This window comes from Artibeus jamaicensis, unplaced genomic scaffold, assembly GCF_021234435.1.
Source record: "Artibeus jamaicensis isolate MK-2021 breed Jamaican fruit bat unplaced genomic scaffold, CSHL_Jam_final scaffold_1964, whole genome shotgun sequence".
NCBI classification, from domain to species: Eukaryota; Metazoa; Chordata; class Mammalia; order Chiroptera; family Phyllostomidae; genus Artibeus; species Artibeus jamaicensis.
In genome coordinates, this window is record NW_026522030.1 from 48,471,173 (window position 1) to 48,543,261 (window position 72,089).

Genomic DNA, 72,089 nt, shown 5'->3' on the forward strand with positions numbered 1-72,089 from the left:
CTTATATGGACAGACAATGTTAAAGCAGAGTCAATATTAATGGTAAAACTACATATTTGATACATGCATGTTCACTGTAAAATTCTTCCTACTTTAATGTTTGTTTAATTATTTTTGAATATTTTAACATTTTAACTAATTGAAATGAAGAAAATAGAGTGATGACAAAGATTTTTTCTGCCTAGAGAACAATCCTTTAACTTACCTTTGTCATAAGAGTCTTGCCCTATTGAAGGAAATTATTCTGTAAAATAATCCAGTTTTTAATAATGTTCAATTTTCAAGCATTAAACAAAAAATAGAATATTATAAATAAATATATTCAAATAAAATAAAAATTAAACGAAATAAGCACATTATTAATATAATATGTAATATAATTTATATTAGGAAAAAACTTAAAATCCATGTAAATTATAATAGAGATAATTTTGTATCTATTAAATAAGGGGTGGAGGGATAGAGGGAAAAGGAAAAAGGATTCATGGTCATGGATAACAGTGTGGTGATTGCTGGGGGCAGGACAGTATAAAGGGAGTAAATGATAATAAAAAAATACAATAAAGATTCAATTTAAAAAATATATTTAATGAAAAGTATTTCCACAAAATAATCCACATACACAATACTATATCATTGAGATCTATCAAATATCTGAAGAAGAAATACCTAATACAAAATTATACAAACTTTTAGAAAATAGAAAAGGAGAAAACTTTATAATGCATTTTATTAGGTCAACATAAGCTAGATCCCAAAACTGAGATATGCCATGCAAATGCTAATAAAAAAGAACTGGACTAATTATACTGACTTCAGAAAAAATGGAAACATCAGGGGAAAAGAAGGGTACAATCAGGTATAAAGAGACACATTACTTTCATAAAAGGGTCAGTTCTTCAAAAATACAACAATCCTGATTGAGTATGCATCTAATAATGGATGTTCAAAACATGAGAAAAAAAAAGGTCAATCTAGAGATTAAAATCTATATAGATAGATGATAAAGATATAAAAGGTAGATATAGATAGATGATTATAGATACAGATATGGATGATAATATAGATGCAAATATCGACATAGGTATAAATATAGATATAGGTCTGGAAGAAGTAAAACATGCTTGAGTGTGGTTCATAAGGTAATAAATAATATGGCTGTAATAATTTATAGTTTTAATTTGAACATTTCATCTCAAATGTCATATGGTGTGCTTGAGTGTGATACTGTTATGTTACACAATTATATGCTTATGATTTTATAATAAAATATTTTGTAATAAAAGGGGTGTTATTTGTGTTAGAATATATATATATATGTGTGTGTATATATATATATATATATATATATATATATATCCACAATTATAGTTGGTAACTATAACACTTTCTTCTCATCCTTCTCAGTAATTGATAGAACAAGAGGTCGGGAAACCAGAAAGGATGTGAATGACCTGAATAACACTATCAACTAACTTGAACTAATTCACATTTTTAGAACATTCCACTCAACAATAACCGAATACACATTCTTTTCAAGTGCTCAAGGACACATACAAACTAAAACTCTGATCTCCCAAAATGAGCCAAATGAAGCACATTTTCCCAAGGACATGATGTATTGTGAAAATGGCTTTCAACAAACTACTGAACTCACAATAGCTCTACCAGATATGTGGGAAAGCATTTTGAAGTAGAAATGAGTAAAAGAGATAACAAGAAGTGATACACATGCAATAAAGGCTCTTGATAGAGATCGCCAGTGTCACTCAGATATGATTTTTAACAGTAAAACTCTACTGTGATGAAATCAACCAAAAAATAAGATGAAACAGAGTTTGAACAGGTTAGAAATGAAGGAGGTCAAATATTAGGAATCCAGAAAAAAGGTTACATTAATTTAATAAGTGGTTCTGCCTTTGATTTTTGAAGTTTGTAAAGCCTCTCACTTCGTTGAGGCAGAAAAAAATAAAGTTAATAATAAGAAAGCAGGTGTGAGAAATCAAGAGTAAATACAGTTATTAATATATTTGCATGCAAGAAAATCAGCAAAAAATGGACATTTTTTAATGAAGAGAAAGGTTTTAGAAAAAAGTGAAGAAGTTCAGGTACTCATACCAACTATCCAGATCACTTGAGTTAGTAGATTTGTCTGTAGATCTTAAAGGAACAGATTCTTTTATTTTCTTGAAAATCTGTAATAAAATCTCAAAATACCTGTTTTTGAAAAACAACTCACAGAGAAGACAACAAATTTATCTAGATTCAAAAGTTGTGTTCAGTTTATATCATCTTCTCTTTCTTATTCTCACTCTATCCCAATAAATTAAATACATTTTGATGGTAGAATGATGGTTTTCCTGGTGGAAAAAAACCTAAGAGAGAGTAGAGAAGTATTTTGTCCAAAATATTGTATACACAATTATATTTAATGATTCATGTACATATAGCACATATGTAAAGAGATTACACAAGTGAATATTCAGTGTTTTTGACCCTCATAATGGCAACCAAAATTTGCTTTAAGTTTATAGTTAGTCTTGTGCAGGAATTTTCTTTCTCTCTCTCGTGGAATAAAACATATGTGTAATAGCAGTATCAGGAAGAGAGGGCTGTATTTTTTCTACTCTTTCCTTAGCCACAAATTGTTTTTGCCTTGCCCAGGGAGTAGCTATTTTGTTCTCTCCCTCTGTGAGTTAAGTCTCTTACAAGAGAAGAGTCCAGGGAAATTATAAGAATCAAATGGAAAGGCCTAGAAAAGGAAACCCTAATATTAGAAAAGAAGAGTCTTTTGCCTGAAGCAACAGACTTGAAATGACCCTTTATCTTCTGAGTTATGGTCTTATGGTTGTTGGATTTCTTTTGTGATGTATCAAAGGAAGACTGTATCATAAGTCTTGGTTTGAAGCTGCAAGACTTCATAAGGGGTTGGCCAAAAACATTTCTTTCCCGTTGAAGATGGCACTGGTAGCGCTTAAGTTGCATTTAACTTCATTTTTGTCCCTCAAAAATCCAATCCATTTTTTGCTAGATTGTCTCATGATAGCTGTCATACCACCATGCATTTTTTAAAAAATCAAAATTAGTGAATTTTTGTGTAGCCATTTTAATATTGAAGATGGAAGAAAAATGAAACCTTTTTGGCATATTATACTTTATTATTTCAAGAAAGGTGAAAATGCAACTGAAATTAAAAAAAAGATTTGTGCAGTGTATGGAGGTGTTGTGAATAATCAAACATGTCAAAAGTGGTTTGCAAAGTTTTGTGCTGGCGATTTCTGGCTGGATGATGCTCCACAGTTGGGTAGGCCAGTTTAAGTCTAGCACTCAAATTGAGTGCTAGAAGAAATTTGATAGCACTCCAATTGAGACATTAATTGAGAACAATCGACATTATGCTACATGGGAGATAGCTGACATGTTCAAAATATCCAAATCAATAAAGTTATTGGTGAAAATTTAAAAAGTTCTCTTTATTTTATTAAAAAATATGGATTTTTTGGCCAACTGATTATTATCTGCTTCCCATTACATTCTATTAATCTAACAAGTCACTAAATTCATGCCAGATTCTAGGAGATAGAAACTGAACTCTCATTTGCTGCTTTAACAGGAGGAGTAGCAAAATTATTTCAGTTATTTCTAACCTCTCATATTCCCCACCCTTTCATCCACACTTATTCCTTGAAATCAATTAAGGACATTATTATTCATTTAAAATATTCAAATGTAAGTACATTCAGAGGGGAAATGCATGTCAACTTTATAAGGCTAAACTGAAGGAGAAAAAAGTAGGAAGGAGTGACATTTTTTATTGTCCTTTAGCTCTTTTTTATACTCTAGTGGAAGAGATATTCCAGACCAAAAACTCATTTTACCTGTTACTTCACTAAAATTTTGTACTTACTCTCTAACATTTAACTCCAAGTTATTTACGTTATGCCATGATTTTCGATTAACTTATTTAAAAATAAAAAGTTTCTTTTCCTTAAAAACATGTTTTATTGTATTATAAAGGATTATAGTTGTATTATAGAGGGTTTTTTATATTTAATTTTCTCTTTTATCTCAGTTATGCTAAAAAAAAAGGTAAAATTAAAGCAAATTTAAACAACAATTTTTTTTTATTTTGTGGCAAAACCTAATCTGAATTTTAGGTTCAGATATTAATTCCAATAAAATAGAAATTTTGAGAAGACATAGTGTGTATCCATAAGCTCAATGTTGATAAGAATGACATTTTTACTCTTATTTTACTTTTATTACTTAAGTAGTTTCCCCCAAAAGTCATGAAAAAGTATTGTGATTCATATTTATGACTGATTCAAAATATATAGAAATGCAAAAATGTTAGCAATTTTATACAAATATAGAAGTGAAAAAATGTTGAATATTTTCCAAGTACAATGTATACAACATTTTGTTTGTTGCCCTAACATGCATTCTAATTTGACTAAGAATAAAAAAAAAAAATCCAGAGAATTAATTTGAGCACTTTAAGTGTTTTAATAAGAAACTCCAGCTGAAGTGGTCAATTAGTGATATTTATTTATCAAACTTAATATTAAGTACACTGAAAACTTTATATATGACTTAAACTATTATTGTGAGAATTAAATGAGACCTACGACTTTAATTATATGCCTTTATTTATAATATTGCTTTTAGCTACTTAGAAAAGCAATTATTTGTCTTCATTCATTTAGAAAATTCAATCAATTTGCATATGAATAAGATGTGGTTCATGTTGGTCTGACATACCAAACTTCTGATTAACAATCCATAGTCAGCTATGCTCAGACCCACCCCCCCAGCCCCCTGCCGAGATGACATTTAGTGACACTTCAGTACCTTTTTCAGTGATGTGATATGGTTCTGGACTAAAGTGTGTGCTCTGCTTTTCCTATCTAAAATGTCCTTCAGCTCTTTAATCAATAAAGTATCTTCTAAAATGGATAAAAGTGCTTCCAGAGTTGCACTGAAACATACTTTGAATCTGCCCACATCTATATATTTTTGTCGTTATTTACGCTTTTCAACTTAGTTAACTTTTTTCAGAGATTTGTTCTCCAGTTTTTAGAACAGAATCTGAATAATATTTGTCAGGAAAGTTCTATCATCTTTAAGTAATTACAAATATGGTCAAAGGTTTAAAGAAAAATTTAATGTTAACAAATGATTAGAAATATCATAAGACTTTAGTTTAATTTATAGCATGCACAGTCTTAGTTAATTTCCTTTTATGTTTAAATCAAAGTATATACTTTACCTACAAAATTAGAAATGTTAATTGCTAACACCTTTAAGAGAAATAAAATGTAATTATTTCTTGTGCTACTGCACAAAGATTTGTTAAACCAATGGCCCTGTTCATTTAAAAGCTATTACAAGTTATGATTAATCTTTATAGTTATAATACTTATTGAAAATAAATTACTTAAATCTTTAATTAAAAGTTTAATAATCATTAAAACTACATAATTTAGAAAAGAAAGTGTCTTGAGTTCTAATACTTTTCTAATTTAATACTAAATCTGGTTAAAATATACTTACATGGAATGACTTTCAGAATACTGGTTTTGAGCAATTTGAGGGGTGCTCACATGATACACTTTCCTCCACTTTGATACTAAAACACAGCACACTAAAAATTGTCTTTATCTAATGGGTAACATCCTTTACGTTCATGAACTCTGCTCTTTTCAAACAGCAATTGCCAAAGCATAACCCTACTCAAACTAGATACATTTCCCTTTTCTTGATAGATTCTTAGTATGCCTTGCTATGCTGTTTTTGGACAGATTTCAAGTTAAGAAGAAATAATCATAAATAAGAAAATCACCCATGAAACACAGTAGCAATTATTATGTAGCAGCATTTTAAAAAGGAATGCAGTAATCCATCAGAACTTGAAATCAAGGGGGGGGGGGAGATGGCAGCAAGGTAGGAGGGAGCAGATTCCACTTCCCCCTACAAATGGGAGAAAAACCTAGATGATCTGGGGGAACAAAGCAAGCAGCCAACAGTACCCCAGCATATATGAAAATAGGAGAACAAAAATTGTAGCAGACATTGAAAAACCAGCCAGTAAGGAGAGTAAGTCAGGACAATAAGGTCCCAGGGACCAGAGAGGGAAACCAGGGTGGCTGCAGCCTCAGCCTGGTGTGCACTGGGTCTGCCACAGGGTCCTTGGGAGAGACCCAGTTCAACTGCTCCCTCCCGGGCCAAACAAGGTTTTAGTAGCACTGAGAGAGACTTGGTTGCTTGAAGTGGAATAAGGACTAAGTGGCAAACACACAGGGGCTGTGAGCACCCTGTGGACACTGGCTAGGGAGAGCTGAGAGTTGGGCCAGGATGGGAGCTGATCCTGACAGTCCCCAGTCTGGTTGGAAAATTGGGCTGTGTGAGAGGCCAGGCCACAGTACTGAGTGGCAGGCTTGAGTAGGAGGAATTTCGCAAAAAGAAAAAATGAACAGAGACACTGTTTGAGGAATTCTCCTGCAGTAATCACTCCCCAGGTAGCTCGGGAAGTCCTGAGTGCCCCATAGTACAGGGAAGAGTGGGTGCCCAAACTCAAGGGGCTGAGGCAACCTGGCTGAGTGACCACGCCAACAACCCGGAGAGAGTGCGCTCTGCAAAAGGCCCTGACCCCACACCAGTAATGCTGGGGAAAGTGCACTCTGAGGAAGGCCTGGATCCCACACCCAAGGCCCAGAGGAGAGGAACCAGGCTAGTCCTGGGAAGAGTGCACATGTGAGGCTAACTGAATGCAGATCGTGAACAAAGAAAAACTTCTCTGCCTGCTGCATCCAGAAGACCAGAGAAACAGGTGTGGCCAGTTTGAAATAAGCAAGAGGCTTTTTTTTAAAGTAATTTTTATTTTTAATTAATTTTTATTATTTTCATCTAATTCCTTTTTCCTTTCTTGTTTTATTCATTCTTCCTTTCTTTCCAATTTTATCTCTTCTCCCTTTCTTCTTTTTCTGCTTTTTTTTAATAGCTAAAATTGAGACACAAAAACCTGGAACTGTGAAAACACCAGAGTTGGATCCAAAGAGGGGGCATCCCAACAGCTGAGACATTGAGACAAATTTCACTTTGCTGTTAGAGAGAACCTGCAAGTTATTCCATACTTGTAATATTACTATATTCATTATTCTTACATCTTTTATTTTAATAGTATTTTGGTATGCCTCTTCTTTCTGTTTAGTCTTCTTTGCTTGGTTGGTTATACTGTACTGTTTGACAGCTTTCCCCTGTTCTCTCTTTCACAGTGTATTGCTAATTTACTGTCCTTCACTTCACTTGTGTTCCATTAGCACACTACTCAAGGTCCTATACTCCCTATTCTTGTCATCCAAATCACATAAATTCTGTTGTATGATTGTTGCTCCAATATTATTGTAAATAATGGCTGTTCTATACAATTGTAAAAACCACAGAACACCCCCCCAGACCTTATCCCATTTTACGGTTTCCTGAACTCTCTTACTGTAGTGGTTAACTCAATTCTCTCACACGCTACACCTATTTACTATTATTTACTCTCACCTTACCTCAGAATCTCACCTTCCTCAACCTCACTGACTTCTAGATCCAACTCACAATCTTTCTCTCCCCAACAAGAGTCTTCTCTTTTTTCCATACCTTCTAAAAAGTGGCTAATCAGGTGTAATATCATGGTTAACACTATACATAGCCAAAGGATCTCCTATCTCTTCTCTACAAGTGGCTACTGTAAACATCATAGAATATTCTCTTGCTGCCTTAAACCACTTTGCCTTCCCCCTCCAAATGATCACAAAAAAACAGTAGGTAGAAGTGGTGAACAACAAGATACCTGCTTGAAAAGGAAACCCAACAACAAAGGAACCATCAATAGATAACAATAGAAGAAGGTAAGGAGGGAGTGGAAGGCAAACTAACCTCAGTCTACAACCTATCTGGAAATACAACTAAATAGTGGAGAAATTACCCAGAACAAACAACTGAACAAGAGCAAGAGAGAATCCTCAAAAATCTTGTACACAAAGAAGAACCAGCTTCAACACAACCTGCCCTCACCAGCACAACAAAATACAAGAGGTGGTGGACAGAGTGACCCTCAGTTAACCAGCTGGAGAGAAAGACCCACCAAAGAAAGAGGCAATGATAATAAAACAAAGAGACACCAAAGAAAAACATAGAGATGATTTAAATGACAGCCCCAGACCAGTGATCTCAGGAGATTAAGAAGACGGCACCACTTAATCTCACAGATACTCTACCATAGAAGTTCACACCATAAGCCCAGGGAGTCAGAACAGATCAATTTAAGAAGCTGAAGCTAACAAAAAGAGTCCCACAAACACTGGGAAAACAAAGAAACAACCCCCAAATAAAAGGGAAGAAGGAAGCATCAGAAAGAATGCTAAATGAAATAGAGGCAATTCAACTATCAGATATTCAGTTCAAAGCAATGGTTATCAGGAAGCTCAATGAGCTCACAGCGAATTACCAGAAACTACAGGGACACTACAATGACCTCACTGCAAACTATATCAACATAAAAATGGAAATAGAAACTATCAACAAGGGCCAAGAGGAAATGAAGAAAACAATTCTGAACTGAAGAACATAGTAGAAGGAATCAAAAGCAGGATCAATGAAGCAGAATATTGGATCACTGTGCTAGAAGACAAAGTAGAAAAAAAAAACAAAAAGAACAAGAAAAGGAAAAGAGGCTCAGAAAGTATGAAGAGGGTTTAAGAGAAATACAAGACAATATGAAACATAATAATATCCATATAATAGGGATACTAGAAGGAGAAGAAGAAGAGCAAGAGGTAGAAAACCTATTTGAAAAACTAATGATGGAATGCTTCCCTAATTTGGTGAAAAAAAAAGTCACACAAATCTAGGAAACATACAGAGTCCCTATCAAGAGGAACCCAAAGAGGCCCACTTCAAGACACATAATTAAAATGGCAAAATTCCAAGACAAAGAAAGAATCTTAAAAGCAGCAAGAGGAAAAAAAGAAGTTACATACCAGGGACCCCCGATAAGGTTAGCAGCTGACTTCTCAGTGGAAATGCTCCAAGCCAGAAGAGAATGGCAAGAAATATTCCAAGTAATGAGAAGCAGAGGCCTGCAACCAAGGCTACTTTACCCAGCAAGGCTCTCAATCAAGAGAGAAGGCCAAATAAGGAGCTTCCCAGACAAAAGAAGGCTAAAAGAATACACCTCCACCAAACCAGCTCTGCAAGACATGCTAAAGAAACTGCTTTAAGGAGAAAAAGAAAAAGAGAGAAAGAGAGGAACATGGGTATGAAAATGCCAATGAATAAGTACCTTAAACACAAATGGATTAAATCCTCTGATCAAAAGACATAGAATAGCTGAATGGATAAGAAAGCATGGCCCACACATATGTTGCCTGCAAGAGAACCACTTCAGAACAAAAGGCCAACACAGACTGAAAGTGAAAAGCTGGAAACAAATTCCCCAAGCAAACAAAGAGGAAAAAAACCCAGGGTAGCAATAGTCATATAAGACAAAATAGACTTAAAAAAAAAAGATCATAAAGAGAGACCCAGAAGGTCAATTCATAATACTCAAGGGAAGAATCCAAGAAGAAGACATAAGCATTCTAAAAATATATTTACCTAACATAGGATCACCCAAATACATAAAGGAAATCTTAGAGGACTTTAAAAAACATATTGAAAGCAACGCAATGATAGCACGAGATTTTAACACCCCATTGTCAAAAATGAACAGATCTTCCAATCAAAATATCAACAAAGATGTGCCATTGAACAATGCCCTACATGAAATGGACTTAACTGATATATATAGAGCCCTTCATCCTAAAGAAGCTAAATACACATCATTTTCATATGCACATGGAACATTTTCAAAGACAGACAGCATAATAGGACACAAAAGAAGCATTAACAATTTCAAGAAAATTGAAATCATACCAAGCATTTTCTCTGACCACAAGAGACTGAAACTTGAAACCAGCCCCGAGGAAAAAAACCCAAACACTCAAAATCATGAGATTGAATAGCATGCTAGTAAACAATGAATGGGTCAAGAACGAGATTAGGAAAGAAATCAAAAAGTTTCTAGAAACACAAGAAAATCAACTCACAACAACCAAAACCTATGAGACACAGTGAAGGCAGTTCTGAGAGGGAGGTTCATAGCCATACGGGCCTACCTAAAAAAGATACAAACATTTAAAACAAACACCTAACCCTACACCTACAAGAACTCCAGGAACAACAACAAAGACAGCCCAGAGCAAGCAGAAGGAAAACAAATAACCAAGATCAAGGAAGAATTAAATGACACACAGACTAAAAGAACAATTCTAAGGACCAAAGAATCCAGGATCTAGTTGTTTGAAAAGATAAACCAAATAGACCTTTAAGCAGGCTCATCAAGCAAAAAAGAGAGAGGATCCAAATAAACACAATCAGAAATAAAAGAGGAAAGATTATAACTGACACCACAAAAATACAAAGGATTGTAAGAAATTACTATGAAGAATTGTATGACAAGAAATTTGAAAATCTAGGTGAAATGAACAAATTTCTAGAAAAATATAATCTTCCAAAACTGAATGAAGAAGAATCAGATAGTCAGAACAGACCAATAACAGCAGATGAAATTGAAGCAGTAATCAAAAAACTCCCGACACACAAAAGCCCAGGACTGGATGGTTTCACAGATTTCTACAAACATTTAAGGAAGAGCTAATCCCTATCTTTCACAGACTATTCCAAAAATTCCAAAATGATGGAAGACTCCCAACCTCTTTTTATGAAGCCAGCATCATCCTAATTCTAAAACCAGATAGAGACACAACAAAGAGAGGAAACTTCAGGCTAATATTGTGGGTGAACAGAGACACTAAATACCTCAACAAAATATTGGCAAACTGCATCCAACAATACATTAAAAAGATCATACACCATGATCAAGTGTAGTTTATCCCAGGGATGGTACCATATTCACAAATCAGTAAATGCAACACAACACACTAAAGCAAAGATAAAAATCTCATTGACAAATTGGCAATTTATAATAGCCAATTGCTGGAAGCAACCTAAGTGCCATTCATCAGTAAATGAATGGATCAAAAAACTATGGTCCATTTACACAATGGAATTCTATGCAGGAGAAAGAAGGAGCTCCTACCCTTTGCAACAGCATGGATGGAAATGGAAAACATTATGCTGAGTGAAATAAGCCAGTCTGTGAAAGACAAATACCATATGATCTCATCTTTAACAGGAACCTAATCAACAAAACAAACAAACAAGCAAAATATAAACAAAGACACTGAAATAGAGAACAGGCTGACAATGACCATAGGGGACAGGGGAGGGAATTTCAGGGGAAATGGGGAAGGGTTTGTAGGAACAAGTATAAAGGATCATGGACAAAAAGTAAGGGGGGGGGGTGGAAATGGGAGGAAGGTGAGTATGGCTGGGATGGGAGTAAAAGACAGAAAACTGTACTCAAACAACAATTAAAATACATAAAATAAAATAATAAAATTAAAAATAACTTGAAATCAAGCATGCCTATCTAAGGCTTTGTGGCTGCATGTATGTATGCAGATAAGTATATTTACACTAAGAAACACAAAAACATAAAACTCTTTGCAAAATATGTTCTGGCCCTTTGGCTTTAAATTGTACACTTACAGCAGCCAGGAAAAGAATTAGTTACCAATAATGGAGATATCATTCACAGACAATGTCCACTTGAAAAGTGTGTTTTCTTCATGAGGAAATACTGCCTTAGTACTTACTGCACACACACACACATGCATGCAGATTTTTTTATTCTCCATTCATAAGAATAATTATAATATTTGTCTCACAAGAAATAAAAAGGAAGTGGTAGAAGTAGTACATAGTTCAGAATGGGGCTTTATAGTCTCCCTGAGAAGGTACTTTACTACAAGGTTGTACACAGCTCTGTCCTATTTAGGAAAGGGTGGAGGCTTGTACTTGAAATGTGTAGGTTTAGATGCTTAAAATATTCAAGGTAAACAACTACTCAAGTACCTGTCTGTGGCTGCCTTTTCCATATTACCCTGATTCGGCCATTAGGGATGTTTAAATGATCCAGTAACTACCACCCCTTAGATCCAGAATTAAAAGCTCAATTTAATGTCATTATTAAACAATTAGTCACATTTTAGTAACTAGAACCTGTATGCCCACAAACATTTCCATATTGTGGTTTCAGGTGGGTATTTTTTCATGTGTTACTGGAATAACAATTTGATATTTTACTCACACATTTGTTCTTGACCTCTGCAATTTCTTACTTTGAAAATTTATAGAATTCTTACTTTGGACATCTGTATAAAATTTCAGCCTAGTAAAGTTTTTAGGGAGAAAGCTAAAACTAGTAGATAAAACGCTAGCAAATTCCAAATTTAAACACATGAATAGTGCTTTCATATATTGTTTGTCATTAATTATATTAGAATTTGGATTGAAGATCTCCATTCGATGCAATTTCTCAGTGATAGTTATACTACATATTGACCCATAAAAGCCATTTTAATTGCCAGTGTGATGAAAGTCGTCACACGTATTGCAGACTGTTTTTAGTTCTCAGTCCCAGCCCTCTCAGCCCATGTTGGAATTGAATCCTATGAGGAAGGCAGTTAGTGAAACAAAAACAAGTAAATGAAGTAGGGTGGTGCATAGAGAGCAAATCTGGAAGCTTCTGTGAGAGGTGAGTATGAAAGAAACTGTAGAAGAAGAGGTATGGAAGATAAAGAAAAAATAGGTTCCTAAAAGCTCTGGGTTGCAGGGAAATAATTTATGAACACAGGGCTAACAGATAGTCAATAACCTGTGAATGTGTGTATATGGTTAAGTTCTTTCAAATTATCCTGTTGCTAAGACAAACCAGTTAACAGATTATAATATCAAATAGGAATGTCATAAAAAGATAGTATGAGAGAAACTTGAATATCCAGGAATAAAGAAGAACAAAGTGATAGGTATAAAAGTCAATTTAGCCCTGGCTGCCCTGGCTGGTATGGCTCAGTGGATAGAGTGCTGGCCTGCAAAACAAAGGGTCACCGGCTCAATTCTTAGTCAGGACACATACCTGGGTTGTGGGCCAGGTCCCCAGTGAGGGGTGCATGAGAGACAACCACACATTGATGTTTATCTCCCCCTCTTTCTCACTCCCAGTCTCTCTAAAAATAAATATGTACAAATCTTTAAAAAAGACGATTTATTTTCCTCAGTTTTTTAAAGAAAATATAGACAATTATTTAAAGCAAACACATTAACATAGTATAGTTTTTCAATATACTGTACATAACACATATACAAATTGAGGGTTAGTGAGAGGGCATAAATGAAGTTACAGAGTTGGTGTTTTCTAGATATTGCACAAAGCTCTAAAATATTAAAATTAGTAATGCTGTGAAAAGAGAGATTTATGTATAAACAAGTTAAAAGACTCAAGGAGATATATTTAAAAAGCCAGTACATTAAAAATGAAAATAGAAAAGAAAGAAAAATAAAAAGAATTTAAATAATCTAAAAAAGTAAGGAAAGAGAAACAAATTCATAATTCAAAGAAAACAGACATAAATAATAATAAAATAATACCTATGTCCTGATATATTATTAATTATATGAAATATTAATTGTCTAAACCCTTCAAAAGCTGAATTTTAAGGCTAGAGTAAATTTCTATAACTGTATTTCCATCATAGTACCCATTTCTCCTCTAATTAGGGATTGGTTTATTGTTGTAGACCTCTCTGCCTGGTTTTAGGAATTGTATCTCAACCCCTTGTGGCTAAGGGCAAGGGACAACCTCTGGAATGTCAGCTGCAGGAAACAAAGCCTGTCTCTGGTGGCAAAGGCTGCCTCAGTTCCTCTCCCTGCCCCCAAAGCTTGGTCGGAAAGTCAATGATGGGTAAGACCCCTCACAGTGGGGGCAACCTAAACCAGACTCGATCACTTGGGAGGCCTTCATGGAAGGACTCAGGGGGGTGGGGCTGCAACAAAGAGCAATGGACTCTTGCACCCCCTGGCTTTGACAAAGCCTGAGTCCCCATGTTCTCTGGGAGAATCGCTTCCTGGCTCTAATCCTCTTAAGCCTGAATACCTGTTGGGGAGAGGTGCAGTTCCTTGCCTTGCTAGAGCACATCCTGGGGAACAATCTGGCATCACAAAGACTTGCTGATAAACCTGTGAAATCTGCTCTGCTAAGAGTGCTTTCATTCATATGTTAAGGGTTTGAGCAGGAAACCCTAAACTCTGTTTCTGACAAAATCTGAAACCCTCAGATTTCTTTGAAATGTCTACTGTTTGATTCTTGCCGCCCTGTATTCCTGTGTATTACAACCCAATAAAAGCTCTGGAGCAGGGGGCTCGGGGCCTTTGTCTCCCTTGAGAAACTGGCCACAACCCACTTCTCCTTCCTAAGCAGATCACACCATGTCTCGGTCATATTCACTTTCATCCATCGCACTCGGGGGGACTCATGAGAAAGTCACCCCCACAGTTCATTTTAATGAGCCCAAAGTGGTACAGAAATTTAGAATTTTTATTCTTGCCCAGATGTTTAATAAAAATATTCTATTCTTTTGAATATTATCAAACTATATTTCATAATCTATGTGGTTCTATGTAATACTGGAAATGTATAGTCTTACTGCAAATTAGGGCATTTCCAACATTTTTTCCTGTTGCTTTTAGGAAATGTTTTTGCTTTGGTAGTACTTTCTTTATATTTTTCTTTCTTTTATTTCATCTTTCTTTCTTCCCCCTTCACCTCCAGCGACTACATAATTCTTTTCACGCAATTCTTCTTGTACTAACCCAGAATATTTTTTACTGCTTCCCTCCCCCTTATTTTTTCTTATAGCTTTTTCTCCTCCCTTTTTCTTCTTCTTCATCAATAACTTTTAACATTAGGACCCTGGAAGCCATAAGCTTGCATGGGCTTCCAGAGACCTGTAAGCACTCAGAAACTTAGTGTATTTCACCTGTGTGGAATGTGCTTTTCTTCTCCAGTAGAAGATCTTTGAAGTGTTGTAGATATAAATGAATAATCAAAAAGTTATCAGGAAAACTTCTATAATTTCTCTTCCCTTCATGTTCCCCTCTAGTGTGGACATACTTTCCTCTCATGGTAAACTACAATACTAGTGAAATTCTATCATCTTTCCTCTCATTTTTATGTCTAGAATTTCTCTCTTTCACTCATAAAAAGGATGAAATGTTTCCCTTTAAGGAACTTCATTGTACTGGTAGGAGAGAAATAGCTCCCTGGTACTGTCTGATGAGGGAGGACAAATGCAATCCACAAACCCAAAGCCCAAATATCCTGCACATGCCAACTCCCAGGAATGCAAACTAGTAGATGCTTCACTTCTAAGCATTCCTTACTGCATGCATGTAGTAAAGATAAAAAGCCTTCCACTGTTTTTCAGTTGATAAGAAGGGAACACAGAAATCTTGCACCTTGTCACCCGCTACCATCTGCTATTTCAGGATGTCAAAACCTCCAAGAGAAGGCCAGCCATCCTTCCACGAGTCCTCTGAAATAGACCATTAATATAGACAATTTCTCCTCTTAGTCTTTATAATCGCCTAAACATTAGAGACAACTAATTATTTTTATCAGATGCATTGGCTGATATTGGTCAAACTAAAAATAAAAGCATGTCTCAAATTATAGGCCAGATCATTGATAGAGTTGTTCTAGAAGAAACACATATAAAGTACATTAAAATCTTCTGATAATCCTTCAGTAAAGAAATTCATTTCATTTAATTTAGCATTTCCACAGACATTAACATTCAGGGCATTTACTACACTTTAATTCAACCAGAAGAAAAATATTTCATAGAAACCATTAAACCACTTGAGGAAAGTCGCAAACTAGAAAACAAATGTTCTATTTCATTTGAATGACATAGATAGCACAATTAAAAATATTTCCTGAATATCATTTCATTCCAATATCCACAACCATAGCAAAATTTTCAAAACTAAAAATCAAAAGCTACAAAGCCCCACATATAACCCACACTTACAGGAAAGAACAGATGAGGCCGTTAGAAATATTATTTATCATTTACATTTAAAGTGATAAGTAGAGAAAAGCCAAGTCTTCTTGTTTTATTCAAAAGTTTTATCCTAACTCTAAGTTGTTCAGCTGGAATGGTCAACATACAAATGTTAAAAGTAAATTAAAATAAGAGTGATATCCCATGACATTTTGGAAAAATTAAATGTCCTTGAAAATAGCATTGTGTTTAATTTGATACCATGATATACTACTAAAAAGATAAAAACAAAGGAGGTCTATATTATTATTGCCAAACAGGTGCAGAATAATTTCACTAAAATTCACACTTTGCTGGGAGGTAATTAGAAAACTTAAGTATGATATTTAAATTAGTTTTGTTAACTGAAAAAGGAAAAAAATACAGAGATGATTTTTATTTGTGAAGATATTCTGTAATGGAGCCAACCTGGAAAATAAATATGTCACAAAATCATATAGAAAATGCGAAAAAGATCATTTTTAACATTGTCTGTCAGGCTTTTCCAATTTTTGCTTTCACACAGCTTTTGCGATTTGACCTTATAAGAAAGACAGTCGGCTTTCGGTTGCTAGCTATGGGCAAACTGCTGGCAAGGCGCTATCAATGTTCCTTTCAAAAATCAACAATGACAGTCTTTCCCTAGCTCATTATCCTGCTCTCCAAAACTAAACCACTTAATACAAATAAAATGTCTTCTCATGTTTAGACCTTTAGAAAACATACATTAGCCATAGACAAGAAATCATCCCCAAGGGAGATGTTTCTGCTTGCTGTATAGATTTTTACCTGCAAAGGAAAAAAAAATGTAATAGCCAATTGGGTGATTTTGATTTCTGTGGAATTTGAGAATGGATGTTGCATTGCTATTTTCTTAGAGCATGATTTATTAAAAAGAACAGAAGTTCTTGAATCAGACTTTGTTCACATTGAAAGACTACTATTTATAAGCTGTGTACCTGAGAGAATTATGAAATATCTCTAAAATGCAGTTGCCTGCCTCATGTGAAAAACCAAGCTTATGTAGCTATCACATAGTATTTTTTAAGTAGTATATATCTAAGTGTAAGCACAGTGCATATAGTAGAATCGAAATTTAGGAAGTAGTTAAAAATGAATTTCCATTATCTTCTTTGCTTGATACTCATAAATCAATGAGTATATATATGTATATATATACATATATACATATATATACAATTATTCTGAAGACATTCAATAAAAAGTTAATCAAATACACATACCTACATACATATGCACATGTGTGCAGCACATGTACACAGACATTCACATGTTGAAGCAGGCAATAGGAAATTGTTAATTTTATCCTCAACTAAGTTAGAAGTGGTTACCAATATGGATATTACAAGCGAGAATAAGGGGCATATTTTTTCTCAGACCCTTATTCAGGATCTTTGGAAACATTCTGCTACCATTAGAATCACACTCCTGATAATGTAAGGCAAAGTTGATGATATTCAGGCTAGGAAATCACTAGCATAGATCAGTGTGACCAGTAGGTAAACAGTCTCTAGAAATGTTAACACACTGAACCATCTAATTCAATGTGAAAAAAAGTAGGACAGTTTAATAAGAACTTGGCTCACTCTACTGTCAGGTATTGTTACCAAACAAGAGGCCCGAGGGAGGGGCAATACAATATTTGGCCCACCTAGGGATGCCCAAAACTGCTACACAACAGGGGCCCCTCCCAAGGACAAAATACTAATATCTTCTGGGCTCTTCTGTCCGCTGCCAATTGGAAAGACATCTCTCAATGCCAGAGACTTGTGAAAAGGAAACAAAATGTTTATTTAATGCTATTTAGGCTTAATGCCACTACTAAAATATCAAAGTCCTTTAGAGTATACACCTATACCCACAAAGCGCTCCCTTCTCCCACTGTCCCAACTCCGGGTACCGTAAATCAGGAAAAGAGCACACGTCTGTGTTGCAGGCCGCTGGAATCATCAGCTGTGTCAGGCAGGATCTCTAGTTAATCCAAAGTACTGTGGCACCCTCTCATGGTCCACTGGCAAGAGTTCTTTGTACCCAGTTCCAGTCAAAGTCTCCCCTGCTTTCCAGGCCACGCAGCCAAAGGAAGCACCCCAAAGCCAAAGCTGCGTGGGCCTCTTCTACCAAAGCTGCAGGGGTTCACACTCCACCAAAAGTGCATTGTCTTTCTTCTTCACCTGGCTTCAGGGACCTCCATTCTGGCAAAGCTGCGTGATTTTCCCTTTCACCTGGGCAGTTATCGCCTCATGTCCTGGAGCCCATCCTTTCCAAGCTCTCACACAGGCCTCCTCACTCAGGGGCTCAGCCCCTAGTTACACGCTGGGTAGAAGCCACTCCCTTCTTCCTGGCTCAAAACTTGGCCACAGCTATTTAACATATCTATGAAACCAGTTAAAGGTCATAGATATGTTAAATAATCATTCCAGAGGTTAGCTGCAAAACTGTTGCTATGCAAAACATCTCTCAATGGCCCTGCTCTATTGGTCCCTTCCCCCCTGGTGGGGGGTAAGGACATCTTATATGTCTCTCCAATATTCCTATACACTTTGAATTCTGGATACCATTCCAAATCTTTTTTGGGGGGCCCCTCTTGGCTGCACCCTGCATCAGTATTGCTAGAAGAATAAATGTTCTTTCCTGAAGTCTAAAGATATAAGTACATTCTTGGCCATGTTCCTTTGCCTTAAATAAAGAGACCTGTGTAGGATATGAAAATGAAAAGCATTATTAAAATTGCAATGTTAGTAATGATTTATAAGGATGAAATAAGTTAGAATAAGAATGCAGAGGCAAGTTAAGATTCTGAATTATTTTTATGTTTCTTGTTAAACTTATGGCAATATACCCAAGAAGCCACAATTATTTAAATATTGCTTACAAACTATTCAGAGTAAAAAAATAGAAGAAAGACAATAGCACAATTTTCTCATTTACTCTGATGAAATTTCAAGTGTATGTGGCATGAAAATGTTGCCGCATGGCTATAGAAGTGAATGAAATTTTTCTTAATTCTAAATATAGATGTTAAACAGAAGAGGATTTTATAAAGATTTTGTAAAATAGGGTAAGCTTACAACTGCTTATATTACTCATGCAAGTAAAATACTGGAAAATGTAACTCTAAACAATGTAAATTTAAGCATATTATAAACATATACTTTATAAAAAATAATTCCTACATTAGTTTTTTTTAATGTAGTCACTAGGACCTAAATATCCTAAAGATTTGATACCCAGAATCTTCAAAATGAGTGGGCTACATTCTGAAAGTAGAGATATTCCTAAATACATCACCCACAAAATTATAACTGAATTAAATATATATTTTTGCCTGAAAGTCTTTTGTTAATATTGAGTGATAATTTTGCATAACCTGAATTATATTTGAATATTTTTGTTATAAATTCCTAAAGCAGCTAGAAGTTCAAATATTTGTATTAATCTTTTATTCTTCTCCTGCTTAAGAAATATTCCACGCATCCTAATGTCTAGATCTTCACAATGTATCTAAGATCTTACCATGTTCATTGCTACCATCCTTGCCCAAGCCACCATCATCTTTTGGCTGAATTCTTCCAAAATTCCAACTGGTATTATTCAGGTTTGATGTAACAACAAACAACTTCACACATTTCAGTGATTTTCAGCAACAAACATTTATTCTAACTCATATTCCATCAGCACTTAGGGATGTCTGTAGCTCTCTTAAGCTCTGTTAAACCTTCCGGGTCTAGCTTGACTTACTGTGGTATGGCTAGTCAAAGGCTTCACATTATTTTTCTCTAATACCAAGGAAAAGGAATAGCTACTATCTGTGGTATGCAGATCTCATGGAAGATGACATAACCTGAGGACAGAGTAAGGGCACTGGTTGGACAAAAATCTGACTATATACATAGTTGCATTTCAAGCTTCTTTTTAAATGTAGTAAAAGTCACATCTGATCACCTTTCATTGACCAAAGTAGGTTTATCACCAAGTCCACAACTAGTGCAATGGGGAAGTATATATTTTACTTATTGGATGAAATTTTAAAAGCAAGTGGTGATCAAATACATATGAACAAGTTCTACATTATTATTCAAAACAGTATATCTGCACTTACCCTTGTTATATTTAAGGGTTTTTCTCCTCAAATGGTATCCAAATGATTCCATTAAAGCAGATGTCAGATTATATCACTCTTCTGCTTAAAATTTCCCAGTGCCCCTTACCTAATTCCTGCAAGTAAACTACAACAAAGTCATTACCATATCCTGCATTATATCTTATTTTTCTTAGTATTACTGCCTTTGCAAAAAAAAGGGGGGGCCTCCTTGCTAGTTTTGAAGCACAGCAGGCACTTCTATCTCTGTGCTATTGTAATTCCCCATATGTTCTCGTGTTTTCTTCCCTTACCTCCTTCGAGTCTTTCTTTAAATATCTTCACAATGAGGGCTTTATTCACTATTTTGTTTCAAATTTTCATCCTCTCCAAGAGTTATCATAGTTCAACTTGTAAGTTTTTTGTTGTCAATTAAAAAATGCTTTTAGGATTGTATGGCCTAATTACTTGTCTAGAGAAAGATGATCAACTCTTAATAGTCTCATGAAGGGTGGTTTCACTGGGTAGTTGTTAGTTCCCCAAAGCTAAACAAACTAGCTTGCGCTTATCAGAGAAAGCTGAACAGATGCTGGGCAAAAGGAGATGCTAGGAAATGCATTCAAGTTATTTTATGCCCAAATTGCTGTAGTTCTTATTTACTGCAAGACAATTTTGGACAAATAAACATTTTCTAAAAATTAGAAATGTAATAAAAATAGAAATTTTCAGAGTCACATTTAAAGTTTTTAAAAATATATTCACAGAAAATAACTAAAGTTTCAATATAACCATGTTTTAAAATATATTTACAAAAAATATCTATGGCCTAAGTGGCTTAAATGATGTAACCATTGCAATGGCACAGAGTGAACAGGACACAGGTTCAGTTCAGCTTTTACATCAGCCCATGACTCTGCTCCACTAGTTTACATGCTCCCTGAGGTGAGACATGCCACACTCCCAGAGAAAGCACTTGAATCTGGCCTCATTCTCCAGAGAGCTGTCAAGTGGGCAGGAGGGGTATAGTCAGTTGGGCTAGTATTACAATGAGCAGGAAAGAGATAAGGAAGATACAGTGGAAGCTCATTCATCTCCGATGAAAAAGCTTCACATAAAGTGAGCACCTTTAGGTTAGATACCAGCACTTTGCTGTAAGAAGGAATGCTTTGGTGTGTTTATGAATCTCTTTTAAACAGCTGAGCTGGTTTGTGTAATTCAGTGGATGAAAATTACTTGTCTTAACGATTAACAAGTCACAATTAATTGGCAAAGATGGCCAATAACTGCTGATTGATATTCCAAAACTCAGTCATCAAAGAGGATGGCTTTATATATTCTTACTTTTGTCCTTATTTCCATCTCCTTTATCATACTATAGTTTCCTTTTAAAGAGCAAGTGCATCCAGCTTTCAGGCTATTTGTACCTTGTCTCTCTGATGGTGTCTTTGGGAACAGCGTTTAAGAGGTTAAGATCTGTTTGCAATTTAAACTAAACTTGAATCCCTATGAACATAAGTGTAGAAACTCTGCATTTGCTCCCTGTTATATTCCAAGCATCTAGCAGAACATACTCAACACATGTAAAAAAGTAATATTTTTAAAGAGAAAACACAATTAACCAAGAAAAGCATATAGTACCACCAACCAGTGCAATAGCTAAACACAGTGCTTAAAGAATACTTTTTGCTAGCTATCCAATAACTTTAGTTCAGAGATCACCCATCAAACTATATACTACAGCACAGTGTTAGCTCAAAGTGTGTACTAAAAAAACCAAAAATATATATTGATTCCTTAAAATAGTAATAGGTGTAGCCAAAATAATGTGTTCCATGGTTGAAATTTTTTCAGGATACTGAGTAAAATTCAATAAAACAGGGAATAAAGAAGAACAAAATGAATGAAGATGAAATAGAAAAGGTAAGTGAACTTGTCCTGCTTTATTCTTAGAAACCTAACTAAAATATCTAAAATAATTTCAGATGAATTGTTACTGCCTAATATATTTTCATGTGTTCCCTACTGTCCAGGTATCATTTATCTTCTAAGTGTCCGCTTTTCTGCATTTAACCAGAAGAATGTGTGAAGTGAATATCACATTCATCATGGCAAGTTCAGGGAGGCACACTTCAATTTTAAGTGTTGCGCATAACCCGCTGCATTCACTGGTGGTGTTCCAAAGTTTGTGTCCACAAAGGGTTTCAAAGGAGAACTCAAACACATACATGTAAAGGAACTTGCTACTGTACTAAGTTATCATGAATGGGACTTACTAACAAAACTAAAAAAAAAAAGAAAAAGAAAGAAATGCAAGCATTTCCATATCACCTCAAAGTGAACACTTAGAGAAAACTAAATTGAAAATTGAGGAGATAATTAGAGAAATGCTGGCAGTGATTGTGTGTGTGTGTGTCTGCTTGTCTGCCCAACCAAAACAAAGCATCCTGTATCTTCTCAAGTTTAAAATTAAAATAATTTATTATAAAAGCAGGTGTTTACAATAAAAAGAAACCCTTCCTTATACTCTGGCCAAGCTCTGCAATACAAGGCCATCATTCTAATGAGAATAGATATAAACATACCTGTGAATTCTGAAAGAATATCTGAGTTATTGACTTGAAATTTATTGTGCATCCTGTAGTCTTGCTCAATAACTGTGTTTTGTTAACGCTGTCTGCTGAGCCCTGATGACTCCTGGTAACTGGAATATGCTGTTAACTGAACTGTTGGAAGTACTAGTGCTTGCAGCTAATGCATTCTCAGAGCCGCACAGTATGGACACAGCGGGTGTAAAGTAAAAGCAATAATAAAAAATTGAACAGACCTTAAGTGCTATGATTATGACTGTAGGCCAGTTTTTATCATCCCTTTTGAGAGTCTGCTTAAATTTCCTACATTTAGTAATAATGATAGCAATATTAACTTCATATTTTCTTCTTTAGTGATAGGAACAACATACCATATTTTTTAAAGCAAGTAATATCTGAAAGAACTATCCCAGAGAGGGTAGACTGTCACTAATATAGGAGGAGAATTTCAAGAATGTCTTTTTTCTGATCCAAATATCACTTTCCTAACAATTTCTGGAAGTAGCTATCTATCCACTTTTAAAGTCAAGATATTTTTCAGAGCCTGCTTTGGAAAAATAAAAATTTCTCTGTTATTCCTTTTCCCACTTTGTTTTCTTCCTTTTCATCTTACCACATTGCAATAAAGAATAAAAGCTATTATAATCCTTATAGGTGCTTTTCTTTCTTAGCTTTAATTTAGAAATATTAAATATCTATATTTATTCTAAAAATTTATGAAAGAAATTATCTGAAAATACTGAGAAGATTGTCTCAAATAATCTAATGACTGACTAGCAAATTTCCATATAGTAGTAGCTGAGACTTTTGCAACAATTTTTCCCCAAGGACCTCGTACCCATTGGGCACTTTCACATCCTTGACAGTTAAAAGCTTGTTTCAGGGTGAGAAATTATGGTTGGCAGAAAGCTTTACAATGATGATTGGAGAGTAGAATGATGATATCAAATTCTAATTCTATTAATATACAAGATAGTGTTTTGAGATTAGAATAAATTTATCTATATCTCTACCTAGGTTAATGAAGATATTTATTTAGACAAATAGAGAAAGAAATGCATGGAGATATGCCACCTGGGAACAGAGTACAAAGGTGGTTTATTTGAATTAAATTATTCTAATAATATATGTCTTAATTATATTTTCTGTAATCTGTTAATTACAGAAAACCATATCATTTTTACATGTTAATGTTAAAGACTATGTCTCCATTAGTAATGTATGAGATTAAAATGTTTAAAAATGTAGAAAATGCAAATCCAATATGCAGCTGAAGTCTTTTATGAAAAAAATATTGACACAGATATACAGTCATATCACTATATAATCATTATGTACATTTTCTTTTTCACACACCTTGCACCTGACCCATTAGGATATTTAAAATGTATCTTTAAAATATATTCAGAACTGAGTTATTTCTCACCCCCCTAATACTATTACTGTGGTCCTAATTGCCACATAACAGTCTCTACCATGATTTCTCGGTTGGACTACTGCCACAGCCTCCTGATTGATCACTACTTTCGCACCACATTGATTTAACAGAGCATCCACAGTAATGCTATTAGACCTCGTCAGTTTTGACCTCAAAACAGTCTATTGGCTCCTGTCTGATTCAAAATGGAGGATGCATCTTTACAATGCACCCCAAGACTCTACATAGATACCATTTCTTATTATCCATTCTTTTCAAATATGCCAGTCACATTCTTACCTCAAGACTTGCATACTTGTTATTTGTTCTTTCTAGAGTGTCTTCTTTTGATAATAATTTTACTGGCTTTCTTTAGGCTGTTTCTCCCATATCATTATCCAAGTTTAACTTCCCATGCCTGCCCTATTTAAAAATCTACCCCTTCACTACTTCCTAATTATTTTCTTTATTTTCATTTTCCTGAACACTAATAAGAGCTATTGTATTGTTTATCACTTATATCCCAATACAGAATGTGAACAATGTATTGTTATGTTTTGTTCATGGTTTTATTCCAGGGTCTAGTTTAGCATGACTCAGAAAGTAGATGCTCAATAATTATACATTTGCTATTTATCCTACATATGGAAAATATTTTTTTGTAAATCTTGGATTGTTAGAGATATAGAATCCTAGATGTCCCTTCTTCCAACATTATTATTTTATGAAGAGAATATGCATGTTAATGGTCTTTCCCAAAATTGATGCTTAATTAAAGACAGAACTTGGAGTAGAAATTCAGATTTTTATTTGTTTTTTTTTGAAATGATTCTATTTCTTATGTATCACTAATACCAATATACGAGTTATACATTTTAAAGAGTGAAATATGTATTATGAATTGTTTAAAGAACAAAATTAGTTCAATAAAAATTAGCACATTAAAGGGACACTCCTAAGAGATTGTGAAATCTCAGTTGTTGATACATTAAAGTTAGCTATAATTAGAACAGAAATGATCTAGAGATCATAGAATATCATAAGTCAGTTATGAATTAGAAACATTAAAATGTGAATGGAAAAATGTACATTAAAAGCACACATGTGCTGGGGAAAACCTATAGTTCTAAAATGATCATCTAATTATACTCAAACCCATATTAGAATAATATCTTCAATTCTGAGCTCAGAAGCAAAATGGAGATGTGATTGTATTGAAGTGCGTTCAGTTGAGAGCTACAAAGATAATTAGGTACTGAAAAATTTGGCCTCTAAGGATAGGTTAGAATAACTTGGATTACTGATACTGAATCAAAGGTGGCTGAGGGGATATTGGATAATAGTTACCAAATATGAAGACAGTTACAGTTTAAAGAAAAGGAGCCATCTGCCAATTCCTCCACTGGGGATTAAGAAAGGAGTTGATGATATTTCTCTGCCACATACTGTTACTAGGTTAATTGTAATAAAATTTTTCTTTATATAGAAGAAATATTAGATGGGAAGATGTTACTGAGAAAAGTATTTTCATCTAGCAGCCTAAAATTGCCTCTCATTGTTTAAGATTGATTAAATCTGCCTTTTGATGTGGGTATGGATAAAATAACAAAGCAGGTCCTCTCCCGGCCATTCCATGTCTGGTTCTGGTTCTCCTTAATTGTTTCAATTATTCTTGAAATACTGTTTGATTATAACTTAACTGTGATTTAATTTTATACAGATATCTTGGTCACTCTCTTCAGTAATCAAATTCAGTATCACTGAATAATGTTTAGCCTAATATGTTATGAAATTCTCATAATCACTAATACATGAAAGCTATTTATTAGTAGCTAGGCTTTTGAAATGTCTTCTTACATTTCTTTATTTCCATCCCCAGTGGAAGTTCTCCCTACTAAATTGGCTCCTACATTCTTGTGGAGGAATTAATTTTTTCTTCTAGCAAAGATCTGATGATGATAATAATATTTTTTTGGTAAAAAATCAACTGCATATTAACTCTGCCTATCTCTGTTGTTAGGGGCAGGAAGACTCTACTTATTTCCTGCACTTTAATCTTGGCAGAATACATCACATTATATTGATTATAATTTCTTTTGATAAATTGTCCTGAAAGTTATATAGACTTGCTTATTTTCAAAAAATTCCACAGAGTGTATTTTGAAAGGGCAGAATTTAATCCACGTCATCATTGACCATTTCCTATTCCCTGTGTTCTCAGGCACCTGATCTACACTTTAAAACATACAGATGAGTATGTTCCCACAGGGACAGCTCTGACTCTGACCTGAATGATTACTAGTCCTTCAGGAATGAGTGTCATTGACAATATCCTCTAACTCTCTGCTATTTGCATTGCCCTAAATATAGTGATTATCTAGGCATCCTACCTGGAGTTGGGAATAAATAGCCCATCAATAAGTTTTATGAAGATCTTCCCAGCAATAACAGATTGTTTTTTTAAATAAAAAATTCATTTAATTGTTGTTCAAGTACAGTTTTCTTTAAAGACTCCTCCAATTGTCCCTTTCCAAAAGATACTACATTTTTTTCATGGCTTCCTAACAAAGGAAAATGCCTAAAATAATTTTATTTTCAGTATTGAGATATTTTATTTAAAAAATTAAGGTAGATATTGCTACCAAAATTACATAGACAGTGTATTTTCATTATATAAAATAAGGACAATAAAATGGTTTAAAAATTATTCACAATTTTATTAGTTGCAGATAACTAAAAATGTGAGATTTACCTATTGAGAGAGAATAATTATATAATATTAATATCATTGAAAATAAATAGTTATTAAAAGTTCATTCTAACCAAAATGAGATTATTCAAATAATCTTTATAATTTATTATCTCCTATATTTAATAAACATCTTTCCATGTCAGTGAGCCCCAATTTAGTCTGTTTTAACAGCCACATACTATTCAATTGTTTTTGATGTATGGGTGTGCGGGTTTTTCATTGATCAAGGGTCTCTGACCAAGCATAGAGCCTGGGCCTAAATCTAGCCCACACAGCATTTACCCTACTCTGTAACCATCTATGCTTCTTGCCCAGAGAATTTTGGGTGAATTTTATAATTAACAGGAATTATCTATGGGTAGCCATGGTCCTATAGTTTTATATCAAATGTTTCACCAGTGCATAGTTTAAAATATCAAATATCTCTGCAAAACCTATGAACAAATGTAGCAAAATCTCTGCCTCAAACCTTACCACCCTGCATGTTTGATGCTTAGTAGCAACACCTTCCATTTCTTTAGCTATTTCTTCTGGAATTTACATCTACATTTATCAATAAGATACTTATTTTCCATGTGCTAATATTTCAGATTCAGATGTCATCCACTGAATTTCTACCACAAAAAATGAGAGTTTACTTTTTCTACTGCCCACCACACAACTGTCACCATGCCAAATGAACACATACACAAACCCAGTGATGCCCTCAAAGTACTCAAATATTTTGCTAGATCAATATTTAAGATCTATGTTATGATTACATGCATTGTATTCATTATTGTGATATTTTACATTTCTAATTTATTTTTCATATAACTTTTTAATTACATTTAATGATGATTTTATGTATCTATATGTAGTTAAATGTTACTCATTATTAATTCAACCCATAACTCTCCTCCAGAATATTCACCATAATTTCATTATGTTCACACATCTTTTACTGGTTCAATTTTTTTCTTAAATAAATACTTCTTGAAGCTCTCTCCACCTCTTCCTCATTCTAAAGTTTTTTGTTTTGTTTTTAACACTGCAGGTATTTTTTTCCTATTGGGATCTCCATTTAGCCTCATCACAGGGGTTACTATCAACTCCTTTCTGAATTGGATTTCTAATTTTCCTAATTTTCATTTTTCTTATTCTTGACTTACGGCTATGATTATAATGAGTCATGTATTATACAAGGTCATTGAAATTAAATGAAAACAAGTAAATTTTTGAGGGCTTAGATACCTATAAATAAAATAACAATGACAGCTAGGACTTATTTAAAATTCCTTAAATGCCACAGACAGCTCTTTGAATTCGTACTTATTTACTTATTTAGTACTCAAAACAACCCTGTAAGAGAGTTGATTCATGCTTCCTGAAAGAAAGAAAGATTTAAGATCTAAATTTAAACCCCAGCTCATGGAGAGGGTTGCTACATCAGCATAAAAATGCTTAAAATCATGCTTTAGAATCCATGTCTTAATCCCTATACTGGATGACCACTCAGTAATACTATTCTACCACCCCATGTGACGAACAACTAGACTTGATACAGAATTCAGGCTGGTAATGACCCTGATACATTTCTTTTCTTCATTTTCTCTGCAATCCCTTTGTATTTTTGACTGTTACCCCTTTCTATTATTTAGATGTGGGATATCTTATTAGAGTCATCTAATGTCCTTTTTTTTTTCTCAGGCATTTTCTATTTTTGCTCTGGGAGATTTAAAAACTTTGTTTTCCAACATTTTATTGTAATTTTATTTTGTTTTATTTTTTTAATATTTATTTATTTTTAGAGAGGGGGAAGGGAGAAAGACAGAGAGGGAGAGAAACATCAATGTATGGTTTCCTCTTGTGCGTCCCTTACTGGGGATCTGGCCCACAACCCAGGCATGTGCCCTAGACTGGGAATTGAACCACAACCTTTTGATTCACAGGCTGGTGCTCAATCCACTGAGCCACACCAACCAGGGCTCCTTTTCTTCATATGCCGCTTTAAGAGGGGATGGCCAGCACCATTCTGACCTATTCCACTAAATCAACTGTCTTAATAATATTTACCAAATTGTGGACATCTTCCTTGTCCTCTTTCTTCCTTCTTGCACATATGAAAAAAGTTGATCATTCTATAAAAATTTTGATTCATATGAAGATAAGAAAATTTAAGATAATTAAAAAACTGAAAGTTGTATGTAAAGATTCTTGCTAGCCCTATCTCAATCACACGGGCACAATATAAAAGAAGAAAGAATGTGAAGAAATCATGGACCTATTATTTTATGCCTGTCTTTCTCCCAGTCCGCACACATACTTCAGTTTTGAAAATACTGTCATCTACAGGGCTCATCTTTAGGATATATCTGTATATCCATGCATTATTTGTTTATGTGAAATAGTTCACTTTAAATACTTGAAAATCTTTCTGTCTCTTCTGGCCCTTACAGGGTTTTTTCCCCCCCTTTCTTCATAAAATTACAGTAAGTTTGCTTTTTCTTCATCAAAATGTGGATTTTCTTTCTTTCAGAATTTACCTATAGCTTCTGATATCTGTGTAACTCTAAGCTTCACAAATTTCCAAAGGTGCAAACAATTCTTTATCCCTTTGATAGCAGTTCTATAGCATGCATAATGCCTATTGCATACCACAGAGGTGAAGGATAAATGTAATCAATAAAATAATTTTCCACACTTTCTCTACAATATGGAGAGATGTAATCTGGTAATGCAGAAAGTGTTAAGACTGCCAACGTTGTTCCTCATCTTCAACTTCAGTGCCAGATGTTTATTTTGACATGGTCTGTTCCTTTGTACCCAGTAGAATTTAACATCATTTTGAATATTGATAAGTGTTGTTGCTCACATAAAATAATCAGAAGAAAAGGAAAAATTCTGAACACATGTGTATTAATTTCAGAGAAAGGGCAGTATAAGCCAGAGGTAGCAGAAAAATATGTGAGAGAAAAACAGGCAGAGAAATTATCATCAAACTGACAGAAGCAAGTTTTAGAGCAGAAATGCAGTCAAGACATGGTGGGGTTGAGGTGGGGCACAGAAGATGACTGGCTAATGCACAAGTCAAATGAGCACATGGTTTAGAACAGGAAACATTGAGGTTATACAGAAAGAACCGGTTATGACCATGTTTTTCTTTTAAGCCAAATAATTGTTTCATTAGGTATTTTATTTTATTACTATCTAGCTCTGCTTCATCAACCTACTCAGTAGAGAAAGCAAAACTGGACAGTCAAGGCTTGTGAAGACATGTAGGAATTTTCTTTTACAAAACAAGCTGTCGTTACATTTGCTAAATATTGCTTTGATAGCACTGAACTATTTATTTATTTATTCTTTTTTGAATTTTTGGGGGTGACAGATGAGTAGGTAAAAAAGCTGTGGTTATTTACACAATGCAATACTACTCAGCCAGAAGAAGAATGGAATTTTACTTTTTGTGACAGCATGGATGGACCTAGAGAGTATTATGATGAATAAAATAAGCCAGGCATTAAAAGACAAGTTCACTTATATATAAAATCTAATAAACAAAATTAACAAACAAAATAGAAACAGATTCATAGATACAGAGAAAAGACTGACAGCTGTCAGAGGGGATGGTGTTTGGGGGCTGGGTGAAAAAGATACGGGCTTAAACAAAAATATAATAAATTTATAAACAGAGAAAAAGGGGGTGGTGGGAAATAGAGGAGGCTAAAGAGGGAGAGTGAATGGTGATGGAAGAAGACTTGACTTTGGTTGGTGTGCACAATACAGTATAGAGATAATGACAGTGTTTCAAATGAGCATTTGAGCCTATTAAAATTGGCTGTTAAATAAATGACCATATTGTATAAAACATTGTTATTCTTTTTATTTTGTTTCAGAAAATGGTATTAAATACTAAAAACTTCTTTAAAATTGCCAGAACTGAAATTTCAAAATTTTAATAGTATGAGATGTAAGTATAACAGTAAGTTTCACTGCTAGGACTAAACCTAAAACACAGATATGGTTTCTGTATTTTGAGAGACTATTTGTCTTACATGTATCTAGGCCGTACCTCTTGAAAAGTTGGACTTAGAGAGGGACCTACCTATCTAAGAGGTAAATAAGCTTTCTAATCATATTGATTAGAAGCATCTATTTAGAAATCACTTGAAACAATAGCATTTGCCAAGTTTCCTCTGCTAAATGTAGGATTTTAAAAAATGTACTAGCCATGTCCACGTGGAGAATTTTGTAGGTACATACAAGGTGGAAAAATTCCCATCTTTCTATACAGCAGGCCATTTCTTCTGAATACAAACCAGATCTAGCCCCTCACTCACTACAGCTCCTGGGAAATGGCAAAGTGCACAGACAGTTGTAAAGTGTTTTTTATTTTAAGAATTGGAAACTATAAATAACAATCTCTAATAATAGCTTTTCTTTTCATGTTATATTCAGAGTCAGTACTTATATTTGAAATGCCTTTTAAGTTTATGTTTTAGTAGAAATGTGCCAGATATCATGAAATATTCAATTTGACAGTAGAAGCTGTGCTGTGCTTTTTTACTTTTGTATCTCTATATTTATGTTATTAAATACACACTTTTGAATGATTAAAGGGTGAATAAATAAATCAATACATTCTAAAAAAATATATACTTAGTCAAAACACAAAGTACTCTAATCCAACCACAAATACAGCAATCGTATTTACTGTGTATGGATCTACTTTTAGTATATGTAATTTTTGCCTAAACTTTTCTACTAGTGTGATAATCTAAAAGATTTGAAGTTTAAAGATATTCATGATTTTCAAATGCATTTTTGATGTTTTAAATGCAATAAAAAGTATTTCCTTTAAATTTTTACTTTATTTGAACATATTTAATACTTTGAATATTAAATATTTGACAAACAAATCTATTAAATTATTATGACTCAATATCTTTTCAACTTAAGGCCAAAAGACTTACAAACACAAAGCTGCTCATGAGGCCAATGGTTCCCAAAAGAGCAGGTTAAAAATCCAAATTGTTAAGCACCTCCCTCAGAAATTTTGGTTCAGGGTATCTAGAATACTGTTCCTTCCCAAGAATACAGATTACTTTCTGGAGTAGGTAGCAACTGACCTAATTATAAGACACTGTGGTAGAGTATTCATCACACGATAGCAGATTCTGTGTCATAAATCGGTCTTCCCAAGAGCTGAGCTGAGATTAGGATTCAAGTGAAAGCAGTTTATTTGGGAAATCCTGATTACACCAGTAGAGAAGAGAAGCAATGCAATATGGAGAAGGAATAAGAGCTGATAAAGGGTGGACTACTAGATGGTGGCCAACAGAACCCTCATCCCGATTATCTTCCTTACAGGGGAAAGCAACTGGGGTATTTTATACACTAACTCCAGAAGGTCATTGATAAAAATGGCTCTGAAGGGTTGTTGAGTTTTCACCACTTTCTGCCTGCCCAGGGAGGAGGGTAGCTGGATTTTGCAGTTCTGGCACAAGTGATCTTCAGCACAGATGCAGAATGGCAGGTGGGAATCACACAGAGTGCCTCGTAATAATGTCTGATCATCACGGACCAGGCACTGACAGTGTCTACCACAGACTGATTCTTTATGTTTTATACCTCTCTCTTTACTGCCTGGAATATAGTAGGAAATAAATATTTTCAAATAAACAACCAATAAATGAATGAAAGATGAAAGACACACAGCTAGTAAGTAATTTGCATTATGTCAAAATAAAACTGGATGAGTGATTAAGGCAAAAGGCTAAATTCTGATAGCCGTGGAATTTAGGGTACTGACATTTAAAGAATTTTCCCCCTCATGTGATTTGTTATTATCTTACTGGGCAGAACAGGATTTCTTCTCTATACTGGCACCTCCTCCTGTCACCCACCCTCTTTAAAAAAGTCCCTTCGGGAATATTTTCTCTAGAATTATTCTTAAGAGGAAGATGCAACAGAATGTAATGGAAGCAAGGGGAGGGAGGGAGGGATGGCTTGGGTGGGGGGAAATGGTGGGGGATAAATGCAGACAACTGTATTTGAACAACAATAAAATAATTTAAGAAATAAAACATAATTTATATACCAAACTTCAAAAAATCAGTGGAAAGCTTTATGTTAAAAGACACATGATGACTCCTGATGTATACCCTTCTGATTAAATATTAATCCACTTTATCTAATTATTTTCATGGTTTTAAAATACACATTGTTTTAAGTCATCACAAAAGCAAATAGGGAAGTATAAAGGAATATTTTTTTAAATACAAATTATTTTAAATGCACATGGAACATTTTTTTAAATATTTTATTTATTTATTTTTTGAGAGGGGAAGGGAAGGAGAAAGAGTGGGAGAGAAATATCAATGTATGGTTGCCTCTCATGCGTCCCCTGCTGGGAACTGGCCTGCAACCCAGGCATGTGCCCTGACTGGGAATCGAACCGCGATACTCTGGTTCGCAGGCCCGGGCTCAATCCACTGAGCTACGCCAGCCAGGGCCAGGAATATTTTATTCTCAGACTCACCTCAGGTAAGTTTATTTCCAATTGGCAGATGTCTCTTCTAATGACATCTTGTCAATATTCATATGCTCACACTTTATTACACACACAGACACACACATGTGTATCCCTGATGAAGACACATGACATCAAATTCCTTGAAGGTGTTGATTTAAATAGACAATGGGATGGCTTCCAGATTCTCTGTCTTATTTATGTGTTTCAGATTTCCGATTTATACCTAAACAAATGAAGGTCAGAAATCTCGGAGGCTACAAATACTAAATGTCCCAAATAGCCGTCTCACATCCTACTTGTAATTCGAGGTGGGGAGGAATGTATAGCAAGCAATTAAGTAGCCCTAAATTAGTTGTCTCCCAAACACATCAGTTTTTTAATGAAATGCATGGGTTCAATCTCAAAGCCTCACAAATACCAACAAGGTAATGCTGAGGTGCCAATTAGTCGAGCTGCATATATGTTCATGGCAAACAGAAAAAGGAGAAGTCAACTCTATGAACAGGACAATACATGCCATGCCTAACGTCACTGAAACTAAATGCTCCTGCATGCACAAGTTCACCTTCATGCAAACATACACACACACACATAGAAGTCTTATGTAGGCTAAATAATACTTTGCTATAATCAAATTGCAGCCTTAACTTTGTGTAAAGTGTTCTCTCCCTTAAACAGTGCACTCACATAGTTTTAACTTGATATTATGCCCTTAAATTGATGTAATTCAGTCATTTTGAATTTTCTGCTTATTGTCCATTCTATATCATATAGTTAAATATATTCTTGCCACATGTCAAAAAGCTTTAAGAAGTATACATTCAGAAAAAAATCTGGAGCTGTAAAACTGCTCACAAAAATTACTTATAGTTTAAATACTATACAGTGAAATGCACAGTACATTATGGAACCTATGGCCAAATCACAGGGTAAGAAAAAATACCATGAATTCTCCAGAGTATAGTGAGGCTCATTTACAAAGCAGCATACGTGACAGTGAGCACCCAAAGGACATTACGTAGGCATATATTGGAATAAATATTATGCATGGATTTAATAAAACTTTAGCACCTCTTTCTTAGCCTTGCGATCTTTACAAGTTGTTTTAAACTGTTTTGCACAACTGTTGTGACTATCAGTAGACATTTTATTTAAAGCATTTAGTAAAATGCATGACACATCAGCAGTGCTCAATACATGTTGTTTTCTGTTATTTTATTATTAACATTGTTATTATACCTGCCCAAAACCAGTAGAACCAAACATAGAGACAATATTCAAAGTGCACTTAACAAAATATAAAAAAATAATAATAGTTGACATTCATTCAAGTAACAAAATGTTCTAAGAACTCTACAAACTACATAAATTTACTTAATCCTCTCGGCAATCCTATTCCATTTCTAATAATACAGATGAAGAACTGTTAAGACAAAGCATCTTGCTCAAGGGCACACAGATCAGAATGGCAGAGCTGCACTTAAACTCAGGGAGTCTAGTGTTAGATACAAGCCCTTCGTTAATATCCCACACTGTCTCTTCATAACAAAAGTAACCATTCAAATAGAACCAGTGTCATGTAGGGCAGATAGAAGAGGAATGGATGAAAAAATTTCAAAAATATATGTATTTCCCTTAGTAATATTTGGCTCATGGCTTTTACCTATAAAAAGGAAAGAGAAATTAAAAATTAAATACTCAAATTTTGCTATGTGAGAGGTATAAGGGCTGTATTAATGAGGGTGTGGCTAACTTTCAGCTAAATAATCTGTAGTTACCTGTGTAGAGTTTTCATACTATTGCCCATGTCTGTCATTACAATTAAACTTTCTTTGTCTTATTTTGATTTACTATAAAAATAAAACAAATATGTACAGCACATCTGTATCACATCATGTATGCATAATATCATATATAATAAATATAACTTGTGAAGTTTTAGAAATTCATTCCAGTGTTATCTACTACATCGCACAATACCTGACAATCACAATTATGATTCTGACTCTCCACTGGAGGAGTGGTGTGTCTATTCCTTATTTATAAAACTGCATATTAACTCCTTCACCGTAGGGTGCATTTATATTTGTGTGTGTGTATTTCCCTATGCTTATCTGCTATTCTTTGTCCTTAATACCCTCTTCTAATTACTCACACAAAATAAACAAGCACACATGGAACTCAACAACAACAAAAAAACATGGGGAACATTTTTTGTTGCTTTTATTTATAGTATGCAATTGCACTTCAGATCCATATAGTTAAACCAGTTTCCTAATGAGTCTTTATTATAAAAGCACAGAAAAACTTACATTATGTAGATAATATTTACTCAATTTTATTATATTTTCTAACAACCACAATGAATAAATTATTAAGAAATATATTTTCCTGCAGCTTCAACACAGGTCTCAGCTTCCCACTGTCCTCCCTGAACATAAGCTTCAGCACACCCTTCAGCTTCTCCACAAGCTACCGGACCCTGGGTTCCATGAAGTTGCCAAACTACTGGGTATGGCTCACAGCAGTGCAGCCAGAATCTATGCAGGCATGGGGGGCTCAGGCTCCCAGATCTCCATGTCCCACTCCACCACCGTGTGGGGCAGCTGAGAATCTGGGGATCTAGCTACATGGATAGCTGGGGATCTGGTGGGCACAGGGGGCATCCAAGCAAGAAGGAGACTATGCAATGCCTGAATGATTACCTGGCCTCCTATCTGGAGAGGGTGAGAAGCCTGGAAGCTGATAATCGGAGACTGGAGATCAAAATCCAGAATGCTTAGAAAAGAAGGGACCCCAGGTCAGGGACTGGGGCATTATTTCAAGACCACTGAGGACTAGAGGGCTCAGATCTTTGCAAATTCTTTGGACAATGCCCTCATCATTGTGCAGATTGACAATGCCTGTCCTGCTGCTGATAATTTTGGAGTGAAGTATGAGATGGAGCTGGCCATGTGCCAGTCTGTGGAGAATGACATCAATGGGCTATGAAAGGTCATTGATGACACCAATATCACTTAGGTGAAGCTGGAAACAGATATCGAAGCTCTCAAGGAGAAGCTGCTCTTCATAAGGAAGAACCACCAGGAGGAAGTAACCATTCTACAAATCCAGATTGCCAATTCTGAGTTGACTGTGGAGTTGGATGCCCCCAAAACTCAGGACCTTGGCCAAATCATGGCAGACAACAGAGCCCAGTATGATGAGCTAGTTCAAAAGAACTGAGAGGATCAGGACAAGTAATGGTCCCATCAGATTGAAGAGAGCCCCACAGTGGTCACCTCACAGACCACTGAGATAGGCACTGCTGAGATAAGACTCACAGAGCTGAGATGTACAGTCCAGTCACTGGAGGCTGACTTGGACTCAATGAGGAATCTGAAGGTCAGTTTGGAGAATAGCCTGAGGGAGGTGGAGATGTGCTATGCAGATGGAAAACTCAATGGGATCCTGCTCCACCTGGAGTCAGAGCTGGCCCAGACCCAGGCAGAGGGGCAGCACCAGGCACAAGAGTATGAGGCCGTGCTGAACATCAAGGTCAAGCTTAGAATGCCACCTACCACAGCCTACTGGAAGAAGGGGAGAACTTCAATCTTGTTGATGCCCTGGACAAGAGCCCCTCTTTACAAACCATCCAAAATACCAGAACTGGCAGAATTGTAGACAGCAGAGTAGTTTCTGAGGTCAAGGACACCAAAACTTTGAGGCATTAAAGGCAGCAGAAGTGGGGCATCGCTTGGCAGGACAGAAGGCCCATGAAAAGTTCATTAAAAGATTAAAAAAAAAGAAATACATTTTTCTCAGACTTTGAAATTCGATCATACAACACCTTAGTCACCTGACTAAAGGTGTTTAGCAAATCTGGGGCTGAAACACAACACAGACCAAGCTGTCAGATTCCTGGCCTACTTCTCATCTTCCTGGGGCAACAAGCTGAAAGCAGTAATGATATGCATTACCAGGCCCACTCCATGAATGCGTAAAGCAAAAGATGCTCTTGTGGGGCCTTACGCCTTTCCAGGCAGTTTTATCCATGCTAAAATGAGCAACAAAAGGAACCTGGGTCCTGGTCCCATGGGGGCTATGCTTTCTGATGTTTCCTTTAGAAAGCAGCTCTGCATTCAACTCCCCATAGCAACATTATCATGAATGCGATTTTATGTGGAAAAATTACCACTATATTTCAGCTATATTGTGGGTTAAATAGGCTTTTGTGAGCTGCACTGCAGATATTATCACCTCATATATTGTTGCTCTAGAAAAATGAAATCTAAGCTAAAATTGAAAAAAAAATGGTCAACAAGGAAAATATATCCTAGAAAAGTCCTTTTAATTCTTCAGAACTAAAATTTTAACTATAACTGCTTTGGGTCAGAAATGAATGTTTTCTTGCCTTAAATGTTCCATATGGATATTAATCTCCATAACTTATCTATTAATATATCATTCTCAATATATTAGACAGAAATAGAAAATTGCTAACACTTGAGTATTTTGTACCTATAAAATGGGCAATTTCACATAGTATAATTTAATACACAAATAGAAGCAACTTAACTCTCTATTTATTACTACAAGTCTAAACATATCTAGTCGTATTGCACTACTTTGAACATTTTGCTTAATTTTATTTTCATTCAACTAATATTTATTTAGCATCTATTTGTGGGGGCAACTTTGCCGCAAGTCCCCGCATCCACCACGGATGAAAGTAACACTACCAAGACATGATCTGCTTGGGGAGGAGAGATGGCCAATCTCTCAGAGAAGAAAAGCCTAGAGCTCCTTCCTCAATGGCTTTTTATTGGGTTGTAACACACAGGAATACAGGGTGGCAAGGATCAAACAGTAGATAACATTTCAAAGAAATCTGAGGGCTTACTATGAGTCAGTGTCTGTCAGGAAAGGAGGTTGCAGAAACTTTGGGAGACATACTCATTTTCTGTTTGGACCCTTATCATATGAATGAAAGCACTCTTAGCAAAGCAGGCTACACAGGACTTTTAGGAATTCTTTCTTATGCCCAATCACCCTGGATCCTGCTCTAGCCAGCAAGAGGCTGTACAGCCATCCCCCAACAAAAGTTTTCAGGCTTAAAAGGGTTAGTTAGAGCCAGGAAGTGCTTCTCCCAGAGGACATGGGGACTCGGGCTATGTCAGAACAGCTGGGGGGCAAGGGTCCATCACTCCCTTTTTATTGCAGCCCCCCAGTCCTTCCATGATGGCCTCCCAAGTGATCATGTCTGGCTCAGGTTGCCCCTCCTTTAAGGAGTCTTACCTGTCATCGACTATCCAACTATGCACTGGGGGCAGGGGATGAAGCCAGAGACAAGCTTTGTCTCCTTAGTGGCCTGAATTCCGGAGGTCACTCACTCATCCTTAGCCATGGGAGGCAGTTAAAATTCCTGAAACCAGGCAGAGTGGTTCCCAACATCTATTATGTTGCAGGAACATACCTTTTGTTGCATAAAGCAAATACACATTTATGTTAGATTTGTAAAATACAGAAAGACATGAATAATAAATCACATTATAGCTGAAGAAATATTACTGCTAGTGTTGTATTTTTTCTTGTTTAGAAATGTATATGTATTTAAAATTATATCTTGATAAATATTCATTTATTTTTATTTATATTACATTTTTCCTGTGTCACAAACTACTGTTAGCATACACGATTTTCAGTTACTTATACCAACCCATGGTTATATAAAACAATCTAATTCTACTCCTGCTTTGGGATAGTTGGCCATTTTTAATTTCTCTATGCAACATTATAAAATGAATATGCATATAAATGTTGTATGCATCTCTGCTTCCAACCGTAAAAAAATTTCTTAGAAATGGGCTTTCTAAATTAAAAAACAAGTCCATTTAAATTGTTTTTTTAATTAGAAATAGTCATTGCAAAACTCCTCTAAAGTACAGAAGTATGTGACTGTGGAAGATAGAGAGATGCAGCATTGAAATGGTGCTGGTTTTTGAAATAAAGGAAGGTACTTTTTGGATCTCTGAGCTTTTCAAGATTCTGCTAAGGTCTACATTGAGCATCTCGTGCTTGGAAATGTTGTCATTACTCTAGAGGGAGATGGTTTTACAGAAAGCGCCACAGCGATAGATTATCTAAGTTGTGAAAAGCACTTTAAATCCAGATGCAGAACTAGCCCATGTGCCCAACAGGAGCAAGTTTGCTTACACTAAGCAGAGTAGTGCCGTGTGTGTTTCTGAAGTCTTTGCTGATATTGCTGTCCTCGGAATAGATGATGCAATGTCCCCTTCACTGGATGCAAATATTGTTTTGTTTTGTTTTGTTTTGTTTTTTCCCCTAACCAGCCCTCCTTCACTGAGAGGCATAGATTTTTTCCTATCATTCCAGGTCTTCAGTTTCTTAAGAAGCAAAACAGCCTAACTGGTCTTGTAACCTTCAACTTTATCTTCAACCAGCAAAGGGAGTTCAGGAACTTGCTCAGTGCCAGGACCTTCAGACATGACCAGCGCAGGCAAGGCTGAGGTAGTCAGGGCGGAGCAGATGGCTTTTTGCTTCTGTGTCCTGTTCACTTTGTGCTGCTCAAGGCTCCAGGTTTTGGTCAGTGCAAATGTGCAGCCTCCACAACATGTATTTCCAAAAGCACCCTAAGTTTATGGCATTTTGTCATAGCACAGTAATCTGTTGTGATAATTTGTGAGTAATACTTTAGCTTATATATTGACTTTTTGATAGACATTTGTGTTTTTTCTAAATCTATGTATAATAAATAAAGTCGCTATAAACATTAGCCTACCACTCTTGTATGAATATATGTTTTTGTTTCTCCTGGTTGAATTTATTGAAACTGTAATCCCCCATTTCTATGGTAATTGAGTGTTTAACTCTATGTAAAAGTACTAAACAATGTGCAAAAGTTCCTGTAGAATTTTTCGATTCCAACAAAAGATATCAGAGCTCCAATTGCTTCATATACGAACACTTGGTCTTGTCAGACTTTTAACATTTTAATCATGCTAATTAGTGTGAAGTGTTATCTCAGTTTTTGAATAGCTTTAATGAAATATAATTTGCATAGCATAAAAGTCACTCATTATAAATGTACAATTTCATTTTTTGTATATTCACAAAGATGTGCAACCATCACCACAATCAACTTGGAACACGTGCATTACTCCACAAAGACACTCTGTACTTATTAGCAGTCACTCTCCATTGTGCCCCAAATCCTCCCCACTCTACCACCTAACCAGAGACAATAATTGTCTCAACAGATTTTGCTTATTCTGAATGTTTCACATAAAAGGGGTCATATGATATATGGCTTTTTGTGGCTTGTTTCTTTCACTTAGAATAATGTTTTCAATTTTTCTCCATGTTGCAGGATAGGTCACTATTTTATTTATTTTTGTTGCACAGTAACATTCCATTGTTTGGATATACATTATTTATCCATTTACCAGATGATAAAATGTTAAGGTTGTTTTAAATTTTGGGCTGTTATGAATAATGCTGCTATGAATATTTGTGAATACTTTTTTGTATTTTAATCTTTTTATTTGATTTATTTGCCAATTTTTATTTTAATTGTTGTTCAAGTATAATATCCTTCCTTTTACTTCCATCACAGCCCAACCCCCAGCCCTGCCCACCTCCCTCTTATTTCCACTCCTGTTGGGAACTGCCTTGCCTAGTTTCAGGAGCTGTAACCCCCGCTCCCTCCACCGCTAAGGCTGAGTGAGTGACCTTTGGACCACTCCTAAGGAGACAAAGCTTATCTCCCTGGCTCCTTTTACTTTCAGTCTGCCTGGCCTCCAGTGTTTGATCCCTTAGCCAATGACAGGTAAGATTCCTCAAGGGAGGGATGACAAAGGCAGACATGATCATGGGGTCCCCCAGGGAAGGACTTGGGGGCTACAGAAAAGGGGTGATGGACCCTTGCCCCTCGGCCTTGACACAGCCTGAGTCCTCATTCTGTCTGCAAGAAATCTCGTAATTTCTTGGCTGCCTTACTTCCCCTGCCTGACTTAAGCCTGAAACAATGCTGGAGGTGGGTGCAGCCCTGTGCTGAAAAGGGCAGGATCCCTAGGGCGATTTGGCCAAAGAAAAAATATGTAAAATCTTCTGAAACCTGCTTCGTTTAGAATGCTCTCAATTAAATAAGGGTCCAAGCAGGAAGTGAGTTTATTCCACAAAGTTTTATAGCCATTTAGCTATCTGACCCTGACTCAAAAAAGGCCCCCAGAGTTCCTTGTATGTTATCTGTTGTTTGATCCTTACTGCCTGATAATGATTAATGAGCTCTATGTATACACCCTGTGTTCTTGTGAAAATTAAATCCAATAAAAGCCCTCCCAGGCACAGGTTCAAGGCACTCTCCTCTTGAGAGAAAAATCCAGCAGTCCCTTTTTCTACACAGGACTCAATAGTCCATGTGAATTTATTATCTCTCATTCATAATGCTGCAGACACTGCAGGTCGGTGTCCGAGTAATAGCTTGGACTATCCTTTATACTCGTTCCTGTAAACCCTTCCTCTTTTCCCCTGAAATTCCCTCCCCTCTCCCCTATGGTCCCTGTCAGCCTGTTCTCAATTTCACTGTCTTTGGTTATATTTTGCTTGTTTGTTTGTTTTGTTAATTAGGTTCCTGTGAAAGGTGAGATCATATGGTATTTGTCTTTCACCACCTGGCTTATTTCACTCAGCACAATGCTTTCCAGTACCATCCATGCTGTTGCAAAGTGGAGGAGCTCCTTCTTTCTTTCTGCTGCATAGAATTCCATTGTGTAAACGTACCATAGTATTTGTATCCATTCATTTACTGATGGGCACCTAGGTTGCTTCCAACACTTGGCTATTGTAAATTGTGCTGCTATGAACATTGTGGTGCATAGGTTTTTTTGGATTGGTGTTTCAGGGCTCTTATGGTATCACCCCAGCAGTGGAATTGCTGGGTCAAAAGGCAGATCCATTTTTAGTTTTCAGAGGAAATTCCATACTGTTTTCCATAGTGGTTGTACCAGTGTGCAATCCCACCAACAGTGCATTAGGGTTCCCTTTTCTCCACAACCTCTCCAACACTTGTTGCTTGTTGCTTTGTTTATGATGGCCATTCCGACTGGTGTGAAGTGGTATCTCAGTGTGGTTTTAATTTGCATCTTTCTGATAGTTAGTGATACTGGGTATCTTATGGATGCATGTTTTCATTTCTAGGTCTTATTGTAGTGTCAAGTCAATTTAAAAGTGACTGAACCATTTCACATTATCACCAACAATGAAGTTCCAATATTTCTATATCTTTTTAATACATATCACTATGTTTATTTTTATGACAGCCATATGTTTTGGATGCAAATCATTATCTCATTGTGGTATTGGTTTATATAACACTGTTAACTAATGAGTCACATTATAGTTGTATGCACTTATTTGTCATTTGTTTCTCTTCTTTGGAAAAATGTCTATATATTTGCCCATTTCTCAGTTAGGTTATTAGTGTTATTATTGATAAGTTGTACAAGTTATTTATTTTTTGGCTACAACTTCTTTGTCATATATATTATTTATGAATGTTCTCCACCATTCATTAGGCTGTGTTTTATATTCCTTATCATGTAATTTAAAGCAAAGTGTCTTTAATTATGATGAAATAAAATTTGTCTTCTTTATTGTCACTTGTACTTTTTATTACTGTACTTTTAGAGTAAGTTTTTAAATCTGTAGATGTGAGTTCTCCAAAGTTATTCTTTGTTCTCAAGATTGTTTCACTATTCTTTGTCCTTTGAATTTCCACATAAAATTTCAGATCATATTGTCAATTCTACAAAATAAGCCATATGGAAATTGACAGGCATTGCCTCATATCTGTAGTTGAGTTCCAGTAATATTGTGATCTTAACAATATTGTCTTCTTTTTACTACAATATGTTTTGTTATATTTAGGTATTCTTTAATATCTTCAGCAATGTTTCACTATTTTCAGTGTACATATTTTATTCTTTTTGCTTATTTGTAAATATTTTATTTTTATGCTATTGTAAAAGGAATTAATTTCCTAATTTTATTTTTTGGTTATTCATTTATAGAGTATAGAAATATGATTGATTTTTGCATACCCATACACTGAAAACTTGCTCAACTTGTTTGTTAGTTCTAACAGTTTTTATTGGATTACCAAGGATTTTCTGTGTACAAGATCATGTTATCTACAAAGAGAGATGTTACTCTTTTCTTCTAAATTTTGATGTCTTTTATTTTGGTTTTGTTCATTTATTAAAATGTTCTTCTAATATCTACTTTATTTATTTCTGTCTTACTTTAAAAGTATTTTCTTCTGCCCTGGCTGGTGCAGCTCAGTGGATTGAGTGCGGGCCTGCAAACCAGAGGATTGTGGTTTGATTCCCAGTCAGGGCACATGCCTGGGTTGCAGGCCAGTTCCCAGCAAGGGGACTCATGAGAGGCAAACATACACTGATATTTCTCTCCTTCTCTCCTTCCTTTCCCCTCTAACGATAAATAAATAAAATCTTTTTTTTAAAAGTATTTTCTTCTTTCTCTTTTGTTTTTAGTTTCTTAAGATAAAAGATATAAGGTTATTGCCTTGAAATCATTCTTTTCAAAATAGATGTTTAATGATATAAATTTCTCTCTGAATACATCTCTATCTCAAAGGTTTTCTTTTTCATGTTTTTTCCAATCACCTCAGAGTACTTTCTAAATCTTTTTATTTTTGATCCTTTTGTTGTTGAATTTCAACTCTGAATTTTCCAGTTTCTTCTGTACTTGGTTTCTAATTAATTTTATTTGTTTGAAGTACATACTTTTCTGGTTTTAATCATTGTAAATGTATTAAAGCTTATTCTATTACTTAGAATATAATGTTTCATGGAAAATGTTCCAAATGTTTCTACTCTTGAGAAGAGTGTGTCTTATCTTGCTTTTTGGTGAGGGGTACTGTTTATCTCTTTAGTGATGCCAGTTTTTCTATAATTCGCTCATCCTTTCTCTGTTATATACACTATTGAAAGTAGGCTATTAAAGATTTCTATTGTTGAGTTAAATATTTCTTCTTCCACTTTGTCAATTTTGCTTCCTGCATTGGGGGGGCTATTTTTAGTTTATGTGTAATTTTTACTATTATACGTATGTCATGGATTGACATGTATACCATTATAAATGTTCGTCTTTATCTCTAGAAACACTTTTTTTATTTTAATGTCTATTTCAAAAGATACTAGTATAGCTGCTCCAACTTTGATATGGTTGTTGTTTGCATGAGTATTTTCCCCATTTTTTTCTTTCACCTTATTTGTGTCTCTGAATATAAAGTATGTATAGTTGTATCATGCTCTTCTGTCCAATCTGTGCATATCTGCCTTTGATTACATTGTTTAATTCTTTCACATGTCATGTTATTGTTGATATCATTGGATTTATCTTTGCTATTTCACTGTTCTTTTTTTTTAATGTCTCATGCCTTTTTTCTTCCCCAATTCTTTTATTGCTTTTTTCATGTCATTGAGACAATACTTCCTCATGTAACAATTTAGTTCATTTTATGAGTTCTTCCAATATTGTATGAGTTCATTTTTTATGACTTCTGTAGAGCATACAATATTTATCTTAACTTATTAAAGTTATACTAAATTAATTTCAGTGGGCTACATAAATGATAGTTCTTTATAGATTCATTCCCCTTCTCCCTTTTGTGCTAATTTTGTTACACATTTATATCTGTGTATATTACAGAGCCAAAAAATTCTGCTATAATTATTACATTGTGTAATGTTATATCTTTTAAAGAAGCTGAAAGAAAAAAATTGGAAAATAAATATTTGCATATTTGGTTACACTAACTTTCTTATTTAACATTTGTGTGTTTTTCACATGTTTCTGTGGATTTAAGTTAATTAGCTGTGTCATTTCCTTACTCTAATACAGCTTTGTTCCCACCTACCTCCTTTGTGCTTTTGTGTATTTATATATACATCATTTTACACAATTCTTTTTTACCAATTGAGAAAAAGAAGAACTATGCAATTATAGTGTTTTTAAATTGCCTTCTAAATATGTTTATTAGTGTTTTTCATTTTTTATGTGGGTTTAAATTACTTTCTAGTATCAAGTTCCAATCAAGATGGATGCATAGGTAGAAACCTTTCGCTTCCTCACACAACCAAAAGGAGGACAACAACTAACTTAAAATCAATAAACAACCAAAATTGCCAGAAAGTCAAACTGCATGGAACTCTGACAACCAAGTAATAAAAGAAAAAAATCAACCAGAACAACCAGACCGCTAAGGCAGACCAACTGAGAAAAACCACAGAGAGGCAGCTGAGGGGTGGGGCTGGCTGCTGCTGAGCAGGGCTGTGCAGAAGGGGGTAACTGAAGGGAAGAACCGAGACTCAGAGCTGACTGTGGGCTAAGGCTATGGTTGCTGTGGTGGGAGATACTTCCACAGACAGTAGAGTCTGTTGGAAAGTGTGCTTTAAGACTCGTAAGCAAACTGCATTGTTCGTTCTTGGCCCTTCTCCCACAGACAGCTCAGCAGAGAGGGTTACCCTGCTCAGGTGAATACCTAAGGCCGCATCCCCTTACAATCTATCAGCTGTGCCAAGACAAAGAAATAGGGCCCAAATGAAAGAACACAGCAAAACCTCAGAAACAGAACTGAGCGATAAAGAGATTGCCAACCTATCTGATGGATAATTTAAAGCCCTGGTAATCAAAATGCTCACAGAAATGATTGAGCCTGGTTGAAAAATTAAAGAACAAATAAAAGATATCCAAAATGAAATAAAGCAAAATATTCAGGGAACCAACAGTGACAAGAAGGAAACCAGGATTTGAATCAACAACCTGGAAGAAAAGGAAGAAATAAACATTCAACTAAATCAGAACAAAGAAACAAGAATCCAGAAAAAAAAATGAAGAGAAGCTGAGGATTCTCTGAAACAACCTGAAATGTTTCAATATCTTAATTATAGGGGTGCCAGAAGGAGAAGAAAAACAAAAAGAAATTGAAAGCTTATTTGAACAAATAATGAAGGAAAACTTCCCCAATCTGGTGAAGGAAATAGACTTCCAGAAAGTCTGGGAAGCCCAGAGAGTCCCAAAGAAGTTGGACCCAAAGAGGAACACACCAAGGCACACCATCATTAAGTTGCTCCAGATTAAAGATAAGGAAAGAATCTTAAAAGCAGCAAGAGAAAAGCAGAGTTACCTACAAAGAAGTGTCCCTAAGGTTATCAGCAGATTTCTCAAAAGAAACCTTGCATGCAAGAAGGGGCTGGAAAGAAATATTTGAAGTCATGAAAGGCAAGGACCTATATCAAAGATTACTCTATCCAGCAAAGCTTTCATTTAGAATGGATGACACATGAAGTCTTCCCAGATAAGCTCAAGTTCAAGGAGTTCTTCATCACCAAGCCCTTATTATATGAAGCATTAAAGGGACTTATCTAAAAAAATATATTTAAAAATATGAACAACAAAATAACAACAAACTCACAACTGTCAACAAATGAACCTAAAGAAAAAAAAAAAACAATGAAAACAAAAATTAACCAGACAACAATCAGAACAGGAACAGAATCAAAGAAATGAACATCACACAGAGGGAATTCAGTGGGGAGGGGTAAGGGAGGAACGGGGGTAGGGAAGATACAGGGAAGAAGAAACATAATTAGTAGGCATAAAATAGATGGGGAGAGATAAAATGGTGTAGGAAATATAGGACTCGAAGAACTTGCATGTACAATCATGGACATAAATTAAGGGGGGAGAAAATGCTGGAGGGTTGCAGGGGCATGGTGGAGGGGGGATTAATGGGGAAAATTTGGAAAACTGTAATAACATAATCAATAAAAAATACTTTTAAAAAGCTAAGTGAAATAAACCAGGCTGTGAAAGATAAATACCACATGATCTTACCTATAATGGGAACCTAATCAGCAAAACAAACAAACAAGCAAAATATAACCAAAGACACTGAAACTGAGGACAGGCTGACAATTATGAGAGGGGACAGAAGAGGGAATTTCAGGGAAAAAGGGGAAGGGTTTGCAGGAACAAGTATGAAGGACACATGTACAATAAACAAGGGGGAGTGAAAGCGGGAGGGAGGTTGGTTTAGCTGGGGTGGGGGGTAGTGATGGGGAAAAATGCAGACAACTGTAATTGAACAACAATAAAGCAATTAAAAATAATAAAATTAGTGAAAAAATTACTTCCTAATATCACTAGATTTTAGCTGTAAAGTTTCTTTAATATATTTTGTAAAGCACTTCTACTAGAAACAATTTCTCATTCTCAAAATCTAGGAATGTTGGTATTTTCTTTCATTTTAAATTAAACATTTTATAATGAGAGAACTGAAAATTCATACATAGTTGTAAGAAATTAGACAGAAAGTTTTTGTGCTGCCTTTACTGAGTTTCCCCCAATGGTTGCACCATGCAAAACTATAGTACGAAATCAAAATTAGGTGCTGACATTGACACGGTCAAGACTCAGATTGATTTTTCACCATATAGTTCCCTCTTTTGTCCTTGTATCCTTACTTGCCCCCACCTCCTTATTAAAACCTTACAAGCACTAACCTGTCATCTGGTTTTATAATTTTGTAATTTCAAGCATAAATGGATTCACTCAGTTTTTAATCTTCTGAAAACTTCTTTGAGATTGACCTTTTTTCTTTACCAAAATGATCCAGAAATTACTCTAGGTGTTGTCTATATTAATAGTCATTTCTTTTACTTTATATTCTAAATAGTAATCCACAATATAGACACACCAGAGTTTGTTTAACTATTTAAAGTTGAAAGGCAGCTGAGTTGTTTGTAGTTTTTTGGCTGTAATGAATAATGCTGTTATAAACATTTTCTGTCATGAAGATTTTAGCCTTCTTTGGGGTAAATGCTTAGGAGTCCTACTGTTGTGTGATAGTTTTATAACTTTATTAAGACATTTCTAGAGTGATGAACCATTTTATATTATCTTAAAAGAAGTATGAGTAATTTAATTTCCCCTGATTCTAAGCAGTATTTGATGCTATCTATTTTATCTATTGAAAATTATATCTATTCAATATTTTGTAATATACAAAAATGTGTTCACCAACTACATTGTAATTTTAGATTTGCCACTTATGTTTTTACTTCATTATATTATATATAGTATATATAGCATAACAATTAATATAATATATTATTTTATATTAGTTGCAGGTGGACATCACAGTAGTTAGACAATTATATAATTTACAACGTAATCCTCCTGATAATGCAAGTACCCTGCAACCACCATACATAGATATTATCATATCACTGACTACATTCCATATGCTTTACATTTCTGTGGTTATTTTGTATCTATCAACTTGTACTTCTAAAGCCCTTCACCTTTTTTTACCCAGTCCCCTCTCCCTGTCCCATTCAGAAAATTCTTGAGGGAGAAAAAAACAGAGAGAGGGAGAGAGAGATAGAGAGTAGCTGCCACTTTTATGAAGGATAAAACAACAAAAGACTCACATAACCCATACAAGGGACATTTCTGCAGCATGTAGCTCAGGTGATGAGGCAGACTATACCAGTGAGCCACAGAGGACACATACTGTGTAAGTTACCCTACCAAGATGGGGAGACATAGATCAACCTCATTCATGGAAACAAACACAAAGAGGTAGCCAAAATTGGAAAAAAAAGAAGCATGCTCCAAATAAAACTACTGTAGCTAGATCTCCAAAAAAAGACAAATAAAATGAAGGGAATCTATCAGACATAGAGTTCAAAACAATGGTTATAATAATATTCAAAGAACTTAGGGAATAATAGGTAAAATCATTGACAACTTACACAAAGAGATAGTAAACATGAAAAGAACATAGAAACCATACAAATAACCAGTCAGAAATGAACAATACAATATGTGAAGTGAAGAATCCACTAGAAGAGATAAAGAGAGGTTAGAAGAAGCAGAGAATCAAAACAGTGATTTGGAAGACAGGGTAATGGAGAACACCCAGTCAAAGTAGCAGAAAAAAAAAAAAAGAACTTTGAAAAAGTGAAGATAATGGAAAGGACCTTTGGGATGATAAGAAGCATAACAATATCTGCTACAAAGGGGTTCCAGAAGAGAAAGAGATAGAAGAAGAGATCAAAAAACTATTTAAAGAAATAATGACTGAAAATGTCCCTAATCTGGTAAAGAAAGATGATATACCAATCCAGGAAATGCAGAGCAGCCCCAATTAGATGAATCCAAAGAGGCCCACACCAAGACACATCATAATTAAAGTGGGAAAGATTAAAGACAAAGAGAATCTTACAGACAGCAAGAGAGAGACAGTTACCTAAAAGTGTGCTTCCATAAGATTGTCATCTGATTTTCCAACAGAAACATTTTAATACAGAATATTGGCTTGAAATATTCAAAGTGAGGACTATCAATGACCTACAACCAAGACTACTATACCCAGCAAGGCTATCATTAAAAATTGAAGGAGAGATAAAGTGTTCCCCAGACAAGAAAAATATAAAGGAATTCATTACCACAAACCAGTATTACAAAAAAAAGTTACAAGGGCTCTCTTAGAAAGAAGTTAGGAAAAAAAAAAAAAGAGGAGTACAATTAAAAGAATAAAGTGGCAATAAAATACATACCTATCAAAATCACTCTAATTGTAAATGGCTTAAATGCTCCAATCAAAACACATAGAGTAGCTCAACAGATAAGAAAATAAGAGCCATATATATGCTATCTATAAGAGAGCCACCTCAGAATGAAAGACACACACAGACTAAAAGTAAAGGAATAGAAAATATATTTTTAATGAAAATAGGAATGAAAAGATAACTGGAGTAGCAATACTTATATCAGAAAAAAATAGACTTTAAAACAAAAGCTGTAATATAAAACAAAGGAGGTCATCACATAGTGATAAAGGGAGCAACTCAACAAGAGGATGTAACCCTTTTAATTATTTATGTACCCAACATTAAAGCACCTAAACAAATAAAGCAAATTTCAATGGACATAAAGGGAGAGACTGATAGTAATACATAGTATGTGATTTTAACACCCCATTGACATCAATGAATATACCTACACAAGGAAATCACAACTTTAAATGAAACACTAGATCAGAGGAACTTAATTGATTTCTTCAGAGTATTTCATTTAAAGCAGCAGAATATACATACTATCTACATGCACATGAAAAAATGTTTAAACATTTTAAAAAAAGATTTTTACTTATTTATCTTTAGAGGGGAAGAGAAGGAGAGAGAGGGAGAGAAATATCAATGTCTGGTTGCCTCTCATGTGTTCCCTGCTGGGAACTGGCCTGCTACCCAGGCATGTGCCCTGCCTGGGAATCGAACTGCAATACTTTGGTTCGCAAGCCTGCCCTCAATCCACTGAGCTACACCAGTCAGGGCTCAAAAATTTTTTTAAGATAGACCACATGTTAGGACACAAGAGTCTCAATAAACTTAAGAAGACTGAAATCATACCAAACATTCTCTCTGACCATAGTGGTATGAAAATAGATAACAAACTTACATGTACACACACACATACACAAAACCCTGAAAACACACAAAGACATGGAAGCTAAATAACATGTTACTAAACAATGAATAGTTTAATGATGAGATCAAGGAAGAAGTCAAAACATGTTTTGAAACAAATAAAAAGGAGAAAAAAACCCAAAATGGAAGAAGAAAAAGTAGTTTTGATAGGAAAATTTATAACATTATAGTTCTACTTCAGGAAATAAGAAAAACCTCAAATAAACAACCTAAGTTTACAGTTAAAGGATCTCGAAGAAGAACAACAAATAAAACTCAAAGTGAGTATTACAAAGGAGATAATAAAAGTCAGAACAGAAATAAACAAAATAGAGTCTAAAAGAAATACAAAAGATCATTGAATCCTAGAGCTAGTTTATGAAAAGATAAACAAGATTGACAAACCTTTCATCAGATTCAACAAGAAAAAAACAGATAGGATCCAAATAAATAAAATTAGAAATCAAAAAGGAGAATTAACAATTGACACCACAGAAATAAAATAGGATTGTAAGAAAATATTATGAACTATATACCAACAAATTGGGCAATCTAAATGAAATGGATGAATTCCTAGAAACACACAATCTGCCAAAATGTTATCAACAAGAATGAAAAAAATGTGACTAGACTGAATACAGCTAAAGAAATTGAAGCAGCAACAAATACTCCAAACAATACAATGTCCTGACCAAATGGCTTTACAGATGAATTTTACCATTTGAAGAAGAAATAATATTTATTCTTCTCAATTTATTCCAAAAAATCCAAGAGGAAGGACTATCCCCAAGATCATTCTATGAGGCCATCCTTATGCTAATTCGAAAACCAAATAAAGACACTACAAAGAAAGAAAATTGTAAGATAACATCCCTGACGAATATACATGCTAAAATCCTCAACACAATATTAGCAAACCAAATCCAGCAATACATTAAAAAGACTATATAACCTAACCAAGTGGGATTTACTCCAGGCTCTGGTGCACCGGGCTGCGGAGCCCAGCATGGGGTTGAGAGCCCTCTATCCTTAGGGGGACCTTTGCAGCTGAGATAACTCTGCAGTGCTGTGTGATCACATGTGGTGGCAAAGCCAGCACTTTTTGTGCCTCTGTCCTTCCTACCTCTCTTGGTATTGCTTCTGCTGTCATTCTTGGCTGTAAGACTTCTGTTCAGCTAGGCTTCATTTGGTTACTAGGGTTCATTGTTCTATCATTTCATTGTCATTTGCATTTAGTCTGGAAGAAGGTGAGTGTAACCTTCCGTCAACTCCTCTGCCAGCTTGCATCCCCCAAGATCTGTGTAACTTCTGTGGTGAGATGTCTGTCCAGAGCTCGTGCTCATTTTTTAATTGGGTTATTTGTTTTCATATTGTTGAGGATTGAAAGTTGACAGGGACCAGAGGAGAGAGGGGAGGGAATTTCAGGGGAAAAGGGGAAGAATTCACAGGAACAAGTATAAAGGACACATGGACAAAACCTAAGGGGTGGAAATGGGAGGGAGGTGGGGAGCACTGAGGGGGTGGGCTGGGATGGGAGAAAAAGACAAAACTGTACTTGAACAACAATTAAATAAATAAATTTTTAGAAATTAAAAAAAGAAAGTTCCTCCACTAATTACAAAAAAAGAAAAGAAAAGAAAGAAAGGTTTCTTTTTTTGTGTTTGGATATCAGTTCTTTATCAGATCTGTGTCTAGAAAACACTTTACCTGAGTCTTCAACTTATGTTAAAACCAGCTAGAATACTGACATCCACAAAGATGTCCTCCTTTCCCCTCTCTCCAAATCCCCCTACCACCAGGGGCTTCTTTCTCTTTCTTTAGGGAGAGCCTGGTGACTTCCCACCTTGAGGGCCTACATTCTCTGCTCTGGATAGGGTGTCCCATTTCTGGGTAGGCCAATGTTCTGTACTGACCGTGGCTTCCCTGGCAGCCTCTGACCCAGTGGACTCACCTGACCTGACTCTGAAGGAGACGAGGGCTCTCTCTCTTTTCCCCACCAAGCTGAGCCCCACTCACAGAAACTGGGTGTGTTGTGTAGGTGGGCTCTGGGCTGGTACAGGGCTGGGGCAGAGGTCACAGGTGGAGGACCTCTGTTATTTGGGTTCTGTGCCCCTCCAAAGCCTTTGGCATGATGCTCTGACCTTCTGGCACCTTCTGTGAGGCCCCTTGTAAGGTCTCTTCTCATACAACCTTATGGGTCCTGCTGTGGTAACTGAAGTCTTCACTTTGCTAGAGCACATTCATGGTGGTCCCTATGACTGGCTGAGTCTTCCTAGACCTGCTTTCCTGACCGAGAGGAAGGGGCTCTGTGCTTGGAGGGAGAGGGAGCAGGCCAGAATGTGAGAGCTTGCACCCTCTTGTGTCCTGGATGGCAGGGCCAGGCTGCTTGGCTCAGGCTCAGATGAGTTATCAAGCAGGGTGAGAATGATGTGGGCAGGGGTGCAAGGGGAGAAAGTGTCACATGAATCAGGGCATGGGCAGGCTGGATGGAACCTTCCAGCTGGGCCTGCCACTCCCAAGTACTTTCATCTTCTTCAATCCCAGACCCTCCTCCACCCTCCCTCCCTCCCTCCCTGAAGTCTCAGCCCAAAGTCTCTGCATACCTGCTTTCTCAAGAAAGGCTCCAAGTGGACAAGGTGACCTGAGACGAAGGGAACTGTGCCCCAAAACTTAAAATCATGTTTACATTACACCAAGAATCCCCACTTCTAGAGACCTCTCATAGATAAATAAAGATATATGGACACATGTTTCCTTCAGCGTGGTGACGAGAGTGAAAAATCAGAAATGGCTGACGTTCCACAGCATGGGCTTCGGAAATTCTGATTTGGGGACAGAATATGCCAACAGGCAGTATCCGCTCCTAGGGAAATGAGGTTCCAGAAGGGCACACACTTCAGAATCCTCCTCCCCTGACATTCCAAGTGCACAGGCACATGCATACATGTGAATAAGCACAAGCACCCACAAATGCACACATGAGCATGGGAACGCAGGCACACACATGCACACGCTGTCACAACATGCGCATGCACACATAGGACTAGAAGGGTGAGCGATCCCTAGCAGGGCTCTTGCCCCGGAAGGGCTCTGTTCTTGACTTGATTCTGAATTGCTTTAGAATTCATTATTGTACTATAACAAATCTTAATTATTTTTGCCACAAATCCTTTAACAATGAAACACTATTGTATTTTATCCCATAAATGAGTGATAAATGGATAACATTGAATATATGATTTTAATCTTTATTTAATATTTATTGTACTTTTCCATTACCATCTAGTCCCCTGATACCCCCTGCCCCCAGCAACCACCACACTGTTGTCTATGTCCATGAGTCCTTTTCCTGTTTTGCTCAATCCTTCAAACTATCAAAGTCACACATGCATTTAAAAAAATTTAGACATCACCTCAAGGGAAAGATAAGAGATTTGCAAGTCCCACCCCAGAGGTAATCATCATGAGTGGCTCAGTGGGAATCTCTCAGGCTCTACTTCTCTCATTCTCTTTGTCTCTCTCTGTCATAGGAAACATAATTTTCACATATGTATGTCCACCTATGGAAATTATATGTATGTGGTCTAACAGGTAGGACACTGGATGCACAGAGTTGGACCACAGGTCACACGAAAGGACCCCGAGGTCTTTATCTGTCGGCATGTGGAGACCCCTGCACCCCCATTAGCAGATGAGCTTCTCTCATGCATGTGGACCAGGACCAGTGGATCCCATCCCCTCTCCATGGGCATTAGAGTTTTTTCCCATTCCCAGCAGTTACATCAGTGCTCTGATGGGTAGTGTTGAAAACACATCTTTGAAAATTTGTGTGAGAATTTCTGTGGGATGGGCAGTGCCAGGTGGAGCTGGGCGCCTCTGGACCACTGATGGGTCCTGCACACCATTCTCCCAGAGGAGGGGCCTTTTCCTTTTCTCGTCAGGAGATCTGGGGTTTCTGCTTCCTCACTTTGTGCCCAGGGCTGGATGCAACCAGACAGGAAGCCTGCCAGTCTGATGGTGACAGTGCCCTGTCCCCAGTGTTTATCGTATGTGCGTCCCCACTGGGGAGGTCAGGCATCTCCGACATGTGGTGGTGTGTTCACTGCCTCTCCACAGAAGTGTCTGTATTTCCCTGTGTCCCTTTAGAAAACATGAACATTTGAGAACTTGCTGCACCACAGGGATGTCAAGCATTTCTCTGGGCTTGGGTTGTGAGGATTGCTTTCTAAATTATGGCTTTTCTTTCCCATATTTCTTCATTTTTCTCATTGTTTTTTGCACAGGCAGAGCCAGCCATTGTCTCGCTGGCTTGTGGCCCAGCAGTCACACAGCACAGCAGCCTCTACCCCGAGATTGTGCACACACTGACCAAAAGGGCTTATTTTTTTTACATCTGGTCTCTAATACATCTGGGATTTCCCTTTTAAATAACAATAAATATATAAGCAAACACCAAAAGGGACCTATTGTAATATTCCCTTTATAGGAAACACCCAGAATAAGAAAAGGAAGAGACAGAAAGTGGATCAGGGTTTGCCAGGGGCAGGAGTAGCGGGGAGTGCGTACCTGGGTGCAGAGTTTCCTGTGAGGAGGACGGAACATCCTGCAAACGAATGGCGATGATGCTTGCAGAGCATCATGAATGTACACCATGCTCAGGAATGGCACGTTTTACACTATAAACAACAAGCTTTATTTAATACTTAAACTTAACCATGCCCTGGACAATAACATAACAAAGGGAAACAATGGTCACAGAGGGGCAGTAAAACAACTCCCTGGTTGGTATAGGAGAGCAGTGGAACCATAATCAGCTCTAGAAGTGGCCCCGGGGCAGTACCCAGAGCACCTTCTATTTGTACCAGGAACCAGGGAAAATTCGAAGAAGGGTTCATCTGAAAGGCATGGAGGTCCTCAGTCAGGTCAGGAGGTGGTCAGGCGGTGGATCAGCCCACTAGGCTGTACCTTCATGGAGCTGCCCTGGATTGACTGCAAGAGTTGAAGCACAGGGCTGACTCAGATTCCTGGGCTCCTGAGGAAGTTGCAAGAGAAGAAAATTTCACCCACGTGCTTACATTTCCATAAGCCCCCCAAAGACAAAACATAGCCTGAGTCTTCCAGAGAAGCTGAAGCCCAAGACAAACTTAATAACACCCCCACTTAGTGGACAGTCCAGCAAACAGATGGTCTGAGGCCTATCTTTGCTCCAGAGCCATCCTCTGTGGGTGCTCCCTGTTTGTCTGGTTCCAACTCCTCCCCATGAACTGGCCAGTAACTACACCCTACCCTTTCCAGTCTCCCTCAATTTCTCAGCCTTGGGTGCAGATTCCTTGTGCTACAGGTCATTTGGCCAGTTCTATGTGGACACCCTGTTTCAGGTGAGAATTGCAGATGCTCACCTTATACTGGAGCCTGAGTAGCTTCAGATGAGATTTTTTTCAGGCCATTCACAGGTTCTGGTTGACCTGAAGGCTGTTTGGTGACAAGCACTACAGGGTAGCTCAGGCTCTTGATATTTGCCCACCAGCCTCTTATTGATAGAGATGAGGCAGGGGACTCCACAGTCCAGCTCTTCCAGTTGTGCTGGTGCTGTAGTAGTAAGAAGGAAAAAGATCACAGGCAGGCACTATAAATGCCCCCCAAGAACAGAAAACAGCCAGTATTTGCCAGCAAAAACAAAGCCAGGAGCAACCAGAAAATCTTTTCTGGAAAATGACAGTGGGTGAGTAGTCTGAGGCCATTCTTTACTCATGGCTGGCAAGAGCAGGTACTCTTCCTGTATCTTGCCTGACCTTCCTCCAGATCTTGCACTCAACTCTTCCCTGAGCCCACCTTGATCTCCCCAGATTGCTCACTCAAGGGCTCTGAATTTTTATGTTCCTGGTCACAGTCGTGAATTGTCATATTCATGTGGATTCTGGTCAATTTTGGAAGAGGTGTCCTTTGCTGGCCATGAAGAGTATTTGGGTCCCCAGAGCCATGGTGGCAGGCAGAGACTGTGGGGGCGCTCTGGTCTCCAGTGTGGTGGGGCAAGTGCACCTCCCTGATGGATATGGGGCAGGGCTTTCCATTGTCGCCGTGCTCCTCCTGGGTAGGAGCTGCAGTTATGAGAAAGAAAAAGATCATCCGCATGCATACATTTCCAATGGCCCATGATTAACAGAAGAGAGGCAGAGCCTGTCAGAGAAGTGGAGTCAAGACTGACCCCTGGGGGACTTCCCCACAGACATTACAGCAGATCGGTGGTCTGAAGCTGTTCTTTGCTCCTGGCCAGCTTCTGAGTTTGCTCCCTGTGTTCCTTACACTGACTCCACCCACTAGCTTGCCTACAAATACTCTCCCATCACTTCTTGATCTCTGTCAACTGCTCACCCAAGGGCTCTGAATTATTGGGTTCCTGGTCACGGGGCCTAGCACAGGAGCACCGTGCTCCATGTACGTTTAACAATAGTCACATTTCTGGGGAGCATAGGCAACTTCTGGGAACATTTCCTTTTCAGGCCGTGGTCAGGCCTTTGCTCCCCAGCTCCCAGGGTAGTACTAGTTACTTCTGACCTGATCCACCTCCAGTGAGGTCTCGAACCTGCCTGACACTGGAAATAAGGTGGCAGGAGTCTAGGTCTACCAGCTGCTCCTGCTGGACTGGTTCTGTATTTGTGGGAGGAAAAAAGATCACACATGTGCCAACAGCTCCAATGGCCCCCAACAGACAGAAGAGAGGCAGAGTGTCCCAGAAAAGCCACAGCCTAGAACTGACCCCAGGGCACCCTGTCCACTGACAATCCAAACACAGGGTGGTCTGAAGCCAAACCTTACTCCTGGGCCAGCCTCTGTGGGTGCCCCTGTGTTACCCATGCAACCCATGATGTGCTTTCTGTCTCTGCCCCTTTACCTATTCTGGATGTTTCCTATGAATGGAATCTTATAATAGGTGCTTTTTTATATCTGCCCACATCCATCGGTTTTTATTTGGAACAGCAGTTTTGTTATTTTAAAGGGGATTGTCATGTAGATTACTGAACAGATGTAAAAAAATAAGCCCTTTTAGTACATGTGTACATAATCTTGTGGTAGAGACTGTTTTGCTAAATGTTCCCTCAGGGCCTGAAGGCAGTCAAGACTATTTAAAAAAAATTTATGAGGATAGAAGAGCCCCCCCCCAAGCTCATTTTACTAAGCCAACATCATCCTAATTTAAAACCAAATAAAGACACTAGAAAGAAAAATATATAGGCCAATATTTCTGATGAACATATGAGGGGGGACCAAAAATATCAGATTTTATTTATTAAAAATTCTGTATTTATTCTTACATATTTCAACTTCAGTCACCTTCAAAGTATTATCCATTTGATGTAATACACCTTTTAGACATATTTTCTGCTGCTGTAAACAGTGTTTGAAAAATGTCAATTTTGATGTTTTTTTGTTTCACCCCTTCCACATCAGCAAAATATTTCCACTTGAAGATTTTTTTTTTTCATGCAGGGAAACAGAGAAACAAAAAAAAAGTCATTTGGAGGTGAGGTCAGGTGAATAGAGAGGGTGGTGAACAGAGATCATTCTGGTTTTGCTTAAAAACTGCTGGACATTCAGCATAATGTGGGCAGATGTGCTCGTAAATCACTCATTATGAAATGGGCAAGCACATTGAAAGAATCTTTTAAAAAATTATATGAAGTTGAACTGAACACAGCCTCTGACAACAGTACCAGCTACACTGATACAGGTGTTTCCCTAGAACACTCACCTCGTGGGGGAAGCCTGTACTGTAAGGAGCCTGTCCTCCAGAAGACATCATTATTTGAGAGGCCCATCCTACTAGATATTAAAATCCTCAACAAAACATTAGTAATCTACTACAGCAATATATTAAAAAATTGTACACCCTAAGTGGGATTTATTCTTGGGATGTAAGGTTGGTACAATACCAACAAATCAATAAATGTTATATAATACCACATAAATAAAATGAAGTGTGAAAGTCATGATCATTTCAATCATGGCAAAAAACATTTTAATAAAATTCAGCCTCCATTTATGATAAAACTCTCAGCAAAGTGGGACTACAGGAGACATAACTTCAATATAATAAAGTTCATATATGACAAACCCACAGCCACCATCATACTGAATAGGCAAAAATTAAAAGTGATCCCCTTAAGATTAAGAACAAGCCAAGAGTTCTCTCACTACACTCTCTCAACATAGCACTAGAAGTCCTAGCCACAGCAATCAGACAAGAAGAAATGAAAGGCATCCATATGAAACAGAAGAACTAAAACTGTCATTATGTGCACATTATATGATACTATACATAGAGAACCCTAAAGTTTTCAGCTAGAAACTACTAGAACTGGCACATGGATTCAGTAAAGTAGCAGGATACAAAATATCCAGAAATCAGTTGCATTTTTATATGCCAATAATGAACTACCAGAGGAGAAACTAAAAAATAATCCCATTTACAATTACATAAAAAAAAAACATTTAAAAAATTAACCAAGGATGAAAAAAAAAACCCCGTACTTGCAAAATTATATGCCAAGGGAAAACAATGAAGTTACAAATAGGTTGAAGCAGATGCCATATTCATTAATAGGAAGAATTAACATCATTAATATGTCCCTGTTACCAAAAGCAGTCTATAGATTCAATGTAATTTTTTATTAATGTACCAGTGGCATATTTCACAGAACCAGAACAAATATTCCAAAAATTTTAATGAAACCACAGAAGACTCCAAATAGCCAAAACATTTTTGAGAATGAAGAACAAAGTTGGAGAAATTATACTATCTAATATTGAACTATATACTAAATGTAATGCTAAGGTAATCAAAATATTATGGTGATAGCATAAAAACAAACATACCAATTATGGGAACAAACTAGTGAGCTCAGAAATAAACCTATGTCTTCATGACGTATTAATATTTGACGAAGGAAACAAGGACATGCAATGGGGTAAAGACAATCTACTCAACAAATGGTGTTGGGAGAATAGCACAGATATTTGAAAAAATGAAACCAGAACACCTTCTTATACCATTTACAAGAATAAACTCAAAATGGATTAAAGATTTAAATCTAAGGCTCAAAACCATAAAAATCTTAGAAAAAAATAGGCGATAAAATCTCGGACTATTTTTGTAGTCATGTTTTTTTTTTTCTTTTGACATATATATCCTTGGGCAAAGGAAACAAAATAAAAAAATAAACAAATGGGACTACATGAAACTAAAATATTTTTGCACAGCAAAGGAAACCATCAATAAAATGAAAAGATAACCCACTGAATGAGAGAACATATTCACCAATGATAGACCTTAAAATCAGTTAATATACAGAATTTTTAAAGAACTATACAACTCAACACCAAAAAACCAAACAAGCCAATTAAAAAATGGACAAAGGGTAGCAGTAGACATTTATCCAAAGAGGACATATAGCTAGCCAATAGACAAATCTAGGCTCAACATCACTAATCACCAGGGAAATGAAAATTGAAACCACCATGAGATATCACCTCATACCTGTCAGAATGGCTATGGTTTTCAAAAACATGCACAAAGGACAAATGGACAAAACCAAAGGGTTACGGGTAAGATCAAGGGTGGGAAGTGGGGATGGCTGGGGTGAGGCAGAAGGGCGGGAGGAAATGCAGACAACTGTACTTGAAAAACATTTTAAAAAATGAAAAAATAAAATTCAAAATTTAAATAAAAATATAATACCTCCCCCAAAATAAAAAAAAAATGGTAAAGATGTGAAGAAAAGGGAACCCTCATGCACTGTTGATGAAAATGCAGATTGGTGCTGTCATTGTGGAAAGCAGTGTGGAGTTACCTCAAAAAAAAAAAACGGAAGTGACTCAGTGATTTTACTTCTAGGTATATATCCAAAGAAAACCAAAGCATGAAGTCAAAAAAATATCAGGACTCCTATGTTCATTACAGCATTACTTACAACAGCCAAGATGTGGTAGCTGCCAAAGTGTCTATCAGTAGATGAATGGATAAAAAGACTTGTACATTCACACAATAGAATACTAATAATACTCAGCCATGAAAATGAAAAAAAAATCTTACATATCGCAACGACATTGATTGGCATGGACAGTATTATACTAAGTAAAATAAGCCAGCCAGAGGAAGACACATACCATAACATTTCACTTATAAGTGGAATCCAATGAGCAAAATTTAAAAAAAAAGAAAAAAACAGACGTAGAGAAAACATTGACATCTGTCAGAGGGAGGATTTTGTGGGGTGCTGGTGAAAATGTAAAGTGATTAAAAAGAAAAAACAGACAAGTATTTTTATGATTTTTAATAACAATAACATATATTATGCTTGCTAGTAATTGGTATTTTGTTGTTTTCAATATTTTGTCTAATGAAATTCATGAATGCCCATATTTAAACATATTAACAAAAAGAAGATCGAAACTATAGATGTTCCTAAAGCTGATAACAAATATGCTTATTAAGATTTTTGTACAGATGATGAAAACTTTGTAAAACTCATTATCTTCCTTGACCTGAAATATTTTTTAGCTTTTTGAGTTTTTTTGGCTGAGTAATATATGCTAAGTCCTTGTTTACATTTGTATAAGATACAGAAATTAAATGAAGTTAAAAGACAACTCAAAATAATGCAGTTTTGCTTAATGTTCTCAATTTTCCACTTTTATTTGTTTTGAGCTATTTTAAATATTTTACTTTTTTGTACTTAAAAATATTACATTTTGAAGCAAAATTTAAGAGTTGTTTTTAAATTTCTTGAGTTTTCAAAATTTTTCAGATTTCAAGATATTATATTCTGGAGCACAATTTTAGAGGTCATCAGGCCTAGCACCCTGTAATTTATATTTACAAAAAAGTGTTTTTTATGCATTGTTTTAATAACTCACTCTTCCAACATTCATGATTTTTAGAAACATGTTTAACATCCTCTTATATGTATCTTAATACTATGATTCTTTATGTGATTAATGGGTTCTTTGTAGAAACTGTGTCAAGTAGAAAGATACAGGTGAAAGATAAAATTAATTTTAATCATAGCAACACTAACTTGAATATTTTTAGTATATATATTTTTTTCATTGTGTGGTTATAGTTGTGTTTACATAGGTACCCATGTTTATATAGACCAAAACTAGAGTTTTATAGTGTAGATGATTTTGTATACATGTATTTTCTATTACTGTTATAAACTTGTGTTGTGTAAGTTAACACTTTTTAAAGAAGTGACCTATTACTGTGGATTGCATAGGCATTTTATTCACTTCTCTACTCAATTCCCATGTCTTCTCTGAGTTTGTTTCTTCAGCATCTATTGAGGGGATACTGGGCCATGTGATCTTAAAATCCTGGTGAGTATTTTACCTGAGCTAGGTCATCATGATAGCTGGGACAATCCATTTTTTGTTGTTGTTAAGTACAGGGAAAAAAAGGCAGAAGAATTTACTCTGTTTTAAGAAAAAATGAGAATGAAATTTAAAAAATCTTTCAGTTCTAGAGAAAAGAGAGAGAAGGCAGAGAGTAAAATAAAGAGAGTCATTGAGAGAGACAGTGAGAAACTACATTGATCCCTGTGGAATTTCCGAATCCTTTTCCTGGTCTCTCCTGATACCTTGAAATATCTAAAACACCCTTTTAGGGTCAGCTTATTTAGCAAATAATAATACAGGACATCCAGTTGCCATTGAATTTCACATAAACTACGAATCAATTTTTTAGTACAAATATACAATAATAGCTCAATATTTGGGGCATAGGTATGCTAGAAAATTATTTGTCATTTATTTAAAATTTACAGCCATTATGTACTCTCCATTTTAGCTGGTAATCATACATCTGTTATACTTCCTAAAAGGCAACCCTCAATTTAGACAGAGTTTCCTCAAGAATTATAACCAAACAAGTCCTGGCTAAAGAGCAGCACCCATTTCACCGTACAGCTACATCGAGTTTCTTTTATATTACAACCATTAAAGAGTTAGTGTTTTGCACTGTCTAGATAATTTCTGTAATCTTCTTAGTATCAGGCACAAAAACAACTGATGAGAAATTTTGTTTCCCTTTTTGAGATGGTCTTTTAAAAATCACAACAAAAAATTTGATTCATCAATTTTTGAAGACTTCTGTATGTTACAATTCTATAGTTTCCTATGTCACCTCCTCAAAAATATAACTTTATTATACTGTATGCTTGATATAGCTTCATATGAAGATAGATAGAATATAAAAGCTTTAAAATAAGTGTTTGTTTGTTTTTAGAAATTATGTTTTTCTATTCTTTACTATTTAATCCTAAAACCCACTTGCCTACTCATAGTTCCCAGTCTGTTAAGAATGTGGCAATTTTTGCCACTCAGGTGGTGTACACTTTAAGTTTAAAATGAAAAAAAAAATAGATTTTGTTATTTTTGTCTATATTTTTTTCTTGTCATATGTTTATGTGCCCTCTTCTCTCTAATGATCCACAGTCATGAAATGGAGGTTTTAAAAGTTTTAAGTTATGTACTTGAAATTCTGTACAAATTATGGAAAAGGCATGCCAACAATTGGCTTGTTTGGTAGATGACTAGTAAAATTGGGCCATCAACCTTGCTTTAATATGATATACCTATACTTTTTTGTGTTTCTCTTAAGGATATCAAAGCAAGGGACTCTCAACAAAGTGTGCACATGACATCTACACACATGAAAAAGAGATAGACTTGAGTGGTTTGAAATGCTCTTTGTTACATATTAGAGACACTTACTCTATATATGAATATGTGGAATATAGTCTGCCTGGTGCTTAACTATATAGCCAACACTCTACCATTGGGAATGTCTGTTCCAGGAGAATCCTTTCTTTCAAGCATCCTAGAGCATATAACTCCTCCTAACCACTGAGCACTTAGGTGCCAAGAGTAGTTTGTTTTATTTATTCTACTGCAATGCCATCGAGAAATGAAAAGGAAAACAAAATATCTCTCAATTTGTCAGGTCCATTTCCCAACTTCTCTTCTATTTGGTGTAAAATGATGAGTTACAGAGAGATTAAAAGTTATCAAGACAGTATTTCTTAATCTGACTTACCTTGAGAATTGAAATAATCCACTTTTGCTCCTTTTATAGAATTATTTAATACTTTGATATATAGTTATATACATACACATATCTCCATGTATGTACATTTATATATTTATTTAAGAAGTACATTAATTACTGCTCTACTTAAAGAAAGGTCATGAGGTTTTAGTTCCTTTCATTCATTTAGCAGGTTCTGTTTTGTGCAACCACTCCACTGGATGGCAGGGCACCAATTTGATCTCAGCATACTGAAAAAGGGAACATTCATGTAACAAAAATAGGGTCAGGGCTATGTTGGTTTTCTGTAGATATTGTAATAAATTATCACAAACTCGATGGCTTGAAAAAAAAAAAACAGAAATGTATTCTCACACATTTCTGAAGGCCAGAAGTCCTAATCAAGGTATTACTAGGACAACACTTCTTCTAAAGCTCTACAAGAGAATCCGTTTCTTGTCTGGGGGATTTTTTTTCCAGCTCATGGGGTAGCATTCCTGGGCCTATAGCCACATCGCTCATTTCTACCTTTACCTTTACATTGCCATCTCCTTTGTGTTTCTGTTTAATCTCCCTCTGCTTTCTCTTGTAAAAAAAACTAGTAAGTATTCTTGTAAGTATTTAGGGCCCACAGGATCATCCAGAATCATCTAAGGATCTATGACACAGGCAAGCTGCAAACACTAGTCTCCAAAATAAGGTAACATAGAATCAAGAGATTAGTATGTGAACATGTTTTGAGGAACATTGGTCAGCCTACTATAGGGACTGAATTTAGTCTAAGGCTACAAATAAGCATTATTCTAACTAAGCAACAAATAACATGTGGCTTTTGGCTTTTATCAAAGGGGGATCTTATGATGCCACCTAGACAGAGCACTAATGGTTCTTTGACATACACATTTTGAGGTGCACTTGAGGTGCACTGAATGGTTTGTAGATACTTGTTGAGGGCTTTTGCAGGATCTGGGTACTGGTGATTGATACTTCCCTCAAGAAGCTGAGAATCTGAAGACTAACTACAATCCACTTACAAAAATACGTTGTATCTCACACCAACTTCTTTCTCACTCCTTCTTCACTTTAACTTTCTGACTGTTTAAAAATTTGTCATTTTTCTTGAAAACTAGGGTTTCAGAAAGATTTGCTCCTGGTCATCACATATTCCTCAATATTTTATGCACCCAACTCCTGTAAGAAGCGAATGTGGAAAACTCTGGTTAATGTTTAGTATTTAATAGAAAATATTGAGCACATTCTTCCCACTATATAACAGTACCTACAAAATTTCTATCAAATGGAATGAAGGTTACTAATAACATATTTCATTCTTAAACAAAAGCAAATATAAATATTTTGAGTGGTGGAGAACATGATTACTCTACAGTAACAATTGTTCCAAAGAAGACTATATTATTTCTTTTTAAAGTATATTGTATTGATTATGCTATTATAGTTTTCCCACTTTTTTCTCCCCTTTATTCTCCCTTTGCCCTGCACCTGTCCACACTCTAGTATCCCCACCCCCCCACCCCCAGTTCCCATCCATGGCTTATAACATACCTTTTTTGGCTTCTGTTTCCTATACTATTCTTAACCTCCCCCATCTATTCTATGTCTACCAATTATGCTTCTTATTCCCTGTACATTTCTCCCCATTATTCCCTTCCCCCACCTCACTCATAACCCTCTGTGTGATTTTCATTTCTCCATTTCTGTTCCTGTTGTGGTTGTTTGCTTAGTTTTCGTTTTTGTTTTTTAGGTTTAGTTATTGATAATTATGAGTTTGTTGTCATTTTACTGTTCATAGTTTTCAATCTTCTATTTCTTAGATAAGTGCCTTTCTCTTTTCATATAATAAGGGCTTGGTAATGATAAATTCATTTAACTTTATCTTATCTGGGAAGTACTTTATCTGCCGTTTCATTCTAAACAATAGCTTTGCTGGATAGAGGAATCTAGATTGTAGGCCCTTGCCTTTTAAGACTTCAAATACTTCTTTCCAGCCCCTTCTTGCCTATAAGGCTTTCTTTTGAGAAATCAGCTGATAACTTTATGGGCATTCCTTTGTAGGTAACTATCTCATTTCCTCTTGCTGCTGCTCTTAAAATTCTCTTCTTATATTTAATCATGGGAGACTTAATGATGATGTGCCTTGGTGTGTTCCTCTTTGGGTCCAAATTCTTTGGGGCCTTCTGGGCTTCCTGGACTTATGGAAGTCTATTTCCTTCACCAGATTGAAGAAGTTTTCCTTCATTATTTGTTCAACTAAGTTTTCAATTTCTTGCTCTTTTTGTTCTCCTTCTGCCACCTCTATGTTTGGGATGTGGGAGCTCTTAAAATTGTCCCATAGATTCCTAAGCCTCTCCTCATTTTTTTGAATTCTTTTCTTTTCATTCTGTTCTTCCATTTGGATGGATGTCTATTTATTTCTTTTATTCCAAATTGTAGATTTGAGTCCTGGTTTCCTTCCTTTCATATTTTGCTTCCCTATATATTTTGCTTTCTTTCATTTTGGGTAGCCTTTATTTCTTCCTTCATTTTGTAGCTGAGCTCAGTCGATTCTGTCAGCATAATGATTACCAGTGTTTTGAACTCTGCATCAGTTAGGTTGGCTATTTCCCATCATTTAGCTTTTTTCCAGGAGTTTTTATCTGTTCTTTCATTTGAGTAATACTTCTTTGTCTCAGCACACTTGTTATGTCATAAAGGGGAAGAGCCTTAAGTATTCACCAGGACACCAGGACAGGGGAACCCTCTTTGCTAATGTGGTGCTGTCTGTGGGGGAGGGTTCAGAGAGGGAACCATGCCTCTTGCTCACTCCACCGTAACCCCACTTTCCAACCAATTGTCCTGTGAGCCTGGGAGTTTCTCCTGGGCTCACAAGCCCTGAACTATTTCAGAGCTAGAGGTTTTGAGTCTTTAGTTTCCTGTTCAGCCAGCCCTGCCTTGCCTACATGGTCTGCCACCTTGCCAAATGTCCTCTCCACTCTGCTGCCTCTCTCCTGTCTCCACCCCTCCTACCAGTCTGGAGGAATGCTGCTTTAACTCCTTGCTTGTCAGAGTTCCATGCAGTTTGATTTTCTGGAACTTCTAGTACTTGCTGTTTTTAAATCGGTTGTCATCTTTTTTTTTTTTTTTTTTTTTTTTTTGGTTGTGCGAGGAAGTGAAGCTTTTCTACCTACACGTCCATTTTGGCCAGAATTCTATATTATTTCTTATGTTACATTCTGTCAAATGGTTTTGGCAAGTATGGCCTAATGAACATATTTGAAGTTATATGTGAGCATTGAGAATTTTTCAATATTCAATTTATAGTTTAGAATTTAAAACATTAACACAGATTGAAAATATATAAGGATATGGCATACATATTGATGGAGGAAAACTGTGGAGCTCCTTTCATGATTAAACACCTTTGTATCAATTTAGTTCAATTTCTTATATAAACAACTTTGTTGAGAGCTCTAGTTAACTTTATTATACTTAGGGGTGATTATAAAACAGGAAAAATGAGTAGCTTATGTCACATTTTGGAACAACTTTCTAGGTTTATTATGGGTTAATTTCCCTACAATATTCAATATATTGAATATAGGTTCTATTTATAATTTTTTAATGTGACAGGTGTGTTTTTATTTTTTATGTTATCCACATAGACATTATTCATTTAAAATGAATTTATTTAACAGGACTATCTTCAATGTAATCAAGCATGTTCAATATGTGCTTTACCCATTCAAAATAAATTTATAGCTGTCATGTGGAGTAGGTCTACAATTAAGGCACAAATTAACATAAGAGAATACAACCACGTCTTTATAAAGAGAGAGACAGAAAGTATGCAAAGAATGCATTATTTTGTCTGAGAACTTTTATATTAAGGTTTCCTTTTTCATTGTGGAAGTTCTACTCTCATTGTTGGTAACTAGAGAAATTCAACCTCATTTTGCTTAAGAAAGGGAGAGGAATTTATTACAAATATACAGATGTATCTTGAAGAACCTATAAGAACCTGCTTACAGATGGATTCCTCCGGTGTCACCTCTGCTGGGCTCTCCAGGCCACCCAGGCCTCCTTGGCCTCCCCTTTCTGTCAGAGCCCGTTTGGATGACATGTGTCCTTACCGTCAGTCATAATGTCTCTACTTTTCTTAGGAATCCATTGCTTCATTTCTGATAGACATATAATCAAAATTAGGTTTCATTTTTTAATACAGACACCCAAAGGGGAGAAATAGCTATATATCCAGATTATAATCATCAAGGATTTCATGGTGACACTTGATTAAACTTCGTATCCTTGAACATATCCAATGTGGTCATACAGGTAATGGCTCATCACTTAGAGATGGTAGCTCCATAATGATCCTGTGGGTCAAGGGAGAGAGTGGTTGTCCTGGAAGAAAGGTTGTAGACAGATATTCTCATGTGTTCCCACCATTCTAATGATCAGCACTACTCCTGTTAGTCTCTAAAGTCTTGGTTCATGAGCAGCCCAACTATGTCAGACCTGCTCTTATAAATCCTGAGGGATTGATTCTTAGACACAAGAGTGGTACAATATTCACAAATCAATAAATGTGACACACCACATAAATAAAATGAAGCATAGAAGTCAAACAATCATTTCAATAATTGCCCCCAAACATTAATAAAATCTATCACCCATTTACAATAAAATTTCTCAGCAAAGTAAGGATAGAGGGGGCATACTTCAATATAATAAAGACCATATATGACAAACTCACAGCCAATATCATAATCAATTGGCAAAAACTAAAACTGAATCCCTTAAGATCAGGAACAAGTCAGGGGTGTCCATTTTCACCACTCTTACTTAGCCACTGTAATTAGACAAGAAGAAGATATCAAAACCACCCAAACTGGAGTAGACCAAGTAAACTGTCATTTTCCGAATGCATAGTACTATGTTTAGAGAACCCTAAAGATTCCACCTAGAAACTACTAGAACTGATACATGGATTCAGTAAAGTAGCAGGGTAAATAAATAAATATTCAAAAATCAATTTCATTTTTATATACCAATAATGAACTATCAAAAAGGGAAACTAAGAAAACAACCCCATTTACATCTGCACCACAATGATAAAATACTTAGGAATAAATTTAACCATGAATGTAAAAACCTGTACTCAGAAAATTATACACTGAAGAAAGAAACTGAAGAGGATACAAATAGTTGGAAGCATATCCTGTGTTCATGGATAGGAAGAATTAATATCATTAAAATGTCTAATTACAATCTTTCTGAAAATGTATTTTATTATTTGTTAGAATTTTTTATCATGAGTTCATCTGTAATGGCCCATGACTGATTTTGTTTCTGACTTTTTGTATAGCTATAAACTTGTATAATTTCTTTCATACAGAATTCCCCTTTACAGTTTAAGTAATTCTCTTCTTTGTTTGACCTTCAATCCAAATCTTCTATTCTTTCTGCTCAGCTACTTTGCCTATGCATTTTCTTTCTTACCTCTTTACTTCTGTTAAAATAACAATTTTTCTATGCATTTAGACTAAAAATTTCAGCCCCAGTGGAGGAATCACCAAGTTCTGTCAATTCTTTTAAGTTAAACTTGAGTCTGTGTTGATCTCTATTGCTGCTTCCACTACTTAGGACATTGTTTTATGTTTTGATTATTAAACTATTTTGTATATTGTCTAATTCTTGTCTTGTTATCCATTTCTGAAATTATCTAAAAGAATTTTACCTGATTAATCTTCAGATAACATTATTTCACATCTAAGTGGCTATTCTCCAAATTTCCTATGTCAAACACACTGCCTTATAATTTTCATTACTTATTGACAAAAATAGAAATAACAAGGTGTCTTTTGAAACCCAAGACACTATTCATTATTATTTAGTCTGCCTAAAATACTTTTTATTTCATCCTTACTTATTAAAGTCTATCTTTCCTTCAAATTCAGTTCAGTCGTTAGATCTTCCATAACACCTTTGCTTATTACCTAAATTATAGTTGCTTTTATCACCATATGTGATGTACATAAGTACACAAATTCTTTATGATAAAGTCTTAAGCCTTCATTCAATCTGAAGTGCAAATTTTAATCAAAAATTTTGAGAATTCAATGTATATAAGAAATATATTTAAATTTTTGTTATAGTTTTTGAGCTAATGATAAACATTATTCAGAATTCAGCCAGCCACTTATGGTCTGGTAGCAGATAAAATCAGTGTCTTAATGTAAATTGTGCTATAACTTTTATGTAAAAAATGTTTTTAAACTTTATGCAATTTATAGTTTAAAAGACTAAAAATTAGTTAAGAAATAAAAGTTTTTATAAATAAAATTAATAATTAAAAAAAAACAAGGATATCCACCTTGAATTTATTTTGGTGTATGGTGTAAGTTTGTGCTCAAATTTTATTTTTTTGCACATAGCTGTCCAGTTCTCCCAACACCATTTGTTGAAGAAGCTATTATTAGTCCATTTTATGTTGTTGCCTCCTTTGTTGAATATTAATTGGCCATAGAAATTTGGGTTTATTTCTGGGCTCTCTGTTCTGTTTCATTGATCTATGTGCCTGTTTTCATGCCACTACCAGGCTATTTTGATTACAGTGGCCTTGTAATACAGTTTGGTATCAGTTATTTTAATCCCTCCTACTTTGCTCTTTTTTCTCAAAATTTCAGGGTCATTTATGGCTCCATATAAATTTTTGAAGTGTTTGTTCTATGTCTGTGAAGTATGCCATTGGTACTTTAATAGGTATTGCATTGAATCTGTAAATTGCTTTGGGTAGTAAGGACATTTTTATGATGTAAATTCTTCCAATCCATGAACATGGTATATGTTTCCATTTGTTTGTGTCTCCCTTGATTTCTTTCTTCAGTGTTGTGTAGTTTTCTGCATACAGGTCTTTTACGTCCTTGGTTAGGTTTATTCTTAGGTATTTTATTTTTGTTTTTGCTATATTTAATGGGATTTTTTCCTCGATTTCTGCTTCTGCTGTTTCATTGTTGGTATAAAAAAATTTCTTTGATTTCTGGACATTGACTTTGTAACCTGTTGTTTTGCCAAATTCATTTATTAGGTTGAGTGGTTTTTGAATAGAATCTATAGGATTTTCCATGTACACTATCATGTCATCTGCAAACAGTGACAGTTTTGTTTCCTCCTTTCCGATTTGGATGCCTTTTATTTCCTTTTCTTGTCTGATCGTTGGAAAACAGTATGGAATTTTCTAAAAAAAAATAAAAATGTACCTGCCTTTTGATCCAGCAATTCCACTGCTGGGATTATATCCTAAGAACCCTAAAACACCAATCCAAAAGAACCTTTGAACTCCAATGTTCATAGCAGCATAATTTACAATAGCCAAGGACTGGAAGCAACCTAGGTGCCCAACAGTAAATGAATGGATCAAAAATTATGGTACATATACACAATGGAATTCTATGAAGCAGAAAGAAAGGAGGAGCTCCTACCCTTTGCAACAGCATGGATGGAACTGCAAAATATTATGCTGAGTGAAATAAGCCAGGTGTTGAAAAACAAATACCATATGATCTCACCTTTAACAGGAAGCTAAGCAATAAAACAGACAAGCAAGCAAAGTAAAAATAAAGACACTGAAATAGAGAACAGGCTGACAGTGAGCAGAGGGGAGAGGAAAGGGAATTTCAGGGGAAAAGGGGAAGGATTTACAGTAACTAGTATAAAGGACATATGGACAACAACTAAGGGGGGTGGAAATGGGAGGGAGGTGGGGAGCACTGGGGGTGTGGGCTGGGTTAGGAGTAAAAAACAGAAAACTGTACTTGAACATAATTAAATAAATTTAAAAAAATAAGGATAATTCATAAATTTGCATCAATCATGATTAACCAGAGCTATACTGAAGCACTGTACATTTTATTCACACACAAAAAACATAATAGTTAATTTCTTGGAGTTATCTATTAATAACATTGAATTGCACAAAGACCTTTT

The 72,089-nt window shown here is 35.8% G+C and overlaps 2 pseudogenes; one reads left to right on the plus strand and one right to left on the minus strand.

Moving 5' to 3' along the window:
• The first annotated feature begins 22,089 nt into the window (after positions 1 to 22,089).
• On the plus strand, positions 22,090 to 37,177 carry LOC119049388 (keratin, type I cytoskeletal 18-like; annotated as a pseudogene).
• A 2,187-nt stretch (positions 37,178 to 39,364) lies between these two features.
• Positions 39,365 to 58,839, minus strand: LOC128626043 (60S ribosomal protein L4-like; annotated as a pseudogene).
• Positions 58,840 to 72,089: the final 13,250 nt, after the last annotated feature.